The sequence below is a fragment of the Dama dama genome, chromosome 18 (genome assembly GCF_033118175.1).
Source record: "Dama dama isolate Ldn47 chromosome 18, ASM3311817v1, whole genome shotgun sequence".
Lineage (NCBI taxonomy): Eukaryota > Metazoa > Chordata > Mammalia > Artiodactyla > Cervidae > Dama > Dama dama.
The window spans coordinates 717,073-789,161 of record NC_083698.1 but is presented as its reverse complement, the minus strand read 5'-3'; the positions used below and the strand labels follow the sequence as shown (position 1 = coordinate 789,161).

Here is a 72,089-nt window from a genome sequence, read left to right as displayed (position 1 = left end):
TGATGGGACTGGATGCCATCATCTTTGTTTTTGGAATGTTGAGTTTTAAGCCAACTGTTTCACTCTTCTCTTTCACCTTCATCAAGAGGCTCTTTAGTTCCTCTCCACTTTCTGCCATAAGGTAGTGTCATCTGAGTATACAAGGTTATTGATATTTCTCCAGGAAATCTTGATTTCAGCCTGTGCTTCAGCCAGCCCAGCATTTCACATGAGGCACTCTGTAGAGAGGTTAAATAAGCAGGATGACAATACACAGCCTTGAAGAACTCCTTTCCCAATTTGGAACCAGTCTATTGTTCCATGTTCAGTTCTAACAGTTGCTTTTTGACCTGCATACAAGTTTCTCAGGTGGCGGGTCAGGTAGTTTGGTATTCTCATCTCTTTAAGAATTTTCCACAGTTTGTTGTGATCCACACAATCAAAGGCTTTAGTGTGGTCAATGAAGCAGAAGTAGATATTTTTCTGGAATTCTCTTGCTTTTTTTCTATGATCCAATGGATGTTGGCAATTTGGTCTCTGGTTCCTCTGACTTTTCTATATACGATTTGAACATCTGGAATTTCTTGGCTCATGGAATGTTGAAGCCTAGCTTGGAGAAATTTGAGCATTCCTTTGCTAGCATGTGAAATGAGTACAGTTGTGCAGTGTTTTGAACATTCTTTTGGAATTCCAGCTGAGCCATTTCAAATCCTAAAAGATGACCCTATTAAAGTGCTGCACTCAATATGTCAGCAAATTCGGAAACTCAGCAGTGGCCGCAGGGCTAAAAAGGTCAGTTTTCATCCTGGTCCCAAAGAAAGGCAGTGCCAAAGAATGTTCAAATGGACATAGTGTATCATTACTTTAGATGGGTGCTTGTGGTCATTCAGGAGAATAATCTTTGCAAAACACAGCACAGTGTTCAGGAGTCATAGGCTTCAGGTCAGCAGTGTATTCTCTTATATTTCAGGAAAAAATGTTATGTGTCCTATTCCTGAAAATTTTTGGCAAATTTCAAGTTCTTTCAAAGTAAACACATTTTTCAAAAGAAAGGAAAAACAAGACTTTCCTGGCTCTCCTGTGGTTAAGACTCTGCACTTCCACTGGTTTGATCCCAGTCAAAAAAAAATAAAATAAAATAAATAAATTTCAATGGGAATATATTAAAAAAAGAAAGATAGAGAAATGGGAAACAATGATGGCAAGGATAGACCAAGATATACTTCTATAAAACTGTAGCAAAACAAATAAACAAAAAAATAGATGGGGGGAATGTGGGATCAGAGGAAGATTTTCTTAAGATGGGTATCAGGTATATCTAATGTATTTGTAATCTACTCCATGATACTGCAGAGGTTGAAAATTTACCATTCAGTAAAGAAGAGTAGACTGGCTCTTGAATAGATGAGAAGGATGGGATTCAAGCATGAGAGCTGGAGTTACTAATATCTAAAATTAATCTACTGAAAGAAAGACAAGACAAAATTTATCAGTCTAGAGGAAGATAAGTCTGTAGATTTAATTGCATTTGTTCTTCTTTGTCAGTGACATGTAAACTTGTCATGGAAGGGAGAAAGGATAAAAGAAGTTAATTATGATATGGATAATAGAATATAACCTAGAGATACAAAGATACAAAGAGAAATAAAGAGGTAATTAGGAAGATGGGCCAATAAAAGGTAATAAGGTTAATAGATTGGAGGTTTTGATGGGGCTAAGTATTAGAGAGGTTGTGCTGGAAAACAGATGCAGGAAATTTAGGGATGAATATTCAAAGAGTGGGAAATCTGAAAATAAGACACTCATCCTACTAGGTTGTGTTTCATAATAACATCAGAAATAACAGAGTTCAATTCTCTTAGAGCTGGAGATATATCAGTATCAGAGATGCTGTGGATAAATAAGAATGAAAACATTTTGGGGACAGTATTAGGTACAGGATTAAGGAGATGGTGAATCTTAGGAACATCATTCAGGAAGACACTAGGATACAGGAAAATCAAGTCAGTCACATTTTTTGGTATTCATGTTTTAGTTAAATGTATAAGTATGGGATTTAGAAATCATAAAACGAGTAGATTTAAAATCACAGCCAGTAAATTAAAAAAAAAAAAAAAAAAACAACTATACAATGATAGAAATGTATTCCGCCATCTTTCTTCCTTTAATTATTTGTCTTTATTAGGAATAGATTTATCTTACTAAGAAAAATCCATATCTTGCCTAATGATTGCTGAAGACAGGTAAACAAAAATGAAGACGGATATTCATTCTGATAGTGTTTATTCTGAGCCATTTAAAAATATGTTTGTTAGTCAAAGTGAAAAGTGAAAGTGAAAGTCGCTCAGTCGTATCCGACTCTTTGCAGCCCCATGGACTATATAGTCCATATAATTCTCCAGGTCAGACTACTGGAGTGTGTAGCCTTTCCCTTCTCCAGGGGATCTTTCCAACCCAGGGACTGAACCAGCGTTTCCTGAATTGCAGGTGGATTCTTTATCAACTGAGCTATCAAGGAAGACCCTTGTTAGTCAAAATCTAGGGCTATTTTATCATTGCGGAAATAGGTGGAAAACTTTAGAACAATGTGAGATCTCAAAGTTAATTTGCATTTTATGAAAAATAGTAACGAGAGAGCATATTTGATGAAATAGCTTGGGTCTCTTTCTGTCATTGTTTTGCTTTTATTAGAGAATACACATCATCAACTGGGGACCTTTCTGGCCTGTGAAGTAAGTGCAAAGTGAAGGAGAGATAATTATTTTTTCAAAGAGCTGTGACTATATGTAAGTGGCTTAAAACATGAGTATTTCATCTACTGTTTCAAAATAATTAAATCACAAAACATTAATGATGAAATATGTACATTTTAATGAGTTTCAGAGTGCTTGTTTACTCCAGACTAATCTTTAATGTATTCTAAAACTTTCTTTCTTCTTTTCTCTTAGTCATGGTTCATTAAATGTTGCTCACAGTTTCCATAGAACCTTGCCTATCTCTCTTTTATTTTAGAGCTGAAATAGATTTTTTTAAATTTCCATTTGTTCTATTATGCTTTAGAATGTCAGCAAAAAGAGGTGTAAAAGCTACTTTTATAGGTCATTATTTTTCTAAATTAAGTGTATAACTTTTTAAGTCCTGAATTCACAGATTTATAGGGTATATTCAACAGTTAGAAAGATGAATGAAGTTCTGTGCATTTGCATGGTGGTTTTCATGTTTAGGACCCATCAAAATCACCCTGGAGACAAAGTGAAGATAAAAACCTGGCAATCAAAGCAATATTCTCTAAAATTGATAGATTTAACTTAATAAAAATAAAGAATGGCCCAATCCAAGCTACAAATTCTTAGCTTCATAAAATATAAATATTCATTGCCTTTTAAATATATGATGCATAGCTTACATGCAGGAAAACATGAACTCTTAATTACAATTTATGAATTTTGACAAATATATACACATTTAACCAACACAAGATATAGTGCATTTCCATCATCACAAATGATTTATCAAGCTGTCTCCCATCAAAGTCCCAATCTCACACTAGAGAAAATTATCATTGATTTCTATCTTTTCTCTACTGAATTATATATAAGCAGAATCATTCATTATTGAGCTATTATGTCTAATTTATTTTACTGAACATTATAGTACTGTGGTTCATTCATGTTAGTTTGAGTAGCAGAAGTTTGCTCTTTTTAAATGTGCAATATTTAAATGTTTAAATATTTAAATTTAATTTAAATGTAAACATTTAAATGTGCACAACATTAAAAACAACTAAGATCATGGCATCCTGTCTCATCACTTCATGGCATCTGGCCTCATCACTTCATGGCAATAAAAGGGGAAACAGTGACAGATTTTATTTTCTTGGTCTCAAAAATCACTGTGGACGGTGACTACAGCCATGCAATTAAAAGATGCTTTCTCCTTGGAAGGAATGCTATGGCAAACCTAGACAGTGTATTAAAAAGCAGAGACATCATTTTGCTGACAAAGGTCTGTATAGTCAAAAGTATGTGTTTTTCCAATTGTCATGTACAGATGTGAGTTGGACCATAAAGAAGGCTGAGTGCCAAGGAATTGATGCTTTAAAATTGTGGTGCTGGGAAAGACTCTTGAGAGTCCCTCCCTTGGACTGCAAGGAAACTGAACCAGGCAATCCTATAGGAAATCTGCCCTGAATATTTATTGGAAGGATTGATGCTGAAGCTGAAGCCCCAATAGTTTGGCCACCTGATAAGAAGAGCTGACTCACTAGAAAAGACCCCGATGCTGGGAAAGACTGAAGGCCAAAGAAGAAGGGGTCAGCAGAGGATGGGATGGTTAGATAGCATCACCAACTCAATGTACACGAATGTGAGCAAACTCTGGGAGATAGTGGAGACAGGGAAGTCTGGCATGCTGCAGTCCAAGGAGTCACAAAGAGTAGGACACGACTTCATGACTGAATAACAACAATTCAATTATAAGAATATAGCACAAAATATTTATCCCAAACTCTACATTAAGGACACTTGGGTTGTTTCATATTTGGAGCTCTTAAGAATAAAGCTGCTATGAGCATTCTAATTCAAGCCCTTCTGGGTATACACCAAAGAGTAAGACTGCTGAATCATTTTATTGTTCAGCCACTCAGTTGTGTTTGACTCTTTGCGACTCCATGGACTGCAGCACTCCAGGCTTCCCTGTCCTCCACTATCTCCTGGAGTTTGCTCAAATTCATGACCATAGAGTTGGTGATGCTATCTAACCATCTCACCCTCTGCAGCTTCCTTCTCCTTTTGTCTTCAATCTTACCCAGTATCAGGGTCTTTTCCAATGAGTCAGCTCTTCACATCAAGTGGCCAAAGTATCGGGGCTTCAGCTTCAGTGTTTCCAATGAATATTCAGGACTGATTTCCCTTGGGATTGACCTGCTCAAGCTCCTTGCAGTCCAAAGGACTCTCAAGCATTTTCTCCAGAACCAGTTCTTCAGTGCTCAGCCTCATGGTCCACCTGTCACATCTGTATATAATTATTGGAATAGCTATAGCTTTGACTATACAGACCTTTGTCAACAAAGAGATGTCTCTGCTTTTTAATAAGCTATATAAGTTCATCATAGTATTCCTTCCAAGGAGCAAGCATCTTTTAATTTCATGGCTACGGTCACCATCCACAGAGATTTGGGAACCCAAGAACATTTTCCCCTTCTATTTGCCTTGAAGTGACGGAACCAGATGTCATGATCTTAGTTTTTTGAATGTTGAGTTTCAAACCAGCTTTTTCACTCTCCCCTTTCACCCTCATCAGGAGACCTTATACTTTCTCTTCACTTTCTGCCATCAGGATGGTACCATCTGCACATCTGAGGTTGCTGATATTTCTCCCAGCAATTTTGATTGCTGCTTGCGATTCATCCAGCCCAGCATTCTGCATGATACACTCTGCATATGAGTTAAATAAGCAAGGTGATGATATACAGCCTTGTCATAATTCTTTCCCACTTTGGAACCAGTCAGTTATTTCATGTCCGGTTCTAATTGTTGCTTCTGGATCCACATACAAGTTTCTCAGGAGACAAGTAAGGCAGTTTGGTACTCCTATCGCTTTCTTACAATATCCTCTTATAATTGGATTGTCTGTAACATCTATAAAGATGTCTCTATTTCATTTTTGATATTGATAATTTACATTTTCTTTCCTGTTTTTTATCTACCAGTCTTACTATGTATTTATTAATTTTACTGAATTCTTAAAAAAAAAAAAATCTTCAGTTTTTTGAGTTGCTTTATTGTATGTCTCCTTTCTATTTTATTGCCTTTTTTTCTCATGGTTTTATATTTGATTCCAGTATGAGGATTTATTCTGCTGTCTTTTAATAGCTTCTTAGAATGAAAGTATGGAAGTTTAGATCATTGATTTTCAACATTTTTTATATTCTTATACATGTATTTAGAGCCATAAATTTCCTCTCAAGCATTGCTTCAGATGTATCCAATAAGTTTGAAATGCCTGGTTTATGTTTAACCTTTCATTTAAAAATATTTCAGAATTATAATTGTGATTATTTAAGTACACTATGAAAGTTATGAGTCCACTATGTTAGTTGTTCAGTCATATCTGACTCTTTGGCACCCCATTGATTGTACCTTGGCAGATTCCACTCTCCATGGAATTCTCCAGGCAAGAATATTGGAGTGGGTAGTCATTCCCTTCTCCACAAGATCTTCCTGACCCAGGGATCAAACTCAGGTCTCCCACATTGCAGGCATATTCTTTACCCACTGCACCACCAGGGAAACCCTGAGTACACTACAGGTTATTGAAAAGTTTGTTGCTTTATTTTCTACCTTCTGGGGGTTTTCTAATTATCTTTTTTTTTTTTTTTTTTTTTTTTGCTAATTTCTAGTTTAATTCCACTGCAATCAAAGATTATAATCTTTATTACCTTATTCCTTCAAAATATGTTAGAATTTGCTTAATGGCTCTAAACAATTTTTTTTTGAGGGGGGTGAAGAATCTATGTGCCTTGAAAGATTGGGACTGACATATATGCACAACTAAGTATAAAATAGATAACTACAAGAACCTACCATGTAGGACAGGGAATTCTACTCAGTGCTCTTGGTAACCTACATGGAAAGGAAATCAAAAAAAGAGAGGATATATGTATACCTGTGACTGATTCACTTTGATGTACAACAAGTGTAAAGCAGCAATTATAAAGCAATTACATTCCAATAAAAATTTGTTTAAAAACAACAAGAAACAAAAGTGACAAAGTTTGAAAATAATGGTATGTCTAAAGTTATATTTGGTAGATGCAAAATAAAATTTTAGAGATGTAACAATTATAATATTAGACTAAATATTTCTCAACACACAATGATTTAAGTAGATTCAAAAAGGATAAATGGAGGTATTTAATAATAAATGCTCTTGTGCACTTAGAAACATTAATTGTAAAAATTTAAACACTTAATAAAAGCAATTAAAAAAAAAAAAAGAATCCATGTGCCTTAAAGTATTTTAAAACAATGTGAATACTACATTTGTACGAAGTGGTGTTCTGTGTGTCAGGCAGGTCAAATTGTTGATCAATGCATTAATTGTGTTGTTCTAATCTTCTGTATTTTTTACTGACTTTGAGGTTGGTTTTCTGTTATTGAGGGAGTGAGTTAAAATCTCTAGCCATGATTATGAATTTATCCATTGCTCCTTTTCTCTCATACCTTTTGTTACATATATTTGATATAATTAAATGCATATAAATTTATTATTTTTTTCTTATTTTATCATTATAAAATCTTCTTCTTTATTTCTTGAAATATTGCTTATTATAAAATCTAACTTCTCCAGTAGTAAAATGGCTGATATAGTTAGGTACCTGTGAGCCTCTGGTCACAACTCTCATAAATTGCTAACTACATAACCCTGTTTTTTATGTGTTTCTATCTTAAGACCCCTTATATAAAATATATTGTTGGTTCATTAACACTGAACTTGTAGGCAATAGCACTATGACACATGTCTGAATGATGCTCATCTTAATTTCTCCAGAAGGCACATTACAGCCTTTTTACCATTAGGAGCATGAGACATCACTTCAATACTACTTGGGGGGCCACTTAAATACAAAAATTCACACACACACACACACACACACACACACCACAAAAATGCAAAATACGTGGCACTAAGTATACTGCAAAAAGGACACATTTACAGTACAAGATCTGAAACAAGAAGGCAGAATGTCACCTTCTTCGACTTTGTCTAGAAAGTTGTGTGTCAGGAGGTGCAGATTTTTCACTGCTGTACAGAGAATTCAAGTTTACACATGATTTGAAAGCATGGGAGCATTGATTTCAGGGTTACAAATAAATTTAATGTAGGTGAATTTTGAATATGTGAATAATTTTGAATATGTGAGGATCAGGTATATATCGTTTTTTGTCCTTTCAAGTTAGATCTTTCTGTGTTCTAATATCTAAAGTTCATCTCTTTTAAACAGCAATGGTTGAGCTATGTTTGCTTTTTAATATTGATCCTGATGATCTTTATCTTCTAATTTGAAATTTTAACCATTTAAAATTAATGTAATAATTACATTAACTTTCAGATATAATTTTTGAGTCTGTAATCTTTCTACTTTCTAATTGCTTCACATGTTTTATGTTCCCTTATTTTACCTTTCTTGCCTTCTTTTGGAATATTTATTACTCATATTACCTACATTTTAGCTATACATTTGTAAAACTTAATGTTGTTGTTCCCTATGTAGTACAATATTAGTTCTTTACCTGTTAGAGTGTACCTTAAATGACTCTTTTAAAAACTTTCCAAATAAATTTAAGAGCCTTATAACAGGACGCGGTCCTAAGATGGCGGAGCAATAGGATGGGGAGACTACTTTCTCCCCAACAAATCCATCAAAAGATAATTTGAACGCTGAGCAAATACCACAAAACAACTTCTGAACGCTGGCGGAGGACACCAGGCACCCAGAAAGGCAGCCCATTGTCTTCAAAAGGAGGTAGGACAAAATATAAAAGATAAAAAGAGAGACAAAAGAATTAGGGGTGAAGACCAGTCCCAGGGAGGGAGTTGTGAAGAAGTTCCCAAACACCAGGAAACCCTCTCACCAGTGGGTCTGTGGGGAGTTTTGGAATCTTAGAGGGCAACATAACCGGAAGGAAAAATAAATAAATAAAAAATAAATAAAACCCACAGATTACGCGCCTAACTGCAACTCCCAGCGGAGAAGTAGCCCAGACGCTCATGTCCACCACAAGCAAGTGGGGACTGAACAGGGAGGCGCGGGCTGCATTGCTTAGGGTAAGGACCGGGCCTGAAGACCCTGAGGGCAATCTGAGGGAGCTAACGTGAGATAGCAACCCAAACCATAGGATAGCCGGAGAGAGAAGAAAAAAAAAAGAGAGAGAGAGAGAGAAAACTTTCCCTCAAAAAGCGTTAATCTAAGGCACTGCCAGTCTCGCCCACAGAATAAAGGACTGAGCGAACACCAGAGGAGAGCTAGCCGGCTGCACACCAGTCCCTCCCCTCGCTTGAGGCAGGGAGGCAGGCTGGTGAGAGTCAGAGCCAGAAGGCAAGGGGCAAACTCGGCCCAGATACAGCATCCTCTACCAAACTGCGAGCAGGCTCCCAGTTGCTAGCCAAGTCTTCCTGGGATCCTAGACGGTTGACATCCACCAGGAGGGCCACAGCCAGAGATCAGCTCCGCAGAGGAGACACATGTAGCACCTGAGATGGCAGTCCTGCTGCGCACCCAGGAAACTGAGTGACTGTGTCTGGGGAGGTGATAAGATGCAGAGCCCACCTGGGAAGAGTGCGCTCACCAAGCACCTAATCGCCTGAGTGCTTGTACCAGGGAAGGGCACAAAATGCAGGCCCTACTGAGTCTGTGCCTTTGTTGAGTACCTGAGACCCCAACCTGAGCAGCTTAGACCCGGGCAGTGCACAAAACCCAGGGCCGGCTTTGGACACTTCCCCTGCAGAGCAACCTGGAGCCTGAGCACTGTAGACTGGGAAAGCAAACACAACACGCTGTGATCGGGGGCAAACCCAGTGTGGCCCAGACACTGCGCTCACTCCCCACACACCAGTGATATTTGTCTGCAGAGTTCCTCCCTCCCCACAGCACAACTGAACAACTGAGCCTAACTAAGTGACCACCTTCACCCCCTTGTGTCAGGGCAGAAGTTAGATACTGAAGAGGCTTGCAAATAGCGGAAGCCAAAATAAACAAATAAGAAGGAACTGCATTGGAAGTGACAGGTGCAACAGACTAAATCCCTTTAGGTAGCACTGGCTACATTGGAAGGGACCTACAGACCTTGAGAAGAAGTATAAGCTGGAACACGGAACTATCTGAAACTGAACTGACCCCACACTGCCCTCAACAGCTCCAGAGAAATTCCTAGATATATTTTACTATTATCGTTTTTAATTTTTTTAAAAATTTTTAAGTTCTTTATTAGTCCTTTAATTTTCATTTTTAAAACCTACTATTACCTGGCCCAAAAAATGACCCTACTTTTAAAGCAAATTTCATATACTTTTTTTTTTATAACTTTTGCAATTTTTTTTTTTTTAATATTGTATTTTTGAGAGTCTAACATCTACTGTAGATTTTTAATATTTGCTTTTTGGTATTTGTTATCAATTCTGTACCTTTAAGAATCCAATCTTCAGTACCCATTTTTACTTAGGAATGTGATTACTGGCTTGATTGCTTTCTCCCCTTTTGACTCTCCTTTTTCTTCCCCAGGTCACCTCTATCTCCTCCCTCCCCCTTCTCTTCTCTACTTAACTCTGTGAGTCTTTTAGGGTGTTCCAAGCTGGATCATCAAAAAAGCAAGAGAGTTCCAGAAAAACATCTATTTCTGCTTTATTGACTAAGCCAAAGCCTTTGACTGTGTGGATCACAATAAACTGTGGAAAATTCTGAAGGAGATGGGAATACCAGACCACCTGACCTGCCTCTTGTGAAACCTGTATGCAGGTCAGGAAGCAACAGTTAGAACTGGACATGGAACAACAGACTGGTTCCAAATAGGAAAAGGAGTATGTCAAGGCTGTATATTGTCACCCTGCTTATTTAACTTCTATGCAGAGTACATCATGAGAAACGCTGGGCTGGAAGAAGCACAAGCTGGAATCAAGATTGCTGGGAGAAATATCAATAACCTCAGATATGTAGATGACACCACCCTTATGGCAGAAAGTGAAGAGGAGCTAAAAAGCCTCTTGATGAAAGTGAAAGAGGAGAATGAAAATGTTGGCTTAAAGCTTAACATTCAGAAAACTAAGATCATGGCATCTGGTCCCATCACCTCATGGGAAATAGATGGGGGGACAGTAGAAATAGTGTCAGACTTTATTTTTTGGGGCTCCAAAATCACTGCAGATGGTGATTACAGACATGAAATTAAAAGACGCTTATTCCTTGGAAGGAAAGTTATGACCAACCTAGATAGGATATTAAAAAGCAGAGACATTACTTTGGCAACAAAGATCTGTCTGGTCAAGGCTATGGTTTTTCCAGTGATCATGTATGGATGTGAGAGTTGGACTGTGAAGAAAGGTGAACACCGAAGAATTGATGCTTTTGAACTGTGGTGTTGGAGAAGACTCTGGAGAGTCCCTTGGACTGTGAGGAGATCCAACCAGCCCATCCTAAAGGAGATCAGTCCTGGGTGTTCATTGGGAGGACTGATGCTGAGGCTGAAACTCCAATACTTTGGCCACCTCATGTGAAGAGTTGACTCACTGGAAAAGCCCCTGATGCTGGGAGGGATTGGGGGCAGGAGGAGAAGGGGACGACAGAGGATGAGATGGCTGGATAGCATCACCGACTCGATGGGCATAAGTTTGAGCAAACTCCGGGAGTTTGTGATGGACAGGGAGGCCTGGCGTGCTGCGATTCATGGGGTCGCAAAGAGCTGGACATGACTGATGACTGAACTGAACTGAACTGAGACTGTGGAGAACACCTAGGGAACTGATCACAGGCTAGATTGGTCCCTATCCTTTTGATTCCCCCTCCTGTCATCCTGGTCACCTCTATCTTCTTCCTCCTTCTTCTCTTCTCTATGGAACTCCATGAACCTCTCTGAGTGTTCCAAACTGTGGAGAGTAAATAGGGAATTGACTAGTGGCTAGATTGGTTTCTCCCATTTTGACTCCCAGTTTTCTCCTCCTGGTCCCCTCTATCTCCCTCCTCCCTCAACTCTTCTCCATGTAACTCTGTGAACCTCTCTGGGTGTCCCTCACTGTGAAGAATCTTTTCACTATTCACCTAGATATTTAATCATCAGTGCTGTATAGAGGGAGAATTCTTGAGGCTCTATAAGAATAAGACTGAAAGCCAGAGGCAGGAGGCTTAAATCCAAAACTTGATAACCCCAGAAAATGCCAGACTCCAGGGAACATTAATCAACAAGAGCCCATCCAAAAGCCTCCATACCTACACTGAAACCAAGTGCCACCCAAGAGCCACCAAGTTTCAGAGCAAGACATACCAAGCTAATTTTCCAACAACGCAGGAATATAACCCTGAGCACAAAAATACAGGCGGCCAAAAGTCACACCAAACTCATAGACACCTGAAAACTCACTACTGGACACTTCATTGCACTCCAGAGAGAAGAGATCCAGCTCCACACACCAAAACACCAACGCAAGCTTCCCTAACCAGGAAACCATGACAAGCCACTCATCCAACCACACCCACATGGAGGAACCTCCACAATAAAGAGGAACCACAGACTCCCAGCACACACAAACTTCCACCCCAAACACAGCAACCTAAGCAAGATGAAAAGGCAGAGAAGTATTCAGCAGGTAAAGGAACATGATAAAATCCCTCCAAACCAAACACAAGAGGAGGAGATAGGGAGTCTACCTGAAAAAGAATTCAGAATAATGATAGTAAAAATGATCCAAAATATTGAAAACAAAATGGAGTTACAGATAAACAGTCTGGAGACAAGGATTGAGAAGATGCAAGAAAAGTTTAGCAAGGACCTAAAAGAAATAAAATAGTCAATCAATAATGAATAATGCAATAACTGGGATCAAAAGCACTCTGGAGGGAAGCAACAGTAGAATACTGAGGCAGAAGATAGGATAAGTGAGGTGAAAGATAGAATGTTGGAAATAAATGAAGCAGAGAGGAAAAAAAGAAAAAATTAATTAAAAGAAATGAGGACAACCTCAGAGACCTCTGGGACAATGTTAAATGACCCAACATTCGAATCATAGGAATCCCAGAAGAAGAAGACAAAAAGAAAGGCCAAGAGAAAATACTTGAGGTGATAAAAGTTGAAAACTTCCCTAAAATGGGGAAGGAAATAGCCACCCAAGTCCAAGAAACCCAGAGAGTCCCAAACAGGATAAACCCAAGGCAAAACACCCCAAGACACATATTAATCAAATTAACAAAGATCAAACACAAAGAACAAATATTAAAAGCAGCAATGGAAAAACAACAAACAACACACAAAGGGATTCCCATAAGGATAACAGCTGATCTATCGATAGAAACCCTCCAGGCCAGAAGGGAATGGCAGGACGTACTGAAAGTAATGAAAGAGAATAGCCTACAACCCAGATTACTGTACCCAGCAAGGATCTCATTCAGATATGAAGGAGAAATCAAAAGCCTTACAGACAAGCAAAAGCTGAGAGAATTCAGCACCCCCAAACCAGCTCTTCAACAAATGCTAAAGGATCTTTTCTAGACAGGAAACACAGAAAAAGTTTATAAACCCGAACCCAAAACAACAAAGTAAATGGCAACGGGATCATACTTATCAATAATTACCTTAAAGGTAAATGGGTTGAATGCCCCAACCAAAAGACAAAGAGTGGCTAATGGATACAAAAGAAGAATTCTATATATGCTGTCTACAAGAGACCCACCTCAAACCTAGGAATACATACAGACTTAAATTGAAAGGCTGGAAAAAGATATTTCACACAAATGGAGACCAAAAGAAAGCAGGAGTAGCAATACTCATATCAGATAAAATAGACTTTGAAATAAAGGCTGTGAAAAGAGACAAAGAAGGACACTACATAATGATCAAAGGATCAATCCAAGAAGAAGATATAATAACTATAAATATATATGCACCCAACATAGGAGCACCACAATATGTAAGGCAAATGCTAACAAGTATGAAAGGGGAAATTAACAGTAACACAATAATAGTGGGAGACTTTAATACCCCACTCACACCTATAGATAGATCAACTAAACAGAAAATTAACAAGGAAAATAAAAGCAAAAATTAAAAAAATGGGACCTAATTAAACTTAAAAGCTTTTGCACAAGGAAGGAAACTATAAGCAAGGTGAAAAGACAGCCTTCAGAATGGGAGAAAATAATAGCAAATGAAGAAACAGACAAAGGATTAATCTTAAAAATATACAAGCAACTCCTACAGCTCAATTCCAGAAAAACAAATGACCCAATCAAAAAATGGGCCAAAGAACTAAACAGACATTTCTCCAAAGAAGACATACCGGTGGCTAATAAACACATGAAAAGATGCTCAACATCACTCATTATCAGAGAAATGCAAATCAAAACCACAATGAGGTACCATTACATGCCAGTCAGGATGGCTGCTATCCAAAAGTCTACAAGCAATAAATGCTGGAGAGGGTGTGGAGAAAAGGGAACCCTCTTACACTGTTGGTGGGAATGCAAACTATACAGCCACTATGGAGAACAGTGTGGAGATTTCTTAAAAAACGGGAAATAGAATTGCCATATGACCCAGCAATCCCACTGCTGGGCATACACATTGAGGAAACCAGAACTGAAAGAGACACGTGTACCCCAATGTTCATCGCAGCACTATTTATAATAGCCAGGACATGGAAACAACCTAGATGTTCATCAGTAGACAAATGGATAAGAAAGCTATGGTACATTACACAACAGAATATTACTCAGCCATTAAGAAAGAATGCATTTGATTCAGTTCTAATGAGGTGGATGAAACTGGAGCCTATTATACAGAGCAAAGTATGTCAGAAAGAAAAACTCCAATACAATATATTAACGCATATATGTGGAATTTAGAAAGATGGTAATGATGACCCTATAAATGAGACAGCAAAAGAGACACAGATGTAAAGAACAGATTTTGGACTCTGTGAGAGAAGGCGAGGGTGGAATGATTTGAGAGAATAGCATTGAAATATGTATATTATCATATGTGAAATAGATCACCAATCCAGGTTCGATGCATGAGACAGGATGCTCAGGGCTGGGGCACTGGGATGACCCTGAGGGATGGGATGGGGAGGGAGGTGGGAAGAAGGGTCAGGATGGGGAACACATGTACACCCATGGCTGATTCATGTGAATTTATGGCAAAAACCACCACAATATTGTTAAGTTATTAGCCTCCAATTAAAATAAATTTTAAAAAGAACCTTATAACAGTTCTAAAAAATAGGCTCCTGTAATATTTTAACAGTACAAGCCCCCAGAACTTTGCAAAATCATTTACATTCCTTTCTTAATTAGGTTCACCATCAACACCACGTTGAAGAATGATTGGATATTTCAATAAAGCTTTGTTTTAAATAAATCAACTGAGAATTGTATCATGTCTGGCTTAAATTGTTTTATGCAGCTCCTACAGCAGGACATGCCATTTGCTTCTCTTATTGTTCAACATTGTTTAATCAAAGATGAGGTAAACATTACTATTACATAAAGCCTACAAAGTAATCTTGTACAAAGCTTAAAAAGCTCTTTTAAAACATACCTTCATTGCCTAAGTAAACTACAAAATAGTGTATAATGTTGATGAGTTAATATAAGTAAATTGAGTATAATTTTACTGTCAGCTGAGATTTTTAAATGTTTTATTGAGTTATAGATGATTTACAATATTATAGTAGTTGCAAGTGTATAGCATAGTGATTCAAAAATTTTATAGAAATAAGTCCATAACCTTATGGTTAATTAATCTACAGTAAAGGAGATAAAAATATACAATGGTGAGAAGACAGTCTCTTCAACAAGTCATGCTGGGAAAACTGGACAACTATATGCTAAAGAATGAAATTAGAACATTTTCTCATACCATATAGGAAAAAAAAAAAAAAGACCCTCAAAATGAATAAAGACCTAAATGTAAGATCTGAAACTATAAAATCCCTAGAAGATAACAAGCTGAACACTCTTTGACATAAATTATAGCAATATTTTTAGGGGGATCTACCTCTTAAGGCAAAGGAAACAAAACCAAAAATAAACAAACAGACCCTAATTAGACTTAAAACATTTGCACAGTGAAGAATGCCATCAGCAAAACAAAACGACAACACACTGAATGTGAGAAGATATTTACAAATGATGTATCTAAGTGGTTAATATCCAAAATATACAAAAAGCTCAAACAACTCAATATCAAAAATAGACAATCCAGTTTAAAAGTAGGCATAAAACCTGAATAGACATTTTTTCCAAAGAAGATAGTCAGCTCATTCCTGCCAGAGTGACTATCATCAAAATGTTTACAATAAACCCTGGAGAGTGTGTGGAGAAAAATGAATTCTCCTACACTGTTGGTGGGAATGTAAGTTGACATAGCCACCATGGAGAACAATATGGAGGTTCCTCAGAGAGCAAATGAATCAGCAATTCCACTCTTGCATATATAGCCAAAGAAAAGAAAAATTCTAACTCAAAAAAATATATGCACCCCAATGTTTGTGGCATTATTTATAGCAATCATCATTAGACATAGATATACATATATAGATACACAATTAGTTTAGTTTTGAAAATTATTTTTATGCTGAAAACTTTTTCTATCCTGTGCAACAGAAACTTTTTGAATCTTGATACTTAAAAACAGATCTAAAACTACATGGTGAGGTATTGCCAAAAAGTAAAGTAAGAGAGATGCAGAAATGTGTAACTAGTTAGCAGTTACTGATTTTTAACACATAATTTGTAATCCTTAATTTTATAAAAAAAAATTGTTTATATTATTATTTTCTCCATTTTTGCAGAGCTTTTTACATATTGCCCTCAAACATATTGCATATGCATTTTAATTGTGAGAGAATTAAAATCCATCATACTAAATTCTAAAATACATTACAAAAATGAAAAGTCACTATTAACCTTAAGCATCTGAAAAGAATCATTGTTAAAGTTTTAGGGATTTATTAATCCAGTAATATTCATTCAGTCTACTCATTTCAAAAGAGTTAATATTTATATTCATTCTATTTTATATTATTATGGATTTGGATTGAAAAAGAAAGTTATAAAAAGATATGTTCAACATAATAATACTTAAGAATATTCAAAAATGATAATTAAATTACATTCTGGGTACATACATGTACAGAAAATATATTTAAATAAATAAAAATTATAGCCTTCAAATAGTAGTTAACTAAAGAAAGGCAGAAATAAAAGTGTCCTGATGATACAGGGTCTTTGAACGCTATAACATTACTTGGATGAAATGGAGAGCAAGTTGAAGCAAGTATGATAAAGTATGCTTTGTCTCACTGACAAGTGTGCTGTTGCTTTATTATTATTTTCTGGATGATTCTATTTTTATCCTTAAATATATATTAAGCATATAAAAAGAACCAGATGCTAATCATACTTAACAATTCTGCATTTTCTACTTGTTAATTCAACAAATTTCCTCCTTAAAATTCCATCCCTCCCCCTACTTTCATGCAATTTTATTTTTGATAACTTCTTTATTTGAATGCTGAATTTTTTTTTTAAATGTTCTTGATTAGTAAGAAAAATCTTTAAGTTGAGAAAAATCTTTCTCAGTACAGTTTTAGAAAACTCTATGTGTTTTGGCATATTCTCACTATTATAAATATGTAGATATATACTTAAGCAAATACCTTACATATTTTGGATCATTTAGTAAACACTGATTATTTCCTAATATCATTGTCATCAGATTCTTTATTATACATTCATATCCTTCACATTACTTAATACATTCCAAAATACACATTTTCAAAAAAAACAAAAATAATAGAACCTAAAATCTGTTCCAAATGTGACAAATTCATGGAGAGCTCTAATGTAAATATTTAAGTTGTACAATTTTTGTAACCCTCACGATTTTTTTCAATATTAAACATTTTTTACAACACTAAAAAAAATCAGAGCACAAACGTCAGTGGAATCCTGTAAACACACTAAAACTCACTCATTAAAAGAATAGTAAAATACAGGTGGGAATTTTTGTTATTTAAAAACAAATCCCAATTTCACTATCATATTCTTATTACAGTCAAGTATCCTTTAGCACAATTGTTTCTAGACCATCATAAGTAGGCAAGATCAGTTTTCCAAGTAAAACAGAAGACAGCAAATTAAATTATATAGCATCTTCCAGTTTGTTGTTAACTCTCTAAGAAGACTCTTGAAGTGCTTCTTTTAAGGTATTTGACTTTTCTACATGTTTAAATCCTCTTGTAACTGTTAGCATATTCTCCACAATACCTCTCTCCCATAAAAACAATTGGAAAAGCCTCACTGACTGTGGGGTTCCCAGGTGGCACTAGTGGTAAGGAACTCACATGCCATAGAAGAGATATAAGAGATGCAAATTCAGTCCCTGAGTCAGGACGATCCCCTGGAGGAGGACACGGCAACCTACTCCAGTATTCTTGCCTGGAGAATCCCACAGATAAAGGAGCCTGGCAGGCTATGGAAAGAGTTAGACACAACTGAAGCAACTCAGCACATACTAACCAAATTTGTTAATAAACAAATTTCATATAACTTACTTCTAACCCACTGAAAGGAAAATAAGCTCAAAAATTTAAGAGATGAGTCAAAATGAACTAACTATACAGTTTATTATATAAATTCATCAATAATAGAGTACTATCAATAATATTTAATTTTATGAATCAAAAGAATATACACTTTAGATATTTCCGACAAAGACAAACCTAAAATAGTTGACTCCACATGTGGACTACAGTCTATCTGGGGTTTCCTATTAGTCTTAGCTTTCTACTCCACTGCTCAATTCCATTCATTCTGCAAACAATGTTGAGAGTCTGCTGTAGCCATCGAGCTAGGTGCAGTGAATTCAGAGTTTAATAAGAGAGATGTGGTTGATGCCCTCTTGGGTCTTATAGTCTAGTACGAAAGAAAAGTATTAGATCTGTGTGCTAAGTCACTTTAGTTGTGCCCAACTCTTTGTGACCCTGTGGACCATAGCCCACTAGGATCCTCTGTCCATGGGATTCTCCAGGTAAGAACACTGGAGTGGGTTGCTACTTCCTCCTCCAGGGAACCTTCCCAACCAAAGGATCAAAACTGCATCCCTTACATCTCCTGCATTGGCCAGGGAGTTTTTACCACTAGCACCAACTAGGAAGTATGAAAGAAAAGCATTAGATCTACTAAATGAATAATTGCTTATCTGACATTGCAATAGACTCTGGAAATACATGGGACACAGAGTGTTTATAACAAGAGATCTAAACTGTGCCACACAAATCAGGCCCAAGTGTCTGTAAAGAAAGCAATCATGCAATTATGGGACAGTTATATCTGTCAGATTTATCTGCAAACAGGTTGAATAAACAGAAAACTAGCAAAACATATTGGGACATCTATAGAAAAACTATGGAGATATCACCAAAATTCCAACTCATAAAAGAATATAGAGCTTGAGATATATAACAAGGGAAATGAACAATTTTTATGTTGTTACACTCTTACAGTCAATTTAAATGACAAATTAAAGAAAATGGGTGAAACACAAAAAACTAGAGAATAAGACAACATAGCCTGAGATGAAAACAAGAGTAGCCTGTGATAACATTGAACATCAAAGCAGAATTGAAGATCTCACTAGGTACTGAGGACAGCCTATGAGGCATTTCAGAGAACTGAGCTAGTAATTGCAAGTGGATCTTAAGAAGCTATTCAAAATGCAGCAGAAAAGTCAGAAAAGAATATAATGAAAGAAGAGATGATAGGGAAGACAGAAGAAGAGTGATAAACTGTGTAAAAGGTACAAATCAAATGGATCTGAATTAATAATCAAAGTTAAAAATGAAAATTTAGTTGAAGAAAAATGATGTAGGGTAAAATGGTCCATCAAATTCAAGATAAATAAAATATTATTTATTCAATATAATTATATTCAATATAATTTATTCAAGATAAATAATATTCTTAAAAAAGAAAATTACTAGTGGTTAAATTCATTTTTGTCTGTCAATAATTCTCTGAATTTTGACAATGGATATATAATTTTTGAAAGTAACATCTTTTCATGTATTTTTAAATAAACTTTTTAATTTTAGAACAGATGTAGATTTACAGAAAGATTGAAAGAGTATACAGAGAAATCCTTTATTGTACACTTCATACCCAGTTTCCCCAGTTATTAGCATCTGCATGGTATGGTATATTTATTACAAATAATAAGCAAATGAGGATAAATTATTATTACCTAAAGTTGATAATTTATTCATATTTCCTTGGTTTTTACCCAATGTTTCTGTTCCAGGATTCCATTCAATTTATCACAATACATTTAGCCATCATTTGTCCTTAGGTTCCTCTTAACTGTGACACTTTTTCAGGCTTTATTTTTCATAGTTTTGGCAATTTTGGAGAGTGCTGCCAAGTTGTTGTGTAAAATGGCCCTCAACTGACATTTATCTGATGACTTTTTCTTTTTCATAATTAGACTTTGGTTAAGGTTAAATACCATTTCTTTACTCCGCACCAAGGATCTATATAAGTATGTGTGCTTAGTCACTCATTGTCTGATTCTTTGTGACCCCATGTAGCCCACCAGGCTCCTCTGTCCATGGAATTTTAAAGGCAAGATTTCTGGAGCCAGTTACCATTTCCTACTCCAAGTGATCTTCCTGACCGAAGAGTTGAACCCATGTCTCTTGCGCCTCCTGCATTGTTGGCAGACAGGTTCTGCCATCTGAGAAGTATAGGTTCACATATATTTATATTATGCTTTGGGTTATAATAAATACTACTTCACTTACTTTATGTTCAAATTGCCCCAGCCTTGACACAGGATTCTTTGTTGGCTCTGGAGTCTCTTTGCTTTGTCCCATTCACTGTTTATTATTGTTTTGAGCATCTGCTTACTCTCTGGCACCATGCAGTGTTCCTGGAATGCTCTGTGTACTTCCTGCCACTGTCCTAGAATGAGCCATTTCTTCAAGGATTTCTGGTTATGTTTATTGGAGAAGGGTGTTAGAAAACAAGTTCTTAGAGGTGTGCTCATTGCTACTGCACCTAGGCCTTCTCAGATGATGAAAATGGAAATATAAATTAGTATGCGCTAACAGGGAGGCCAGGCGTGCTGCGATTCATGGGGTCGCAAAGAGTCCGGACATGACTGAGCGACTGATCTGATCTGAACCATGTATATACACACATATATTTCTTTGGGTAATCAACTGCATCTTCATTATGTTACTCATGAGTTCATACTAATGTCTCCAACTCTAACCCATGACCACATAGTTCTTCATGGTTTTTCTAGCCTCCTCTTGTTGCTTGTCTGAAACTTTCTATTCCAACAGTGAAAGATTGGCTCCCAGTCACCTGCACCTGTTTACACTAATTCCAGCGTAATATGCAGTGGCTTATGAAATGTTAATTCATGCCCTCAGAAAAAAACAACTCTGTTAGCTGGAACACAGTGCTTGAGATCATTTCCTCTCCCCTTTAGACTTTTTTTTTTTTTCATTTATTTTTATTAGTTGGAGGCTAATTACTTTGCTATAGACTCTACTCAATTCCAAAGTTACTGAGCTCAACACCTTTCCCCCACTACATTCAGCAACTTTGTTTCACACAAATGTGATAGAGGTAGATCACTTTGTTATAGTCTGCATTTTATCTTGGAATCTGAAAACTTCAACAGAGGCTTTATTTATTTATTTTTCATTTATTTTTATTAGTTGGAAGCTAATTACTTTACAACATTGCAGTGGGTTTTGTCATACACTGACATGAATCAGCCATGGAGTTACATGTATTCCCCATCCTGATCCCCCCTCCCACCTCCCTCTCCACCCGATTCCTCTGGGTCTTCCCAGTGCACCAGGCCCCAGCACTTGTCTCATGCATCCCACCTGGGCTGGTGATCTGTTTCACTATAGATAATATACATGTTTCAATGCTGTTCTCTTGAAACATCCCACCCTCGCCTTCTCCCACAGAGTCCAAAAGTCTGTTCTGTACATCTGTATCTCTTTTTCTGTTTTGCATATAGGGTTATCATTACCATCTTTATAAATTCCATATATATGTGTTAGTATGCTGTAATGATCTTTATCTTTCTGGCTTACTTCACTCTGTATAATGGGCTCCAGTTTCATCCATCTCATTAGAACTGATTCAAATGAATTCTTTTTAACGGCTGGGTGAGTCGAAGCTTTAAACGTGCATATGCTAAAGGTTATAGTATAAAGTTATAGTACAAAGGTTCATACTTTGTACTAAAAAGTTCTATGAGTTCTGAAAAAATAATATTTTATATCCACCACTACAGTATCATACAATATAGTTACACTACCCTAAAAAAACATTCTCACCCTCTTTGAGCCCCTGGCAACCACTGTTTCGTTTACAGAATAATACATAACTGGAATCAAACTGTATACAGTGTTTTCAGCTTAATTATTTTTTCATTTGATAATATGCATTTAAGATTCGTCCATGTTGCCATACATATTTGACAGTTAATTCCTTTTCATTGCTTAAGAATATTCCATTATAAGGATGTCCTGTAGTTTATTTATTCATTCACCTATTGTAAGATGTCCTTGCATCTAGACACCATGAACGAAGCTTTCTACAATAACTGTACATTCTGGTTTTTGTGTGGATATATGTATTCAGGTAAGTTTGGTGAGTATCTGGAAGCAGTACTGCTTATCACACATTAAGGCAATGATCAGCTCTGCAAAGAGCTGTAAGCATGTCTTGTAAAGTGGTTGTACCATATTGCATTCCCACAAGCAATGAATGAGAGTTCTTGTTGCTCTGCATCCTCGTCAGTCTTGGTATTGTTAGATTTTGGGATTTTAGTTATTCCCACAGGTATTGTAGTTTTATAGCTTCACTTCTCCAATGACAAATACACTGAATGCCTCTTCACAAGCTGATTTTCATGTTTTCTCTACAGATATCCTCTTTGAATATCCTCCCCTCTTTGGTGAGGTATCTGTTCAAATGTTTTGCTATAATTTAATATTGTTGTTTTCTTGCTATTGATATTTAGGAGTTCTTTGTATATTTGAGATCAAATATTGTAAATTCCTTATCAAATATGTTTTTAAAATATTGTCTTCAAGTCTGTAGCTTGTCTATTTATTCTCTTAACAATGTCATTCACATGGCAGATATTTTTAACTTTCATGAATTCCAACCTAACCATTTTTCTTTCATGAACTGTGCTTTTGGTATTGTATCTAAACAAACAAACAAACAAACAAACCACAAAACCCAAAGTAATGTTGATTTTATCCTGTTTTCTTCTAGAAGTTATACAGTTGTTTTTAACCTTATTTACTTTACTCAGTATTTTAAGTTACAGAATGATCAGTAATACAGACATCACTTTAAGTTTTGCCAGCTGTAATCAACATAATAGAGAGAATTAGATTCTGAGGAATACCACAGTGCATGCATGCTCAGTCACTCAGTTGTGTCCTATGCTTTGCAACTCCATGGACTATAGCCTGCCAGGTTCAGAAGTTATACAGCTTTGCATTCTAGAATTGCGTCTATCATCCTTTCTTGAGATAATTTTTGTGAAAAGTGTACCATATATGTCTAAGTGCACTATTTTTTCAATAAATACAGAAGTCCAATTATTAAATCACTGCTTGTTGAACACTACATTTTCTCTGTTGAGTGGTCTTTGTGCCTTTGTCTCTTCATGTATTTTTAATCACTGATGTGGACACATTTCCAAAATCTCTTGAAGTAGGGGTAATGGATTTAGATTAGTTTCATCATTTAACAAGCAATTATTTATCTCAGGAATTGAACAAAAATATATCCAGCTTCTAGGTATATAATGTTTTATTGAATTGTATTTGCTATTCCTTCCCAGGGGCATTTTTATTGTTAGACACCAAATTAAGTACTGAAGAAACAACATTGAGCAAAATAACTCAAATTCTACACAAACAGAGCCAATAGCCCATCAAGAAAAGCATAATATTAGAGAAGCAATTGGCAAACAGTATGATAAGTTTTATAAGAGAAATGGAGAGTGATTGAGAATGATAGGAGAAAGGTATTCCAGTATGAAAGGATCTGGAGTGCATTCGTTTTATGTTGACCCAGAGTCACAGGCTAGGGGTGGGGACTGGGAATGTCAGCGGCCCAGGTGGGGAGATACTGTCAGAGAGAGAACACCGTGCTGACAAACATGGTTCATCACCAGGTATGAGAAGGAACACAAGATTTAAATGCATCAGTGACAAGAGACAAGACTAAAGCGGTAGGCAGGAACCTGGTAGTAGAAATAAACCTAAGACTGCAGCAGTTATTCCAATGATCACGTTAAAATAGTGACAATATCTGATTTGCACTTTCAGAAAATCCTTATTACTACAGAGTGGAAAAGACACTGGGTAGTGAAGAGTGGAAGGAGACAACCACATTCAAAAGTTTATGTGATTCAGGTAAGCTATTATACTGCCCTGGTGTTGAAGCTAAGAATTGAAATTCAAGTAATTTCAGCAGCAATTGTAGCTCAGTGAACAAAGGGAAAGAAAGAAAGAAAAAAGCATAAGACTTGGAGCTCTTTTAATTGCAGAGTGATTTACAGTATAAGGCCATTCCTGACTTAGAAAATAAGGTAAGTACAAATTTGGGAAGAAGATGTGAGTTTGGTATGCTGGGAGATATTTTCAATAATCAGGTAATCCTAGATCTCAGGAGAGATGCTTTAGATAAAATTACAGGCCTGGGAGTTGCCTGTAGTGTAATGAAACTGAAAGAGCTGAAGTTGTTAAGAATTAGGTAAAGAATGAACAGAAGGTGGCATAGGACAGAGCACTTAGCAGTACTCAGCAGGGTGGAAAAGGGGGCTTTGAAAAAAATGTTCACTTCAGTCTCTCAGTCTCTCGGTCGTGTCTGACTCTTTGAGACCCCATGGACTGCAGCATGCCAGGCTTCCCTGTCCATCACCAACTCCCAGAGCTTACTCAAACTCATGTCCATTGAGACAGTGATGTCATCCAACCATCTCATCCTCTGTCAACCTCGTCTCCTCCATCTTTCAATCTTTCCCAGAATCAGGGTCTTCTTAAATGAGACAGTTCTTTGCATCAAATGGCCAAATTATTGGAGTTTCAGCTTCAGCATCAGTCCTTCCAATGAATATTCAGGACTGATTTTCTTTAGGATTGACTGGTTTCATCTCCTTGCAGTCCAAGGGACTCTCAAGAGTCTTCTCCAACATCACAATTCAAAAGCATCAATTATTCAGCTCTTAGCTTTCTTTATAGTCCAACTCTCACATCCATACATGGCTACTGGAAAAACCATAGCTCTGACTAGATGGACCTTTGTTGGCAAAGTGATGTATCTGTTTTTTAATATGCTGTCTAAGTTTATCATATCTTTTCCTCCAAGGAGCAACTGTCTTTTAATTTCATGACTGCAGTCACCATCTGCAGTGATTTTGGAGTCCAAGAAAAGAAAGTCTGTCACTGTTTCCCCATTGTTTCCCCATCTATTTGCCATGAAGTGATGGGACCAGATGCCATGATCTTAGTTTTCTGAATGTTGAACTTTAAGCCAACTTTTTCACTCTCTTCCTTCAGTTTCATCAAGAGGCTCTTTAGTTCTTCTTCACTTTCTGCTGTAAGTGTGGCGTCATCCGCATATCTGAGGTTATTGATATTTCTCCTGGTGATTTGATTCCAGCTTGTGCTTCATCCAGCCCAGCATTTCTTATGTTGTACTCTGCATATAAGTTCAATAAGCAGGGTGACAATATACAGCCTTGATGTACTCCTTTCCTGATTTGGAACCAGTCTGTTGTTCCATGTCCAGTTCTAACTGTTGCTTCTTGACCTGAACACAGATTTCTCAGGAGGCAGGTCAGGTGGTCTGGTATTCCTATCTCGTTAAGAATTTTCCACAGTTTATTATGACCCACATAGTCAAAGGCTTTGGCATACTCAATAAAGGAGAAGTAGATATTTTTCTGGAACTCTCTTGCTTTTTCAATGATCCAACGGATGTTGGCAAATGAAATTAAGAAGAACCCTGAAAGGTCCTCATAGGTACCTCTTGTTTGTACCAAAAGGTCTCTTCGGCCTTCCCTTAGCTCCAAAGAGTAGACTTATCTTTCTGCTCAGTTGTGTCTGACTCTTTGCCACCCCATGGATGTAGCCCATCAGACTTCTCTGTTCATGGGATTGCCCCATGCAAAAATTCTAGAGTGGGTTGCCATTTCTTCCACCAGGGGATCTTCCTGACCCAAGAATGGAACTCATGTCTCTGTGTCTCCTGCAGTGGCAGGCAGATTCTTTGCCTGCCTGGGGAACCCAAAGCTCCTTAAGCAGTTACTGATTAGGGAAGTGAGGGAATTCAGAAACAAAGGAAAAGCAGTCCAGCAAGAAAACAAATGGTAGCTTAAACAATACCCAGTGATAAAACAGAGTCCAAGTTCTTCCTAAAGGGATAAACAACAATCTGATGCATATCTTTGAGTTGTTCTGCAGAAACTAAGAAGACTCCTACCCAAGTTACTTGGATAGGAGATTTGGTGACTGTCTGCTGAGCACAAACACTAGACCCCAGACTGGTTGGAACCAGAAGGTTGAGAATTTAAGATTCCTGTCACCTCACCACTAGTCAAGCACAAGATAGTCATGCACCTTGCAGCCCTCTCCCCAAATATTGCCTTTAAAAATGGTTCCCAATAAACTCAAAATGCATTAAAGATCTAAATGTAAGACCAGAAACTATAAAACTCCTAGAGGAGAACATAGGCAAAACACTCTCCGACATAAATCACAGCAGGATCCTCTACGACCCACCTCCCAGAATATTGGAAATAAAAGCAAAAATAAACAAACAGGACCTAATGAAACTTAAAAGCTTTTGCACAACAAAGGAAACTATAAGTAAGATGGAAAGACAGCCCTCAGGTTGGGAGAAAATAATAGCAAATGAAGCAACAGACAAAGGATTAATCTAAAAAATATACAAGCAACTCCTGAAGCTCAATTCCAGAAAAATAAATGACCCAATCAAAAAATGGGCCAAAGAACTAAACAGACATTTCTCCAAAGAAGACATACCGGTGGCTAATAAACACATGAAAAGATGCTCAACATCACTCATTATCAGAGAAATGCAAATCAAAACCACAATGAGGTACCATTACATGCCAGTCAGGATGGCTGCTATCCAAAAGTCTACAAGCAATAAATGCTGGAGAGGGTGTGGAGAAAAGGGAACCCTCTTACACTGTTGGTGGGAATGCAAACTAGTACAGCCGCTATGGAACACAGTGTGGAAATTTCTTAAAAAACTGGAAATAGAATTGCCATATGACCCAGCAATACCACTTCTGGGCATACACACTGAGGAAACCAGATCTGAAAGAGACACGTGCACCCCAATGTTCATCGCAGCACTGTTTATAATAGCCAGGACATGGAAGCAACCTAGATGCCCATCAGCAGATGAATGGATAAGGAAGCTCTGGTACATATACATCATGGAATATTACTTAGCCTTTAAAAAGAATTCATTTGATTCAGTTCTAATGAGATGGATGAAACTGGAGCCCATTATACAGAGTGAAGTAAGCCAGAAAGATAAAGAACTTTACAGCATACTAACACATATATATGGAATTTAGAAAGATGGTAATGATAACCCTATATGCAAAACAGAAAAAGAGACACAGATGTACAGAACAGACTTTTGGACTCTGTGGGAGAAGGCGAGGGTGGGATGTTTCGAGAGAACAGCATGAACATTATCTATAGTGAAACAGATCACCAGCCCAGGTGGGATGCATGAGACAAGTGCTCGGGCCTGGTGCACTGGGAAGACCCAGAGGAATTGGGTGGAGAGGGAGGTGGGAGGGGGGATCGGGATGGGGAATACATGTAACTCCATGGCTGATTCATGTCAATGTATGACAGAACCCCCTGCAATGTTGTGAAGTAATTAGCCTCCAACTAATAAAGATAAATGAATAAATAAATAAATAAAAATGATTTCCTGAAAACTCTCCATGTCTGTTGACTGGGGGTAAGAAATCATGAGAAAGATGTTCAGAAATCAAGGGAAAAGATCATCTGTGAAGAATGGGCTAGTCTTCAGAATGAAATCATGTTAAGAAGTCAAAATAGATAAGGCATGGAAAATGTCTTTTGCAAGAGAGATTTAAGTCATTGCAGTGAAATAATTCCAGGGAATTTTTGTTAGCAAAATCCAGATTACATTGGATTAAATAGTGAATGAAAGTGGGTATAAGTCATCTTTTGCATGTGCACATAAATGGGTTTGTTGCACTGGAGCTTGCTGCACTTCATAGAAGTTCTTATAAATAAAATGTATTACAAATGGGAGAGAGAGCCCATGAGCATGGTCTGGGAATAATGTGATTCCATTAGAGTGTGTGTGGTGTAAAGAACAGAAAATCAGGGAAAGCAGACCTAGGGGAATGTGCATTGTCCATAATAAGTCCTCTGCACATCCTCATGTTTGCCCTGTGTGTTTTCCTTTCGTCTATGCTGCTGTCTGGAATGCAGATATGGTTGTGTCGAACCATGAGGACAAAAGGAACATTCTGCCTTTCTGAGGCTCCCAAGAATAGAAAGCCTGATGGGCCCTGAACCACTGATATCCACTCACCATATTGTCTACAGGACAGAGAGTTGAAGTTCAATCTTGCTTAAGAGTATTGTTATTTGTTTGCTTTTTATCACTCTGAGCAAAACTTAATTCTTACCAATAAAGTTGCCCTCTTTAAATAATTAACTTCAATCCTGAAGGAAGATTGTGTGTATGATAACAGAAAATTGGGTGAACTTTTCTTATGATTGAGAGATTCTATTTAATATTTGGAGTGAGAGGAGGGTGTTCGCACATCATAAAAGAGGAGCTCTGAAGTTGATGATTGAAGAAGCTGGCAAAAGTCTGAAATAGCAGCTGTGGGGAATGGGAGTAAACCAACTAGGAAAATAATATATTTGCTATTACTGCAGTGAAGATAGTAGAGTTACAGGCTCACTGAGGGGCCATTTGAGGCTGGTGAAAATGAATGTTTAATGATGTCAGTTTAATGGCAATGATTTTGAATTTCTTGTTAACTTTTCATTAAAGGGAACTACAGAGAACATAAATGTTCAAATCAATAAATTATCACACTGAGAATACACAGAAAACCAGTTTTCAGGACAAAAAAAAAGATATGACCAGCCCCCTTCAAGTCTCTTTCTACAATTTCAATATTGACTTCAGCTGTTTTTTTGTTTTTGTTTTTGTAATTGTATTGAATAGTATGATACAGTACATTATTCTTCTGATTCTGACTTCTTGTGCTCAATACGTGTATGAGGTGTGTCAATTTTGTTGTTTATAGCTGTGTTTGTCAATTTTCTTTGATGTTTGATATATGAATACACAATTTATCTATTCTACTGTAGATAAACATCTTGTTTATTTCTAGTTCTGAGTTATTAAAAGTAGTGCTATTATAAATATGCTTGTACAAGTTTCTTAGAACACATCTACACACATTCCTATTTTAATATTAGCATAGCTACAACTGAAAAAAAAGTTGACGTTGCTAAGTGTTGGCTGCCTATAAAGCAACATAGGAAAGCTCATGCTGTTTAGTAGGAGCAGAAGAAAAATAGTTCTACCATTCTTAAACAGATTGATGTGTCTATTAAATCTAGGATGTGCTTAACACTACCAACTGTAATTTCTCTCCTATAATATGTACAATATAAATGTACGTATATCTTCCTTCCTTCAAATTATAAATCACTACAAAAACCCTTTGATCATAGAATTCTCTGGGTCTCCTTAAAGAAGCTTCCTTGCATACCTATACCTTGAGACCTAAAATGCCACCATAGTTCATCAGTTTAGTAACTTATTGAAATCAGGTCATAAATGGAATCTTGGATCTGGTGAGTCTATTAACCAATCCTATGGCTATTTCCCTTGTTTCTGAATGAACATTAAACTAGACATACTCAGAAACTTGCAGAATTTTTATATTGGCTTCTTTATATAACAAGTGAGGCCAAGACTGGTTAAAGTCATAACATGCTGAATCTAAATTTGTGAGGGAAGGCAGGGAAAACTGGAGAAAATGATGCATATGGAAGGGTCAGAAGAGGAATTTTGGATAGATTTTGCAAGATAGTTGACCAACAAACATTGTTGGCATAGTGGAGTAAAATGATTGAAAGGATAAAAGGTTTTGTAAGTGATGATAGGCCAGAATTTATTATTTCCAAGGCACAACTGTTCTAGACAATGGCATAGTTCATAATGAGACAATGAAATCAGGTAATTTTAGTAGGGTAAACAATATTTGTATTTTGTATGAAACTACACGTATGAGATGCCAGGATTTAGAGAGCACCATCCAAAAGAAGGCTGAAGTAAGGGATGAGAGGACAAGGACAGGTCATAGGTTAGAGATTAAGAGATGACATGCTTAATCCTCAATACATTAAGAAGGTGGGTGTACCTCTTCCATGGAGAACACAGCATGCTGGGACAAGCAGGTGTGGTTTAATATAGTCATCTGGCAAAAAAGTTATATGAGTGCCCGCTGCAGTTCTCCCTTTACTCTTATATTCACCACCCTTTCCCCTGTTGCACTCCTCCCCTGTATTTCACTGCTGCAGTGCACCCTTTATGCATGCATGCACACTCACATGTACGCTCACATACGCACACAGCCCTCTACTCTCAAAATCAATGCACATTTCATGACTTAGTAAACCTGTCCTCCAAATACAGAGCAAATTCCAGGAAATTCTAAAGACCTCCTTTATCTGTTTCTTTCTTTCTTAAGTTGCAAGGTATTTTTTCAATGTACAGTATCCTGTACTCATATTTCTTTAAATCCAAAGCCTTTTTGCTCTTTCTTAGCAATTACCAAGACTAATTGATGATTCAGTCTAGCCACTGGGGGCTACTCCCACAGGGCCTATGGATCTGTCCAAAGAGAATATAAGATGATTTTTACTCTCATAATTTATACCACTCTGACCTCGAATCAAAATTTCCTTTCGTCCAACCTCAAAAAATCTCACTACTAAATCCAAGCCTTTTAAATAAGTCTTACCTTGTCTCTTTTTGGTTCAGGATGGCAGAGTAGAAGGATGTGCATTCATCTCCTCTTATGAGAGCACCAAAATCACAACTAGCTATAGAAAAAAACATTGACAGGAAGACACTGGAATCCCACGTGCAAAGACAAAGAAGAAGCCCCAGTGAGATGGTAGGAGGGGCAAAATCACTATTGAAAAAATCCCATACCTACTAGGTGGGTGACCCACACACTGTAGAAAAATAATACCAAAGAAGTTTTCCCACAGTTGTGAAGATTCTGAGCCCCATGTCAAGCTTCCCATTCTGAGAATCCAACAAAGGGACCGGGAATCTCCAGGGAGTCTGACCTTGAAAGCCAGTGCAATTTGATTATAGGCCTTCCACAGGACTCAGGGAAACAGAGGCTCCAAACTTGGAGGGTACAGACAAAATTTTACATGTATCAAGACCCAGAGAAAGGGAGAAGCAACCCTAAAGTAGACTGAACCAAAACCACCTGCTAGTGTTACAGGGTCTACTGCGGAGGCATGGTTTGTCAGGGGCTCAGAACAGGCACGAGGGCACTGGGGGCAGCAGTCATGGAGGACCCTCGTTGGTGTAAGTACTCTCGGGATTCACCATTAACCCTACTAGAGATCCTATGGATCCCAGGGCTGGGTCCATCTAAAGCCAAATAACTCACAGAGAGGCAGCACAACCCCATCCATCAGAAGATAATTAGATTAAAGTTTTACTGAGAAATGCCCTGTCCACCAAAGCAAGAGCCAGTTTTTCCTACCCTGTTCCTCCCATCAAGAAGTTTACAGAAGCCTCTTAGCCTCATCCATCACAGGGCAGACAGAAGAAGCAAGAAGAACCACAATCCCACCTTGGCTAGGAAAAAAAAAAAAAAAAACATATACAGAAAGTTAATCAGGATGAAAGTGTAGAGAGTTATGTCCAGGATGAAGGGACAATATAAACCCCTAGAAAAACATCTAAATGAAAAACAACTAAATAAATCAACTTTTCAGAAAAAGAATTCAGAATAATGATAGTGAAGATGATCCAGAATTTCAAAAATAGAATGGAGAAGATGCAAGAACTATTTACCAAAGACCTAAAAAAACAAACAAACAGAGATGAATGGTTACACTAGAAATAATCAATAGCAGAATAACTGAAGCAGAAGAACAAATAAGTGACCTGGAGGACAAAATGGTGGAAATCGCTGCCACAAAACAGAATATAGAAAAAAAATGAATGGAAAAAAAATGAAGACAGCCTAAGAAACCTGTAGTGCTAGAGAAGTCTCTTGAGAGTCCCTTGGGCAGCAAGAAAATCAAACCAGTCAGTCATAAAAGAAATCAACCCTGAATATTTATTGGAAAGACTGGTGCTGAAGCAGAAGCTCCAATACTTTGGCCACCTGAAGTGAAGAGCCAACTCACTGAAAAAGACCCTGATGCTGAGAAAGATTGAGGGCAAGACGAGAAAGGGGAGGCAGAGGATCAGATGGCTGGATAGCATCACTGACTCAATGGACTTGAGTTTGACAGTGAAGGACAGCTAAGTCTGGTGTGCTGCAGTTTCTGGGTGGGCGGGGTGGGGGGAGGTCACAGAGAGTCAGACACAACTTAGCAACTGAACTAGAGACCTCTGGGGCAACATTAAACCACGAACATTCATTATCAGTTCAGTTGCTCAGTTGTGTCTGAATCCTTGTGACTCCATGGACCAGAACATGCCAGGCTTCCCTGTCCATCACCAACTTCCAGAGCTTGCTCAAACTCATGTCCATCGAGTCAGTTTTGCCATCCAACCATCTTATCCTCTGTCATCCCCTTCTTCTATTGCCTTCAGTCTTTCCCAGTATCAGGGTCTTTTCCAATGAGTTAGTTCTTCTCATCAGCTGGCCAAATTATTGGAGCTTTAGCTTCAGCATCACTCCTTCTAATGAATATTCAGGACTGATTTCCTTTAGGATTGACTGGTTTGATCTCTTTGCAGTCCAAGGGACTCTCAAGAGTCTCCCCCAACACTACAGTTCAAAAGCATCAATTCATCAGCATTCAGCTTTCTTTATATTCCAACTCTCAATCTATTCATGACTACTGGAAAAACCATAGCTTTGACTAGACTGACCTTTGTTAGCAATGTCTCTGCTTTTTAATATGCTGTCTAGGTTGGTCACAGCTTTTCTTCCAAGGAGTAAGCATCTTTTAATTTCATGGCTGCAGTCCCCATCTGCAGTGATTTTGGAGCCTAAGAAAAGAAAGTCTCTCACTGTTTCCATTGTTTCCCCATCTATTTGCCATGAAGTAATGGGACTGGATGCCATGATTTTAGTTTTTTGAATGTTGAGTTTTAACCCAACTTTTTCACTCTCCTCATTCACTGTCACCAAGAGGAACTTTAGTACTTCTTTGCTTTCTGCCATAAGGGTCATGTCATCTGCATATCTGAGGTTATTGATATTTCTCCTGGCAATCTTGATTCTAGCTTGTGCTTCATCCTTCCCGGCATTTTGCTTGATATACTCTACATATTAGTTAAATAAGCAGGGTGACAATATATATTCTTGATGCACTCCTTTCCCAATTCAGAACCAGTCTCTTGTTCCATGTCTGGTTCTAACTTTTGTTTCTTGACCTGCATACAGATTTCTCAGGAGGCAGGTAAGGTGGTCTGGTATTTCCAACTCTTTAAAAATTTTTCCACAGTTTTTTGTGATCCACATGGTCAAAGGCTTTGGCATGGTCAATAAAGCAGAAGTAGATTTTTGTTTGTTTGTTTGTTTGTTTTTACATTATAGGAATCTCAGAAGGTGGAGAAAGGACCCAAGAAAATATTTGCAGAGATAATAGATGAAAACTTCCTAACATGGCAAAGGAAATACTCAACCAAATCCAGAAAGCACAGAGAATCCCAGGCAGGATAAACCAAAGGAGGAACACCCCAATATGCATAGTAATCAAACTGACAAAAATTAAAGACAGGAATAAAATATTAAAAGCCACAAGGGAAAAATGACAACATACAAGGGAACTCCTACCTGATTTCTCAGCAAAAACTCTCTAATCCAGAAAGGAATGGCTTAATATAGTCAAGGTGATAAAAGGGAAGAACCTACAACCAAGAGTACTCTACCCAACAAGCCTCATTCAGATCTGATGGAGAAATAAAAGGTTTTCCAGACAAGCAGAAGTTAAGAGAATTCAGCAATACCAAACCAGCTTTGCAATAAATGCTAAAGGAATTTCTCTAGGCAGGAAACACAAGAGAAGGAAAAGACCTACAGAAAATAAACCCAAAACAATTAATGCAATGGTAATAGGATCATACATATCAATAATTACCTTAAATGTAAATGTATTAAAATCACCAACCAAAAGACATAGATTTGCTGGGTGGATGAAAACATGTGCATACATGCACTTCCACTTACCACATTGCTCTGCTGGACCCCTCAAGTTGTATATTTTATATTGTAATTATATATTTTTACATTAGGTTAATCATGTTCCCATTGTGACTTGCAATTGTAATTTTTTTTTTTTTTTGGTCTGGTTATTGATGTAAAAACCAATAAACATCTTTTACTATTGTGATCATGTAACTATTACTCACATAATACCATTGTATCATGATTGGAGGAAAAAGAAAAAAAAGAAAAAAAAAGAAGAGATGGAGAAAATGAAGAACAAACTAAATGAAATGGAAGCACTGAATATGAAATAGAAAAAGTGAAACAATCTAGATAAAATAAAAGATCATCATATAGTCCAATTGTTTTTAAACATGACTGCTCATTACAAACATACATGAAGCTCCGGTGGAAAAAAAACAATACCTGGGCATTTGTAGTTTTCAAAAAATTCCAAGATAATTGTGATATGCATCTGGATTTTCAAAAGTGATTACAGGATTTTCTATTAAATGGTAATTTTTGTGATAAAAAAATACCATTGTATCATGATTGGTCAACAGAAAAATAATAGAATTCTATATCACCAAGACTACCATTTAATAGAAAAACCTGTAATCACTTTTCAAAATCCCAATGCATATAAGAATTACCTTGGAATTTTTTGAAAAATATAAATACCCAGGTATTGCTTTTCTCTCCAAAGCTCCAAATATGTTTCTAATGAGCAGCCATGTTTAAAAACAACTGGTTTTTAGTATAGTGATCTTTTACTTTTACCTAGATTGTTTCACTTTTTCTATTTCATATTCAGTGGTCCCATTTCATTTAGTTTATGTTTTCCAATATCTCCATCTGTTCTTTCTTTTTTTATATATTCTTTCTCAAGCCTTTATCAAGCATAGTAAAAAAGCTTATATACATATACATATATATGTGTGTGTATATATATATTATATATATATAGTATGTATAAAGAGTTAGAAAAATTTAAAAAAATAAAGAAGTATTAGTCTTTCATCTTGTATCTTGCAAGTTACCCAGTCACAATTCTGAAGCTGATAGAAATCTAAAAACTTCATTTTCCTCTTTAACTAGAATGGTCATATCATTTACCATCCAAAAGGAGCTGGTTTCTTAAAACAAAAGTATGTGCTGTAAACAATCATGGTGAGACAACTGACAAGAACCAAGGCCATTCCAGTGTGGTCACTATGTTTTTAACCATCACAGGACTTCTGGGACACTACCTTAAAAGGCTTGGGGTTGAGTTGGGACGACACAGAGTAATTATGATGACAGTGATCCCTTATCTAACTCACTGAATCCTTTTTACTACAGCTGGACTGATTCCGATTAAGTTCATTGCCATAAAGATTTATTAACAGTCACTATTAATATATCTGGTCTGGTTTGCTGAAACCTCATGCACACTCGAGTCAGGCCAAGGCCCTTTTCCTGCTCTGTGGTGTAACAGGGCTAAACCAGTTCTAGATCTCGGAACTGTTGCCTTGGCACCTCCTAATACACATCTCATGAATACAGGTTTTTATTTAGCTTTGATGTTTTGAACTCAAGTGTTTCTCTCAGACTTCAGGATCTTTATTTCAGAAATACAGTTATAATTTACCACTGCTTGCCTTTGGAGAAGCTGAGAAGACTCCCATCCTTTCCTCCTAACAACTCATTGTAAGATTTAACTAGACTTTGTTTTTCATTCAGTCTGATTTTCATGAAAAGGCTCATGAGTCAAAATGAGGGGTAAATGACAATAAAGTAATAATTAGCTTTCACTGAGACTTTACTGTACAGTGGTCCTCAATATTTTTAGCATCATGGACTGGTTTTGTGGAATCTGGTTTTTCCACAGCTGGTGGCACAAGGTTGGGGGGAGATTTTGGGATGATTCAGTGAATTACATTTATTGAGTGCTTAACTTCTATTATTATTACATCAGCTTCTCCTCAGATCATCAGGCATTATGTCCTGGAGTTAGGGACCCCTGATATTTTCCTCACAAGATATAAAACCCTATTTATGGGGAAACTGGGTGACATCTAGGGAGGATGTCACTTGCTTGAGGATATAGCAATAAATACTGTGGAGAAACTTGAACTCAGTCTGCAATAGTAAATAATTAGGAAACATGTATATTTAAAAATGTAAGGCTAGTTAAATGTTTATAAATTTATTTTGTTTCTTGAAAGATTTTCTACAGCACTTTATGTTATTATTTATTTTATAAATATAGGCAAAGAACCATGGAAATTATAGACTACCAAAAATTGCTGGTTTTATTGTATTTTGGGTTTCTTTCCCCAAATAATTACCCACTGTACAAAAATAGATGTGTAGAAAGTAGTTATTCATGTCTAATCAACCTCACAAGATTTTTAATGAATAAAAAGTACATGCTAAAATTAATAAATATCTCAAAAGCTGCATTTTGACTTTGAAATAAGAAGAAATAGTCTGGAGATAGCAGATTCAGTTACAAGATCCTCAGCTTTCCTTACCTCATGGTTTCTAGTCATAGATATTTTACTATGGGATGGACATATAATATTCATGTTAACTTTTTTTCTAATGAAGAACTTAACAGAAATCACTTGTGGGTATAAGAGTCAATGAGTTTTGGGAGGGGTAAGATAGGGGTGGGGGATTAAGGACAAACTACTTTGGGGAACTTCCCTGGTGGTCCAGTGGTTAAGAATCTGCCTTGCAATGCAGGGGATACAGGTTTGATCCTTGATCTGGGAAGCAAGATCCCTTACTTGCCCCAGAGCAAGTAAGCCCATGCAGTGCAACTACTGGGTTGGCACACCACACCTAGAGAGTCTGCACTGGGAGGAGAGATCCCACATGACACAACTAAGACATGCCATGCCCTAATTAACCAATTAAAACTATCATGTATAGAATAAATAAGCTGCAAGGATATATTGTACAACACAGGAATATAACCAATAGTTTATAATAATTGTAAGTGGAGTATAAAACTGCAAATTACTTTGTTGTACACCTGTAATTTATATAATAATGTACATCAACTATCACAATCTTAAAAAAAGGGTCCATAGGTTTGTAGAGGGCATCCAAGCTAATCGTGATATTAACTTTTACAGAAAATGTGACACTTCCCTTTGCTGTTTCCAGGGGCCACAGCCAGGCCAGATGTTACACTTTCAAAATGACATAACAAGACCTCATAAATAATTAAGAGTTCTAACTTCATGAACTTCAATTCCAAAGTTACATAGAGTTCCACAGAATAATTTAGATCTAGGTAATTTATAGTTTAATCATGTACAGAAGGAAAAGATAAAGGGAGAAATGCCATGCGGAAGTTTAAAATGAACAGTTATATGATGGACAATTAAGAGTCCATATAGGCCATCTGGCTCTTTGATATTGCTGTTCATCAGTAATACATAACCATCAGTAACCTCACTCTCAGAATCATTTATAAGACGAGATATGAAGCAACAAGTTGTATAGAGAAGATTCAAAGACTCAATTCAAAGATTCAAAGATTTCAGAGTCTGAAAATACAAATGACTTGTGCACTCAAGAGTGCACAAAGAGTTTGGGTGGAGTTAATTGTATTTTCAATGCTCACTTTTTTCAGTATAAACAGAACTAAGAGCATGAACAACAAACTTTTGTCTGTTCATTTGTGTGTCTTAAAATGTTTAATCCTCTGCCCTACATTTTAAGCATTTTGTAGCTAAGAGCCTAAAGAAATAAGGCCTGGACTTGGTTTTGTTTGTGTGTGTGTGTGTGTGTTTGTGATACAAATGACTATCACTAGCAGCCCTAATCCCTCATATGTAGAATGGTTTGGATTCATTCCTTACCGAGTTCCATTCTGGTTCTGAAATTCACTTATTTTGTGAAGATATACTGTGTATATGTCTGGAAAGAATATTATTTACACTTTTTTTTGTCATTATTGTGTGTCTTTGACTCTGTCAATCTTTGGAAATTTGACAATGTGGAGGATACTGGTAAACCCAACATTACCAAAGCTTCTAGAATTCAGAGGAAAACAAATTTTAAAAGCTCATCTTTAGTTGATAGAAGTTAATGTCTTTCTTTTGACACATATTTTCTTTAGTTGAAACAGCTTCTTTGAATTGTCAATACTGCTTCCATATTTAAAGGCTCTGTTTTATTATTATTTAATTATTTAAATATTAATGTTTAATTATTAATAATTAATATTGATTATTTATTATTTAATTCCTCTTATTTTCCCAAATGAGAAAAAATAATGCAGGCATGAGGTTACAAATGAAAATTTTCTTCAATACCCTGAAATATTCTCTCTTACTCAGTCTTGAGCTTCCCCAAGGAATGTGTTCAAGACCATGCAGGGAGGCTCTTTAGGTGCAGGAATGGAAAACGGCTCCCTCCACAGCTCTGAGATGTCTGCAAGAGAGATGAAGAGATGAAGTTTATGCCTCCAGCTTCTAAGAGTGATCTTCCTATTCCAGAATTGGCTTTAATGATTATTTATAGATAAAATACATAATTTTGTGACTTCCACTTACTCAGAAAATTAAAAATGTTTACATTGGGCACTTAAGCCCCAACTTAGGAGAGAAGAGGGAAATGTAATATAAAACATCACTCTATCAAAAGCCTATGGCAGTGAAATGTGGTGATTTGCCATTAAGTCCAAGATGCAAAAATGTCTAAAAGTCTTCCTAGGAGAAAGAAATGATATAGTCTATAATCACCGAACTTGATGAGCCTCTCCAGTCAATTCTTGGATGGATGGATGGCTCTGAAAGCATTTGTAAAGGCCTATAGACTCATAAGGGAACAGTGTTTGAAAGACAAAAGTTAAACAAGTTTTTTTTATACACACACAGAATAAATCCCAATGAAAATAAGAAAGAAGGAAGGAAGGAAAAGAAAGGAAGAAAAGGAAAAGAAGGAAAAATAAAAACCAAAGGAAGACAATGGAATGAACTCAAGCTGAGAAAGAAGCATATAAACATTTCTATTATAAATCTTAAGTAAACAGCTGTGACAATGTTCAGTCACTAAGTTGTGTTTGACTCTTTGTGATCCCATGGACTGTAGCATGCCAGGCTCCTCTGTCCTCCACTGTCTCCTGAAATTTGCACAAATTCATGTCCATTGATGGGCTTCCCAGGCGGCACTACTGGTAAAGAACCTGCCTGCCAATGCATGAGACTTAAGAGATCCCTGGGTCGGGAAGATCCCCTGGAGGTGGGTATGCCAACCCACTGCAGTATTCTTGCCTGGAGAAGCCCATGGACATTGGAACCTGGCAAGCTACAGTCCATAGGGTCCTGAATAGTTGGACAAGACTGAAACGACTTAGCACACACGTGTCCTTTGATATTTAAACTTTTAAAAGAAAAATAAAAGATCAAAAGCTAATTCAAAGAGCAAGAACACAATAATAAAAATGAGATCATAATTTTTTGTAGCATCTAATTCATAAGTATTTTCAAAGAAGAGATATGCAATCATTCTATAAGATAAGGCATAGCAATGAGTGGGAAATATCTCTCCCACAACTGGATGAAGACAGGTTGTCTTTCCTTGAAGCTGCTTCCAATCTTATAGGAGAATATAATGTTTTACAAGGACTTATTTGAAATAATGGGACTTAGGACTGTGTCATTTGGTATACAGGGTATATTTGGGTTTTAATTTAATTTATTTTATTTATTTAATTTTATTTCAAGCTATTCATATAGAGACATTTTGTCTTTAACAAGGCAAATGCTCTAAAAGAGGTAATGCAAATGTCCTTGTGATGATGTACCAACTATTAAGAAAACACTTTGGTCTCACTAGTAAGACTGAAAATAAAATATATATCTGGCAATTTTCACAAGGAAAAGAGCCTACATTTTTTTCCCAATTTTATCTCCCTTCTTTCTTCATTTCTTACTTACTTTTTCCTTTCTTCTTTCTTTCCTTTCCATCATTTTCCTTCTTTGACTACTTAAATGCTTATAACTTTCTATTTAAAGAAGCTTGATAGTTTGTCCTATAAAAACGTTTCTCACTCTACTTTTCACATTTTCAACTTATTTGTATTGTACTTCTGCAGTTACATTGACCAAGTTACCCTTAAAAAGAGCTGATATGCTTTGCTAAATTAATTCAGAACTGCCTTTGCTTAAAATGGACGCCCTTTTCTTTATATTAGAAGCAGTTCTAACAGTAGATAACCTTCAATCAGGTCATTTCCATGACATATTAATCTCAGGTTTACGTGCAATATTAAAAGAAAGCTAAAACCTTGTGATCAAATACCGCACACATCTTGTTAGGCATATAATTTAAAGCTGGAGGTGACTGACCTCTGAGGGTCGAATATCTTCATACCTTTATTTTTCAGATAATATTACATTGAGTAGCCGGATTAACTTGGAATTTTTTTTTCTATATTGTGAACACATTCTCCATAAGAGAGTGTTTCGAGGTAAAAAGATTTATTTTCTTGAAAAGACATGCTTCAGAATTCTTTGCTCAATAGAGGAAGGATAAGGACTCATGTCAGCCTAAACATGAACAAATATAAAACGACCCTCATGACTTTCTCCAAGTCTTACAGTCTGCCAAACCACAGCGAAAAATAAATACATCTCCAGAAAATAATATTGTTCTGAAGTTATTGTGCCTTAATTTTCTGAACATTAAAGTTACTGCTGTATTCAGCAGATAAGTAGTTTAATAATCCGACAGTAATTTTTTTCTGGTCTGTGAAGGAATTAGCCACCTACACATTTTTAGCAATAAAATGAAAATGCATATACTGCATTGGTTTCCTGACAGCATTGTTAACACTTAGTCATATTTCCAAGTAATACTGAAAATCTGTGGTCTAGTTGAATAGAAGTAACAGTGAGCATAAAATACCTGGCACTGTGCTTAAAGGGCAAATAATTTTAATTTTATTAAGAAGATTTAAATTCACTGCCTAACGGTGGACAGAGTCTTTAAAGCGACAGATACTGTTTTTAGATTCTTAAGAAATAGAATACACATCTCAAATCTCCATGGAAGACAGCTAGAATTGTTCCAAATCCTAAAACTTACTGCACTGTTTCTTCCTAAAACAGTATTTCTTATTAATAGAATCTTAGGGAACATTAAATCATTACTGTGTTAGCCAAAAGAAAAACAAAATAAAAATAGACCTTGCAATAAAGACCCTAATGGTATTTGAGACCCCTCCCCCACCGCCAAAATACACGTGAGATGGAGGCTGGGAAAGCAAAGTAGTATATGAATTAGCAAAAACAAATACATGAAAGCGTAAAAGTGGTACGACTTTTCTTTCTGGAAAATTCCCTCAATACGTGACTTTTTGTACTTTTCCTCTCTTCCATTCACCAGCAAGAGTGATAAGGTCCCTGCAGGAACCGCTCCTCTTCCGCGCGAGGTTGCTCAGCAATAAATCCGTGTGAAATAATAGCTTGCGCTCTTCCTAGTTACAGCAGTTAATAACTGGTTAAACGACATCTCCCTCCAATGGCTGTTTTCGTCGCCCCGGAGCAGTCTTCGCCCAGTCCCGTCCTGCTCCTTTCTGGCGAGCACCATCCTCCCTCTCCCGCCCGCGGCCCCGGCCCGGTCCTCGCAGCCCCGCCGCAGTCCGCGCGCCGGGACCCGCCGAGGCGGGAGAGGCTCAGTCGGCTGGAAGCAGTGCGTGGGGAAGGACCGCTGCAGCCGCTCTCCGCGACTCGGGCGTAGACCCAACGCGGCCCGGCGCGCACGGAGTTAACGGCGCCGCGGCGCGAAGAGCGGAGACGGCGCGAGCCCGCGAGGCCCCCGCCCCGCGTCGTCCCCGCGCCCCGCGCCGCGCGCCCCGCACCGCGGGCTGACGCCGGACCCGCCGCAGGAAGCGGAAGGCGGGCAGCCGAGCGGCGAGCACTACTCCGCGCCGAGGTCCGGGTGTGCAAGCGCAGCCGGCCGGAGCTCAGCCCGGCACCCAGCCCTCGACCGCGCCGCCGACTCCCAGTCCCCGCTCCGGGTCCCCAGAGCGGTCCGAGCCGGCGAACGGCGGGATGTTCGCGGCGCCGCACCCTGGGCGCTGAGACCAAGCCTGCTGGACAGTGGCATTCCTTTCTTTTGAAGCTTTTTGGCTGTTGGATACACCGATGTGACCCCCCCCCCCCCTTATACTTTTTGGAATGATGGGGATCTTTTTGGCATATGTTGGATTTGTTTTCTTTTCCGTTTTATATGTACAGCAAGGGCTTTCTTCTCAAGGTAAGTCTATGCTCACTGGCAAATATACATTTGCTCTCGGGGTGTGTGTGTGTCTTTGCGTTCAAAGAACGGCCAGGCAGATGTAGTCAGGTTCTTAGCAAGTAAGGAAGAATAGTGTTCTGTGGTATTTTTCTTTAAAGTAGCCCAGCTAGATTTGAGAGCAAATCCAGTTGGTTCCTGACTACGAGGTGGGTTCCTCGGTGAGCACAAACACAGAGCTATGAGTGTGTGTGTGTGTGTGTTCCTTCTATCTGTGTGCATGCACAGGGTAACCACTCTTGCATACATTATCATCGCAAACAGAGCTGGGGCTGGGGTCTCTCCATGGCGAGCCCTCCTCTGTGTAGGCAGTATGGGCTTAGAGTTTCCTTTTTCTGTGTCCGTGTGACTTCGTTTGGGTGTGTGTTTATCAAAGGACAGACTCCTCTGAGGACCCATAAAAAGGCACGTCTTGCATTACAAGCAGCAGCCGCCTGCTGAATCCAGTTGTTCGGGAGTTCGCAGGCTGCAGTGATCATTTCAGCACCATGAACAGATCACATCTCTGCTGCCAGAAGACTGCATCACTTCTGCAGACAGAAACGCTATCAACCGAAAAGTCCTTTTCAGATCAGAATGTCGTCTTAACATCTCCCGTTTCCTCTAAGTATAAATACAGTTCTATTTCCGTAGAGATCATGTTGGGATTTTATATATATATTTTTAAAAGAGACACTGATGGCGCCTTGCTTTAAAAGTGGGGGCAAAGTGCATCCTCCCTGAATCGACCCTGCAGCCCGCCCAGCCCTCCCCATGAGTACGCATTGTAGCTGTGCACTCCCTTGAGCTACAAATCTCTCCTAGACTTTTAAGGCATCATCAGCCTTTCTCAGAGTGTCTCTTAGACAAGATAAGAACAACCATCTAATGTGTTAGGGAAGTGCCTTTGGGATAAAGGAAACATGTTTTTGTGAGCTTCACCATGACTCCATGAATCTTGCAAACTAGCACTGTCAAGATTTGTAATGAAAAGTCTCCAAAAAAAAAAAAAAGTCTCTAGTGACTTTAGAACAATCTTTAATCTGAACCAAGCCCAGGTGTGTGATTCTTTCATCCCATGATGTGTGACCATTTACAATACAATAGCTTGTTGGGAACAGATATGAAGGTTAATTTGGAAAGAAAGAAAGACATATCCACAGCTTAAAAAGTGTGCAACTTGTTTCAATTCTGTAGCCCTCCAATCACAACTGCGGATGTGTTGTGATATATATCAGGAATGTAAATTTTGACAGATAATCGTAATCTTTTTTCTATTACATGGAACATCCAGTTAGTCACAGATTGTTTAGAAACTTGGACATAAGAGGCTGTCTTCATGTATCAGCTTGACAGATTTGTGTAAAATGTACTTCCCTGAATCCCTCAGTAAGTTTTGGGGAATACTGCAGTCTGACAAAAGGTATTTGTATCTAACTGTGAGCAGCCTGACTAGCAGAGGGGAGTTATTGGCAAGCTTGTTAACCTTTCTATTATCTGGATTTGATCAACAACAAAATGATTTAGGCATGATTCCAAAAATAAGAAAGAGGCCAAGGAAAGCGTTGGGGGGAACCTCGGGGATGTCATGGGGGGGGGGGGGGGTTTGTTGCCTTTTTTTTTTTTTTTTATTTTAAGACCCAGGAAAATGTAGTGAGCTCACAAGAGATGCTGTCAAGAGTGGAGTACCTATTCCAAAAGGGTACGTTTCTGTTTTGCAGCAAAATTTACCGAGTTTCCGCGGAATGTGACAGCAACAGAGGGGCAGAATGTGGAGATGTCCTGCGCTTTCCAGAGCGGCTCCGCCTCGGTGTACCTGGAGATCCAGTGGTGGTTCCTGCGGGGGCCTGAGGACCTGGAGCCTGGGGCCGATGTGGCCGGGGCACAGGTAGCGGAGTCGCGTCGCCCGAATTACCGGTTTCGTTTCCGGCCCACTCACTGACTTAGACTCCTGAGTGTCCAGCCAGGATCTTGACCAAGATGGTGTTGGGGCGCCCGTGGGAACACCCCTGGCTCTCCTGGCGTCAAGGATGACGCCTAGGGATGCCGGGGGGGGGGGCGGGGTGAACCCTGTCCTGGCGACACCGCGTTAAAACCAAGGGAAAGCAGCTTGTCCAGTCTTTCCCGGTTAAGAACTGGGAATAGACTCCTCCTTTTAGTACCGGACATTGTCAGCAGCCCGTGATGGCACTGCTGCCTTGATACACCCCCGGACACTCACTATCCCTTCAGTATGGTGGGATGGGGACAAATTATGTTGGTTTTTCCATCACCCCCACCCCCTTGGGTTCTTACCACCTCTGCCAGACGCAGAGGGAGGGAGCGGGGAGAGAGATGGAGAGGAGGGGGAGAGTGAACAGGAGGAGGAGAGACAGAGGAGGGGGAATGGAAGGGGAGAGAGGAGGTGGGAGGAGGCCGAGGAGGGAGGCGGGAGATGGGGAAAGAAGGAGAGACGGGGCGACGGCGGAAAAAGGGGAATGGGGAGTGACGGAGGGACCCGAGGCGACTCGAGTGGACCGGGGGCGGGGAGGGGAGGAGAGAAGAGAGGGCGGGTAGGGAAACGACGGTCTGAACCGCGAAGGAGGTAGTTCTGCAAAAGAGGCTGCGGATGTGCGGGGGCGAGTGAAGGTCTGTAGGAGTGACAGCAGGGAATGACGGAATGCAGTCCCCCGAGTTCCCAGGTGCCCCATCCTCCGCAGACTCGCGCACCCCGGGCGCTGACCGGAATGCAGCCCCTCGAGCTCCCGAGCTCCGGTCCCCGGATCCGAGCACGCCCACGCCGATTCCCCACCACGCCCCCTCCCGCCCCAGTTCCCCGTCCCCTAATCCCCGCTCCCGAATCCCCGGGCGCAGCCACAGGGATTGGTCCCCTGGCGGGTGGCTGGGACAGCGCCCCTCCCTCCCCGTTTGCGCAGCGGAGGGCTCTGGCTGGGCGAGGTCTGAGCATCCGTGTGCCCCCCACCCCGTCCCTCCCCGCAGGCTGAGCTGCTGCCAGACCGGGACCCGGACGGAGATGGGACCAAGATCAGCGTGAGTGTCAACGCGACCGCTGCACTCGGGCCCAGGGCGCCAGTTAGTGAATTTCGGTTTTCAAAAGTGTTTTTACTTACTGTCCCCAATAGAGGAAATTTGCACACGCTCTGTCTTACCTTACCTCACTGGGTACAAACATATTGAAAAAGATTTAGAATTCATAGCATAAAATTATTTATCTTAATGGCGTAAATATGGGAAAAATTACTTGGGAATCATTTTGCACCCAAAGAGGAATGTTGCTTTCTTGCTCTTGTTAACTATAAGAGGAAAAGGCAGCAATACTAACAATATACATTCAAATTTATACCAATAATTATCCTTCAATAGCAAGTAAAAGACGAAAATCTTCCCAGGCAGAAAAAAAAAAGCATCCAACAGGGTGTTGAAGTTGTAATGAAAATAACTGAACTTTCAATGTCGTATAATGCGTTTCTAATGCCAGTGTGCAAAATCATGTAATATGAGACCAAAAGTCAATATAAATATAAAAGCATTATTAGAGGAGGTTAACCTGTTGAAAATACAGAGATGTGTTTCTACTCTGCTGATTATTACTGCTCATGATTGTCTGAAATTAAAAAAAAAAAAAATTTTACTATACCTCAGAGGAAGTCATCTAGAATCACTTTATACTAATAGAATTGCTCAGTTTGTTGATAATTAGTAAACAAGTTTCCATTACTAGAAGTAATATGTGTATAAGGAATCTAAAAATCACATTTTGAAAGGAAGTTTATTCTGAGGCTATTTTAAGAGCATATAAAGTGATAGAATATTGGGGTTACATCATAAGTAAAAGTGTAAAAATATGCTAATAAAATCAAATTCTCTAACCTAAATATATAATGTCAGCATGGAAGAAAGTATCAAAAATAAGATAAACCAGAAACTCCCAATTTCTTTTCATAAACTCACTGACTCTTTCAATTTAATTATTCTTATATCACAGAATCTGTTGTTTTCCAACAGTGCTAGAAAAGCTTTATTGGTAAGATCAGTTATTAATGTTTTTCTTAAATATTTCATTTATATATACACATATAATTAGATATATTGTTTATTTCCTATTCATCTTTCATTCTTCACCCATACCCCAATCCTCCAAAGACCAGTGGTAAAGCAGCCTCACACATCCTGACCTAGGGAAGCATGCAGTTATTTGCATAGTCATGCACACGACTGCTAACAGCATTATCAATGCCCAGAGTTTGTACAATCTAGTCAACTGCAAAGAGCTCTAAACACAGAGGTAGAAAGCAGTGTGTTCCCAGTTCACCTGGCGTGTGACCTAAGCCAGCAGTTAATTTGAATTCCCAGGTGTATTTTGACAAAATACAGTATGAGCTTTGCCCTGGAGAGATGCAGAGTGTTTCTGCATTAATCCAAATGAGGGTATTTTCTAAACCTCCTCAGATGATTTTAGTGTACAGTCAACATTGACAAGCACTGACCCAAACACACTAAGCCTAAGTTTTCTATAAAATGGGATAATAACAATATATACGCACTCTGACTACCCCAACATTATCAGGAGACTCAGTTGAAAATATATTTGAAACTACTGTCTCCCATTAGTTTTACAGTCTTAATAATATTTGTATGTAATTTTCATGTATATAAATGCATACTTATGGATATGGTTCAGATGTTGAAAACTGTTTATATATACAGCTCTCTATGTAAAAACCAGATGAACACTTCCCAAATTTTCTAAATTATTTATGGCTGTTTCAAAGTGTAATGCCCAGTGCAGGAATAACTTTCTGCCTTCTCACTTCTCTTCTTTGTCTTTTGAAATTAATTTGGAAATTATCCAAATCCAGATCTTGAATGTCATATGAAGCCCATCATTGTCAGTCATGGATAATATGATAATATTATGTATATCAAATCTACCTCTTCTGATAAAGATGCTTACAGATCTATTGCATGTTATGTAGGATTTTATATATTGTATATAACCGTATATATATTCTTGGTGTTAATCTGGTATAAACAATATCAGAAGTGAGAATCAGTTTCTGTTTTGAAAATCAAAGCAGTGTTTAGTTACTGGCATCTCAAGTTCCAGCAGCGCACAGACCCGGTGGTAACAGGGGCATGTACCCTGAATCATAGGATTTCAGGTGACATTAATTTGCTCCCTGAGACTTGCCACCCCATAACTATAGGTCAGACTGCACCAACAACTGGAGTAAAAACTTTACTATCCAAGTCTATTTTGTCAGTCCATTTAGTAATCATCCTGAAGTGGGGATTAAAAGCACATTCTCACTTAAACTCAGCTGTGACCAACAGCATGTGTTTGTGATTTCTCAGAGTGGTCGGCAGCCCTCAGTGAAGAAGAGAGGCTTTGTAAACTATGCATGCGTTAGGTCCTGCTTCATTCAGTTGAGCTCACCTGGCAGAGGCCAGTCCCGTGATGGGATCATGGTGGAGCTGGTTCCAAATGCAAACCACATGGCTGATGGAATCTGGTCCAGCTGGACTGAACTCATGTTTCCCTGATCTTGTGAATCTAGGTGTTAATAGAATAAGATAAACAAGATCTTCTAATTAGACTGCTGAGGAAATAAAAAACTTTCTGACTGTGGCTGTGAGGCCAATAAGACCTTTTAATTTTCCATCCTTAGCAAGCTCAGGACAAGATACGAGAACCAAATCACTTGATGTAGCACTTTATTTTTTTTACCCGCAATTTTTCAGACAGTGAAAGTCCAAGGCAATGACATCTCTCACAAGCTTCAGATTTCCAAAGTGAGGAAAAAGGATGAAGGCTTGTATGAGTGCAGGGTGACCGACGCCAATTATGGAGAGCTTCAGGAACACAAAGCCCAGGCCTACCTAAGAGTCAACGCCAACAGCCACGCCCGGAGGATGCAGGCCTTCGAGGCCTCGCCCATGTGGCTGCAGGATGTGAAGCCTCGCAAGAATGTCTCCGTGGCAGCTCCCAGCAGCATGCACAGCTCTGCCAACCAGCGAGTGCCCTCTACTTCCAGCCCTCAAGAGGTAGCCAAAATCCCCAAACAAAGTCCACAATCAGGTATGGAAACCCACTTTACCACTCACAAACCCTCCACAGGAAGATGGGTCAGTGTAGACAGATTTATGTATGACGGTTTCTCTAAAACTGGAGAGCTAGTTCAGTTACAATGAGGATGAGCTACTAGAGCCAGAGGCTGACCTTCCCTGAGGGTGTGAATTGCCCCATTAGTCGCTGGCAGTGCTTCCTGTCCAGGGAATCTGAGGGCTGGACTTCTTTTCCTTCTGTATTTACATTCTAAAAGCACAATGAATCATGTGCATTTGGTTGCATTATAAATGCATGTTCATTTTCTCTACAGATTTATGTATCGATAATGACCCAAATTAAGAGACTTTCACTTCATCAACATGTAATTGAAAGAGACAAACCACATTTTCAGGGACCCATAGCTTTAAGCAGGACCAGTTTACCAAGGGCTTCTGATTTTGAAGGAGAAATTTCAGCTGCCTGTGATGAAAGTAATTATGGTAATGGGAGGAAGTAAGGAGGGTGAAAGGCAGAAAGTGGTACAGTGATAAGGCAGCTCCTGTCAATGTGGCTTCGATGCCAATTTAGAAGCTTAGTCACACATTTCCTAAGTCAGCTGTGCAAGTTAAAGCTGTTCTGAATAGCATTAATTTATGCAATGATTCAGCCAATGGAAACTCACTGAAGTTTTAACCTTGGCATGGAATGAGCAGTACCTTACACTACCCCAGACTGTTCTGCATCCTGCTCAAATGCTTGATGCAGTATTATAGGAAGAAGGGAGCATAAAATATGGAATTTCTCATTTTTGAGTTTGTCTCTTTATAGTTTATCATTGAAGAATTATTGATACTACTATTGTAATAGAAAACTATATTGTTAACGTTCAAGTTCTTTTTAGCTACTAGATTTTTAAAATTTCATCATTTTATCAGGATGATTTATATATAAATAAACATTTAAGTATATTTTTACATTTATATGTAAAAAATGTACATATATATATATATTTATATATATATTTATCAGTCGCGTCCAACTCTTGAGACCCCATGGACTGTAGCCTGCCAGGCTCCTCTGTCCATGGAATTTTCCAGGCAAGAATACTGGAGTGGGTTGCTATTTCTTCCCTTTCTCTGGGGGATTTTCCCTGCCCAGGGATCAAATCTGTGTCTCCTGTGCCTCCTGCATTGGCAGGTGGATTCTTTAACCCTGAGGCATCTGGGAAGCCCATGTGAGTGTGCATGTGTGTATCTTTAAATCCTTATTTATAAACAGTATTTTAAAAATAATATGTGCCACCCTAGATTCCTCCTTAGGCTTCATGTGCTAATGGAGACTATTTGTTGTAAGCTTGACTAAGGGTCCCTGTGATGTAGGTAAGCAGCTATCCCAGCATGTCTTGCTTGTGGCACCTTATGCCAGGCTGAAAGGAGACAGCGTCTCTGAAGCCAGATTAGTGTGACTTTGCCTCATTTTCCTCTTTATCATCTCTTTTGTTCCCCAAAGGAAAAAAAACACAGCTAAAATAAATGTATATAAATACACGTATGTATGTGTATATATATGTGTGTCACACACACCCCTAACAGTTGTAATTTTTGTATCCATTATTTGGTAAAGATTTTATACTTTTGGAGACATTGTCTTCCTCCCTTTCTCACTGTCAAAAGAAGAACCTAAATGCTATATGCAAAATTACAGAGACCACTCAGCAGACAATTTACAACCTAATTGATGAGGACTCCAAATCATTATTAGCCTAAGTAGAAGTTATTAGCCTAAATAGAATATTCCAAGCTAGAAATCAATGAATCCATTTTATGGAATCAGATTACTTATCCCAGATGAAGGATTCTAAGCATAGGATGAAAAGTTCTATTTCTAAATTCTTTACATTTTAGATTGAATAATGTACTCAAAAGATTCATTTTATTTTAATATCTTTTTCTTAGTCTTGTGATTGGTGCTAAATGGCAAAGGCTATACAAATCTAACAATTCTCAAAGAGAAATCACCACTCATTTCCCACCCATCACCAGCCTCACCCATTGCTTCTTCTAAAGGAACAGGGTGTACTGCTCGTGGAAGACTGTATCCATCCAAAGTCGTTTCCACTAAAAATTGTCTTCAATAGCAAAGGTTAATCTGAAACACATCAAACATTTTCATTTCTATTTTCTTCTAGCACTGAATGCTGGAAAATATTTTATATACATTTAATGTTTTCTGACTTCTAACGCAGAAGCTATGGTGGCCCAGCCACTCATTTTATTCATGTGTAAGTCTCTGTGCTTGCACGATTATTGCATAAGATACAGTATTTGGGTTAGATATCTATATAATATTTCCTCTAATACCCACATCCTGATTTGTAATTTTGCTTTATGATTTTTCAGGTTATATTCAAATAAAGCTGATTTCAATACCGATGCTTCACTTATTCACTCTCCATCCTTTCGAGAGCTTGTATGCCAAGCACAATGATACAAAAATGGAAGACATACTTCCATTATCCAAAGAATTAATCATTTTTATATTTTAATTTGTGAGAAAATGAAATATTTGTAAATTACACTGACCATGCATCTTTGTTTTCCTGTTTTATTAAAAGCAAGACATGATGAAGACAAAATAATTGAAATCTTGCCTTTACAGACCAAGAGTTATATTAGCCTTTAGTTTTTTCACTTGATATAGGGAGGCATGTGTCATTCATGGTGTCTGTGACACTATAATACCAACCTGTTACCAAAAGCTGGGCTGTTGGCCTTTTATTTTCATCACAGTTTTTACTTAGTTGACTGAACTGTTTAGTTTGAAATACTCAGTTCCTAATTCATGCTTCTTTCTGTCAAAGTAGTTCTGTCTCTCTTTGAAGGAAAGGTATTAGCTGAAAATAACTCTGAATATATATTATACCATTCAAATTACTCAGTTTTCCTAGAGCAGAAATTTATGTTAAAAATATGGAAAAATAGTCTTTTGTTATCTGTATATCACAAAATATATAGCTACTTTACCAGATATTTTTCAAAAGCTAATGAGCATGTAACTATCCAATTGAGCTGTATCTGTATGGTATTTATTTTTAATTTTTTTAATTCTACCTACATTTGATAATCCACAATTAGAACCAAAATACTGAAGAAAAATCATAAAGCAAAGAATTAGAACTTGGCTTTTGCAGTCCCTTAGGTTTTTCTCTTCTCCAATCTTTGTAGCCATAACTAACATTTAGAATGTCCTATTAGGTGCTCTGAGGGTAGCAAGTCTTGATTCTAGCATGAACTGGTTTAGTTCCATCTGCACCGAGAACAGATCCCCAAGTACCTCAATAAACTACACCATTCTCTACTCATTTCTTTCTGTCTCGTGGAGAACATCTACTTCATACAGAAGCCAAACATCCCCTCCCTCCACCACCACCCCAGTTTCCTACTTTGGTCCTTCCCCATCCAGTCTATACTCCCTTCTATGGATCCCCTCTCCACACCCTTGCCAACAAGCTGATGAAGCTGTGAATGCAGTCTGGCCCAGTCCCACCCCAGCCTGGCAGCTACACCCCTAAAGGTCACACCCATAGCCCCATCCCTCAGCTGCTGATCTCCTGAGCTCCCCTCTGGTCCCTTCAAGTTGACTATTAGCATCCCCCTTTCTCTCTGTGGACTTCTCCAACTAAATTCCTCTCTTAAATGTAGTTCTTTTCCCATTCTCAGTGCTCCAATCTCATCCATTTCTATGGTTTCAACTACTAAGTTTTCCTTAGAAAATTTCTCAATCTGTTACGAAGAGGGGAACGCCTTCCAGGGCCTGAGAGTGGGCTTTTGCCTAACACTCAGAAATGAATTGTCTGAGGAGACACATGTGCTGACAAAGCCAGAGACTTTATTGGGAAGGGGCACCTGGGTGGAGAGCAGCAGGGTATGAGAGCCCAGGAGAAAGTCTGCCACATGACTTGCAGTCTTGGGCTTATAGTAGTGGGGTTGGTTGCCAGCTTGTCTGTGGCCAGTCATCCTATTTGGCCCATATTTGGTGACTTGGGGTCCTTGCTGGTGGCTTGTGCATCGCTCAGCCAAGATGGGTTCCAGCGAGGAGGATTCTGGGAGGTAGCAGGACCTCATAGGTCGGACATATGAACTGATATCTCCTCTCTTCTTTTGACCTTTCCCAAATCCTTCCTGTCGGTGGTAGCTTGTTAGTTCCATGTTCCTTACCACAACTTCCTGTTGTAAGGTAACTCATGCGAGTGATTACTGTTGTGCCTGGCCAAGGCAGGTGGTTTTGGTCAGTGGTTCCCCTGACAAATTGACAGTCTGACCCTGACTTCTCTCTGGAGAGCCAGACCAGGGCTCCTCCTGTCCCCGTTAGCCCCCCTCCACCACTGCCATGTCTGTCCCAGGAGCCCGAGCAGAGCAGAGCCTCTGCACAGTGGTTGCCAGCAGCTGTTGACACATGTGCCCCTTGTCCCCGCCGAGTCTGGACTGGACTGTGAATACCGTGACCGTGGGATAGGAAGGAGTACTGCCTCAGCAGCCAACTCCAGACCGTTCCTACAAGGGGACAGGCAGCCTCTGCTGTGGCCTTAGAGCCAGCCATTGAGCACCAAGTGCAGCGGCCTTGCGACATGGTGCCGACTGAAGGCAGCCAGCCTTTGACTTGAACCCCAGCTGACCATCCCCCAGACCTGTGGGACATAATAAAAAATTGTGGTTTTAAGGTGCTAGGTTTTAGGGTGGCTTGTTTCACAGCAATAAATATTTAGATCAAGTCCCTAAATATTAAAAAATTGAATTTATTGTTTTAGCTTTCTCACCAAAAAGAAATGTTCTTCCTCTGGTGTTCCCCAGTTCTCTTAATAACACCATCACAGGTAATGAGGAAATCTTGAATATGCTCATATCTCAATCTGTGGAACACATCACAACAGAACATAAGTGTTAAATAATTATCATTTCCAAAGCACCATCACAGATTTTCAAGGTCTCATTTCCAGCTGTCTCTCCTGATTTCCTAACCCTCACACATAATCTTCTAAAGTGCTCTTTCCTGAATGTTTTCAGATATTTCTTACCTCTATGACTTTGAAAATGATGTTTTCTTTCCCTCTTTGCTGGACTCATACTCAAATGCAGATTCCTTTATAAACTTTCTCCTGTTGTCTTAGTCAGAATGGGCTGTTTCCTCGTTCAGGTCCCCACAGCAACTTGTTTACACTTGCTTTCCTCATTGTATCCTTTTCCTGGGGCATTCTTCCTTTCAGTGCTAGAAGTCCCATTTTCTGGGAAACCTGACACACAGACAAAATAGTAGTCACCCTAAAGATGACTTTTTGGCTACAGAGATCACCACTTCTTTTGCCTTCCTGTAAGTGCCTAGGACAAGTGAACGTCTTGTTTGGGGAGAAAAGGAAGAGAGAGAGGGCAGATATAACTTTGCTTTTGTCTTCTTTTATCTTATATTTGCATAGATCGATTACATTGCCTCTGTTTCAAAAACTATCAAGACTCCTAAACAGTGTTTTTCAAAGCGCAGATGTCCTGTGCCAGACTTACAAGGAAGCTTATTAAAAAGTTCATATCCCAGAACAAATGTCTGAGTCTAGAAGCAGAAATACCAGTTTTATGTGCAGTTAATTATGAGAATCATTCTCTCTAAAAAGTTCTTCTGAGTGAGAGAAAAAAATTTATTATGTACTATGAGATGTGTGTATATGTGTAAGATACTAAAAAATACACTTTTAGAAACTGGTCTTTTGTTATTGTTTTTTCCAGTATTGTTTTGGACTTTTGTGAAGCTGTTCTCTTGAAGCTGGCACTCATAAGAAAACTGGCCATGGTTAAGGCATAGTTATGTCTCCATGTGTGGTTGCTCAGCAGGAATACTGACTCTCTGAACTCAGAAATATGATTGTTGTGTTTTCAACATGATGCGAACCTGAGCATTGAAAGGCAGCTGCTGCTCCAGCTGCTAGAATCCAAGGGCTCCGGAAGCTCCCCTCTGGCTTACAAATGTAGCAGCTTTCCAAAGGTGGTCAAAGTTAGAGAAATTATCTTACAACAGATTTCACTGCTGGTGAGGGGAGGTAGATGAGGGGCTCAGGGTCTTGCTGGAGATTATTTTCCTGAGTTAAAATATGAGGAAATGGTGCACGACATCCAGGTAGAGAGCCACATGTATAATCCAGACCTCAATGTTGATTTTGGTTTAATGATCCAACTTGGCTGCTTACACAAGTTAAATTAATTTGATCACTGTAATTCTATCAGTTAAATGGCTGCTATGTAAATCAAGCAGCCATGAGTAAGATGAAAAATAGATTTGAGGCAATGCTTTGGATAATACAGGTCAAAGAACCTGCTGGAGCTGTTTGAGCTTGAATTATGCAGAGTAGGAGTCTGCACTGGCTAAATTCTCCTGTAAACTATATCTAACTTAACTGGTTGAAATTCAGTAACTAGCGGGGTCCTCAAAACCAAGGCTCCTTTTTTGTGCTGTAAGAGTTTTTCAATGCATGGACACTTAAGGGTTCTGCGAGGTTCATTTGTGATTACTAGGGCTCTGTGATTGAGGAGCCACGAAACAGAATTTGCCAGTGTTTTAAGATCTTGTCACGAATGATTTCATTCTCCTTAAGGTTTCAGGAAGCTGCCAGAGGAGTTTTATCTGGATAGATGACCAAAGGGTTGAGAAGTTGTTGGAAAGACCTCACTCTGTTGGTCAGAATAGAGCGAATTCTCAAGAAGGGCCAGGGCTCCTTCTTCCAAGGAACACTGCTGCCACCTATAGGCCGACACAGGTGTACACATTTCAGCTGCGCGTGCTCAGTTGCTTAGTCGTGTCTGTGATCCCATGGACTGTAGCCTGCCAGACTCCTCTGTCCATGGGATTTTCCAGCAAGAATACTGAAGTAGGTTGTCGTTTCGTATTCCATGGGATCTTCCTGACCCAGGGATCGAGCCGGCATTTCCTGCGTCTCCGGCATTGGCAGGCAGATTCTTTACATCTGCGCCAAAGAGGCAGAAAACCAGGGGAACATGCCTCTTAGACCAGCTGGTTCTCTCATCAGGGGTGGTGGTGGGCACAGTTGTTAGACTATTCTCATCTCATGTCCATCACTCACAGCTGCATGTACCTCTGCTTCCTCAGTTATTAAATAGGAATGATCCTCACGGTTTTGAGAATTAAATGAAATTATATACATAGAGAGCGTGTCACTGATCAACTCTCGATACGTGACAAGTAGTTGGTTGTGTGTAGGAGATGAGCTAAAGAAGGGAGAATGGGTCTTCATTCCTGACTACATTTTATTGTTCGTAATTTCAGAGCTTCCTTTTTTCTTCTGTCACAGTGACGTTAATTAATGATAAATTATCCCCTACATAACCATACCACATTAGCCATCAACTGTCTTGACCAAGGTTATAATTAGATGGTTGACTTTATTGGTTACAAAATAATAAAATTCCAAAGAATTTTTAGGACTTTGAACTGTGAGCTGAATAAGCAATGTGTTTTTGGAAGCTGAAGTTATACACACTGTCTGCTATTGTAATTAAATTCAAGATTTCAGAAAAGGCCTCAGAATTTTTTTAAATCACAAAATACCTGTGGAATGTGAAAATGAAAGTCTCTCAGTTGTGTCCGACTCTTTGCAACCCCATAGGTGCATCTGAAAACATAAACAAGAATATTATTAAAAGCTTTAAAAATAGAGAAAAGCAAAATGGATTTAGAACCTTATAAGAATGACATAATAGTAGTAGATAACAGATGGTTTCTTAGATACCTTGTTTGTTTAGCGAGCTGTGTACAAATCTCTCTGAACCTCAGAGTCATTATCTATAAAACAGAGTTAGTGACACATGTGCCCCAAATAACATTTTAGCATTGTGTCATGATATATTTTAAACATCTAGCAGAGTATACCTGGCACGTAAGTGAGGTCGTCACTTTTTGGTTCTCTGAAATAACCATGTATAAAGAGGGCAATAAAGGAACATAAATATAAACAGAGAAGGCTCTAAAAAGTAAAATACAATAATATCTGATGAATTAAAGTATAATTAGTGGTGAATTTATTTAATAAATAACAACAAAAAAAGATATTACAATTTAGGCTGCATATCCAAATGAACTTCAATTAAATAAAGAGCTGAGCAGAAAATAAAAATTTGACACAGGAAGATTAGCATAAAAATCAGAGGCCTGACAGTTTAAAGTTACTAAAGAAAGTTTAAAGTTACAAAATATACAAATGAAAATATCATTGTATGCTATAAATAATTTAAAACATTTGTTTGATGAAATCAAGTGTAACTAATAAGTGGTGTAACAGACAAGGAAATATTTGTGTCTAATACTCAGGGAAAGAAGGGAAAATGCCCATTTTAGAGATGCAAATGATTATGTAATCCACTCCAAATGACTTAGAGATATCAAAAGTGATCTTGTAATATTGATAAGCTCAAGGCAAATATATAAACTTAAATTAGATCTCCATATGGTAGCAATAACCAAATAGAAAATATTTGCAGCATAATATATAATCCTCAATAGTAACAAGAAAAGGGTATAACATATCTAATTTTTTAAGGGAATAGCAAATAAGTAGTATAAATGTGAAAACAATTAGAATACTTTGTTAGAAGAGTTTAGATTTGAATAAATGAGAAAATATGCTGTTTTTGGATGAACAATCTCAGTACTGGAAATATGTCAAGTTTTTCAAAGGTATTTGTAGATTCGTTGCATTCCCAGTCAAATCCATAGTCAATTTTGAAAATTTGACACATGTAATTTGGCAAAGATGTGGCTCAGCTGGTAAAGAATCTGCCTGCAATGTGGAAGACGTGGGTTCGATCCCTGGGTTGGGAGGATCCCCTGGAGAAAGGAAAGGCTACTCACTCCAGTATTCTGGCCTGGAGCATTCCATGGACTGTATAGTCCATGGGGTTGCAAAGAGTCAGACATGACTGATCGACTTTCACTTTCACTTAATAATCAACACATGTCAGCAAGGCTACCATGACTCAGGTACTCTGCTGTATCATTGCTTGCAGGGTGAATTGATACTTCCCTTCTGGAGGAAAATTGGCAAGAAAGATCGGTCTCAGGGCTTGAGACTAGCCCTGAGATGATGCCCTGGGAGGAAAATCCAAGGAGCTCAGGAGTGAGGCAGACCCTGACCTGTGAACAGGAATGCATATCACAGAGCTCTGCCCACAGTGGGAAATACTCAGAGGACCAATAGGAGGGAAGTGTCCCAGTGAGCATGACAAAAACCATACAATGGATAGTAAGCACCTTCTAGAATCATGTCTTCAGAGAGAGTTTAATGAAATTAGAAAAGAACCAGTATGTAATGTGAAAAAATATAGGACAAAGAACTTTAAAGTGAAAACATAAAGAATACTAAATTTTAAGTCAGTCTGAGATATTCACATAGAAAATGGCAAGAAATAATAGGAAAATGCCCATCAAATTATTTGATTATTTTGTTTGTATTGATAACATTTGTACATTGATAATTTATTACTTTTGTCATAAGAAAAAGATATTTTAAATTGTCCAAATTTAAAAATAAGCCAATGTCAGACAGCTCTTGAGAGAGAAAAGAAAATACATTTAACAAATAAAGGCAAAGTAAAAGTTTTGTGTAATTGTGAAGCTTATGACAAAAAATATCACATGCATGTACACATATGTGTGTATGTATATTAAAAGCACTATGGTGAAAGTAGTGTCCCTAGAAATTGCTAGTAACATTGAAATTAAGAGCATTATATCTTATTTTCTGGGAGCTGGTTGGAGAATCTGACCATCAAATTATTCTTATTTGTCTAAACATAATGGGTGTTATCTTGATAAATTTATATTGATAAAATAAGCCAAGCACATATAAAGTCTTTAATTAAATGTCATGCAATTACTTTTCCTCTCTGTAATGTGACTGACTGAGCCCCCAGTTTGGAGGGAGATCAAAGTATGGTCCCCAGGGACACCAAGGAACGTCAATACTCTAGGAGACTTTATACATGTTAACCGTGTTTTGTTTCATATGGCTGCTTCAAAAAAGTCCGAGACAGCATTTCTGTATGAATTCAGAATCCTATCTACATTAAAAGATCTAATATGGGTTAAACTCTCAGTGCTTGAAATAAAGCAAATTGCAAAAGCTAGGGGCACCCTTAGGACACTGTCCTTACTTGTGATGGGATCAGAACTCTGGCCCACAGGCCCTCAGCAAAGCCATCCCACCTTGGCATCAGTTGTCCTCATAGGTTATTCTTGAGTTGAATGTGCTTCTTTAAGTGCTCAGACAAACATTTGTTTAGATGCAAATCAGTTTCTAGCCTCAGACAGAACTCCTGAGTAGCAGTCCTTCACCTACTCTTTTAGCAAACAGTGTATTATATAACCCCTCTCAGTTTCAGTTCCTTAATCAGCAGAATGATCATGACAGCCTCCTGGGACCACAGTCAGAGGTAAAGAAATATTAGCTGCTATTGTCCTAAACATCACCCTGTCTGCACCAGGATCAGTGCTTCCTTGGATGAGTCAATTACAGTGGAAATGTGCTGTTTTGAGATGCACTGTGGTCCTAGCAGGTGGAAGGCAGTTTCACTTTTATGTGCCCATTCTTGACTTGCTGTAGAAAGTGGGAACCCCAAAAGGCTGCTTAAGCAAGAAAGTCTGGAACCTCCTGTGGTGAATGGGGTGTTGCTGCCCCACCTGGTCACCTGGACCTTTGTGTACATGGGCAGCTGCGTTTGTCTCCCTCAGCTGCAAGGGCCTCATAACTAGGATAGAGGTGTGAATCTGCTGACTGAAGGCAAGCAGGAAAGGAAGTATAAACAGCTGGCCAACATGCCTGGGCAAAATAGGCGATTTATGTATTAGGTCAAAATGAAGCACATTTCTTTTAAAAAATGGATCTCTATAAGAAATTGGCACTAGTTCCATAGGAATCTAATAAAAAGATATCATTTTCAAAAAATTATAGGATAAAATCATCCTATTATTTGACCCTTCCCCTTAAGTCATGATTTAGTATGTGCAAACCTGAATAAAAATTTCATTAAAAGATAGCTCAAATTTTCTCACAGCTAATTTCATATTATAAAGCTGACACCTATAATGAAAAAGAGGTTAGTCAAGGTATGTCTGTCTCTAGAGCTGTAACCTAGGCCTCTTCACAGGCAAAACAGTTATTTCAGTGTTACTTCTTTTATAATTGGAAAATTTCCATTTTAAGTTTGTTCATAGGATAAGCATCACTAATATTCACTTTGAGAAAATTAAGATTCTGGAGCCAGGTCAGAGAGCCACAGCAGGACAGAAGGTGTGTCCTTTCTCTTCTCTTGCTTCTTTTAATCCCACTAGATACTCAAACAAGAAGAAAAACCTTTGAGGATTATGCCTAAATCTGTAGATTGGTGCCCTGAATTACGACTCTTCCCCATATCAAAACCAAGAGTTGTCCTCACGTAGGAAATAAATCCATCAAAACAATCTCAGCCCAGAGAAAAAGGATATTTGAAGAGCTGGCAAGATTTAGATGTGATAAATTATCTAGATAGTTGTCCTAGTGTTCTACTTACTTCTTTGAATTAAATATCCATATCCCATAGCTTTCCTGGTGGCCAGAAGCTTTGGTTGTCTTTCTCTTCCCATCACTAGTGATGGTACTTTAAACATCAACTTAACTTTTCCTGGTTCCAGGCTATCAAATTTGGATTAAAAGTATAGAAAAGAGTTCATAGAAAGAAGAGGACATGTAAGAATAAGGGTGGAACCATGTCTCATTCAAATATATAAATGAATTTGGAGGAAACTTTAAGATCTAAAAGACTATAATATGAAAATTTCAAAATAATATTATATAATCAGACATTTGGCATACTATAAGACACAAAACAAACTTTATTTATTAATGTTTAGGGAAACAAAGAAGCTGATGTTTTCATATCCAATATTTATCAGTTCAGTCTTGGGGAAAGAAGTTTATTTTTTCCCTAGAGCCAGTTGCATTTTCTCTGAAAAGATTAAATGTGCATTTAAATAATAGCTGCACATCTTAATCTAACATGTGGAGGCAGTGAGGCAAGGTTGCAATGCCTGAGGGAGTTTCAGGAAAAAACGTATCCAGACCCTGAGTTGATCTGACTGCATTGCTGTGTCCTCATTTCTGTACCTTCGTTTAATTATCTATTAACTGTAACCCAGATTGAGTTATTCCATGCCACTGAGTTACATTTTCCTAATCCGTGTGTTCACTGTATGGGCCTAATGAGAGGATAAACTAAGATAATATTTGTATGTCACATGTATACATATTCCCTGACACATAGTAGGTACTGACTGAATCTTCCAGGTTGGTGAGAAGGAGAGGGTGCAGCTTTGTTCAATCTGCCCAGTGTCTTCCAGCCTCATGGCTGTAGATGCGGGGGTGGGGAAAAAAAGGCAGTTCAGATGGAACCATCTAAAAAGGAAGGTGCAAAAAGGGAGCCAAGTCCTTCCATCTGGCAAACAGATGAGGGCTAGGCAGGCTTTCCAGCTGGGAGGCTGTGCTGAGTTAATCAAGGCAGGAGGAAGGCAGTGACTGAGAATGTGGGTAAATGGTTCCTTCTCCACCTGATCTCCAAGGACTCCAAGGACACAACTCTGTGTTGTTGTGATAGGTTCTTATTTTGTCTTGTTTCTTGTAAAAGAAGTAGATGGAATTTCCTGTTATTCTCTGAAATAATTGTTATACATAGTGAAGATAAAATATTTGAAGCTTTTTTCTTTCCTATTTCTCATTGGCCAAACTCATTTGTCACAGACACAGTCTTGGGGAGCGGTCTTGTTTATCCGCATCCCAGTGAGGGCAGTGTGATGCACTATCACGAGAAGCAAAAAGGGCTGAAGAAGAAAGCTAAGTGCCTGTACTCTCGAGACTTCTAAGAAGACTTCTAAGACTTTTCCTTTTGCAAAATGGAGCAAATCCCTCCTCCCTTACCTTACAAAGGCATGAGAAATTGCACCTGACAGAGCACTGAGGAATCTAAATATAAAAACAAATGAAAGGCATCATTATTGCACTGAAGTCAAAGGACATCATTAAATCACATTCTGAATCAGAGAAAAATCTTCAGATTCTGTTAGACTATTCCTCATCGAAGCATGTTATCTGCACATTTTCTAGCCAGAATTTCAGTTCAGTTCAGTTCAGTTCAGTTCAGTTCAGTCACTCAGTTGTGTCCGACTCTGCGACTCCATGAATCGCAGCACGCCAGGCCTCCCTGTCCATCACAAACTCCCGGAGTTTACTCAAACTCATGTCCATCGAGTCAGTGATGCCATCCAGCCATCTCATTCTCTGTTGTCCCCTTCTCCTCCTGCCCCCAGTCCCTCCCAGCATCAGGGGCTTTTCCAATGAGTCAGCTTTTCGCATGAGGCGGCCAAAGTGTTGGAGTTTCAGCTTCAGCATCAGTCCTTCCAATGAACACCCAGGACTGATCTCCTTTAGGATGGACTGGTTGGATCTCCTTGCAGTCCAAGGGACTCTCAAGAGTCTTCTCCAACACCACAGTTCAAAAGCATCAATTTTTCAGCACTCAGCTTTCTTCACAGTCCAACTCTCACATTCATATATGACCACTGGAAAAACCATAGCCTTGACCAGACAGACCTTTGTTGGCAAAGTAATGTTTGTGCTTTTTAATATGCTGTCTAGGTTGGTCATAACTTTCCTTCCAAGGAGTAAGCATCTTTTAATTTCATGGCTGCGGTCACCATCTGCAGTGATTTTGGAGCCCCCCAAAAATAAAGCCTGACACTGTTTCCACTGTCTCCCCATCCATTTCCCATGAGGTGATGGGACCAGATGCCATGATCTTAGTTTTCTGAATGTTGAGCTTTAAGCCAACTTTTTCACTCTCCTCTTTCACTTTCATCAAGAGGCTTTTAGTTCCTCTTCACTTTCTGCCATAAGGGTGGTGTCATCTGCATATCTGAGGTTATTGATATTTCTCCCAGCAATCTTGATTCCAGCTTGTGCTTCTTCCAGCCCAGCGTTTCTCATGATGTGCTCTGCATAGAAGTTAAAAAAGCAGGGTGACAATATACAACCTTGATGTACTCCTTTTCCTATTTGGAACCAGTCTGTTGTTCCATGTCCAGTTCTAACTGTTGCTTCCTGACCTGCATACAGGTTTCTCAAGAGGCAGGCCAAGTGGTCTGGTATTCCCATCTCTTTCAGAATTTTCCACAGAATTTCTTTCTTTCCACAGAATTCCCTTTCTTCTTCACAGAGTATTTTGTGTTAGGGCAAAAGTTCAAGACATTGCTTTACAGTTTGAGAATAATCAAAAAAATTGCTAAAATTTTATCCTTGCCTTTAATGAGTTTATAGTGTAATCAGTGGGGTAAGATACAAATATAATGAGTTATAATTCAGTGTGAGCCCTGTTAAGGCCATAAGAGAGGCAAAACCAGAATCATCAGGAAGATTAGAGGAAAGAGAGCTTACAGCTTCTTGATGGGAACAGACACGGCAGAATACAGATTATCTGAGGGGAAGAGTTGCTTAAATGAATGATCATTTTTAGGAAAAAACAGGTTATCTAGCTTGGTTTGAGCACAGAGCAAAAGGAAACCAAATAAAGCAAAACAGATGACCAAACAATTTCTGGCATCCTCATGAGAAAATATATACAAAACAATAAAATGCAAACAATTGTTATGCTCATTTTAGGAAACATCAAAGAAATAAATACATTTTTTGAGATTTCAGAAGTGAGTGGCTGCAAAGGAAATTAGAAGTCAGGGCTCCTGATTGCAATCCTGAATCTCATCATTCCAAAACAATAACAACAATAGAGAATGATGAGTAGCCAAAGTTTGCTCTTTACAAAAAAAAAAGTATTGTTTTTTAATTTCTTTAGAGTAAAACACAGCATGTTTGGTAAAATAGTAATATTATATTCAGAATGTGTGTTTGTGTGTGATAAGTCGCCTCAGTTGTGTCTGACTTCTTGGGACCGTAGCTTTCTGGGCTCCTCTGTCCATGGGACTCTCCAGGCTCTGGAGTCTGTTGCCATGCCCTCCTCCAGGGGATCTTCCCCACCTAAGGACTAAACCCAGATGTCTTATATCTCCTGCATTGGCTTTACCACTAGCGCCACTTGGGAAGCCCTATATTCAGAATAGTGTGCATCTAAATGAAATTGACTATGATGATTATTTGTTAAAATTACATAGGACACGATATAGCATTTTAGATTCTCAGAGTTCACTGTTGAAATCTTTGGGGTTACAAAGATGAAGAAGCACGTACCCCATCCTTCCAGACATGAATAAAACCTTTAGAAAGAAGAGAAACAATCTGTGATTTGATGACAAAACAGATTTATTCTAGAATTTACTGTATAGAGAAAAAAAACATAATTGGCTTGACAGAAATAAATTTCACTTAATGAACAATGTGCTAGTAATGCAAGTGCCTAAAGTGGATGAATGATTACAATCTGAAAAAATGTTATGTGTTGCAATGGTTTATTGCGTATCTGATGGCAATTCAAAATATTAATCTTAACATATTCTTTACAGTATATAATTGGGTTTGTTTGTGGTTATACTGCCCATGTAAATTTTGTTTTAATTTGCACATACTGGACACAGTATAATAGAAAATGTTGTGTCAGAGTGGTAGCTATTCTCTTCGAATTGTATCATTCTCAGGAATGATGGACATCTCCCGTGAAGGGTTGATTAGTTGAGAAAGGAGGCACATAATTCACAGTTTCAGCAAGTTTGAGCCAATCTGCAATGCTTATACTGAAAGGAAACATTATTTCATAAAATATCATTTTTGAAGTGTGAATCATTTCCTTGGTTTTATTGTTTTCCGCATTTTCTAAACCTTTATTCACTCTCAGACAAACTTTGTGTCAAGTACTACTCACAATTTAAGGAGTCAGGTAATCATTTTGTTTCTTTCTTCCTTTTAATTAAATGAATTCCTGTCAAAGAGTCTCCCTTCAAAGATAACAAGGGCACATATTTAATTTTGGCTCTGATGCAAGTGATTCAACATGGATTGTATATATTTTCCTTGCCTAATCTTTATATTTAGAGCCACATGTGGACTGTACCTTTACTTTTGCATTTTTGAAATTTGTCACCCAGCTTGAGTGAAGCAACACGCTCCAGAGACCCACCACTGACCTTGGGTTTTGAGTCATCAGGTTTCTTTGTTAAGTACTTGACTCACCCCCTAAACAAAGGCAAATCAATGGTGACACTTAAGTAACCTAACTGGAAACATGAATGTGAGTCTGCTAAACCACCCCTTTAGAACCCTAAATATTTACAGTGACTTTTTGAGAGTGTGTGCTTTCACCTTAATTTCTATCACTACGAATGTAGACTTGAACATGATTTAGCTGAAATATTCAGAAGATTGAATTTGCCTACCTTCACTCCCTTCAAACCCTTTTAAATTTTCTTGAATTAAAATAAAGGAAGAAAGAAAATAAATGCTTTAAGGTCCATCACATTTTTGTTTTCTTATCAGTAATGATTATTACTAGTAATGGTGTATCATTTACATTCATGCATAAAATATGTGAAGAAAAAATGCAAAAGGACAATTTCATTCCCTCCCTTATGTAGTCTCAGAGAGTTGTCAAAATGTCCAGTTCTTGATAATGCTAAATTTTCTTCAGATTTTAAGGATAAAAAGTTGAGAAAGCTCTTCCTCTAAAAGCAGATGTCCAAATGCACACACTTCAGAACCTGTTCTCCTTACCCTTGAGAAGCCTGCTGCCCTTGGTTTGGTTTTCACCTCCTGTGGTTTCATGCTTACAGTGGTAAAACAGGGGGCGTGTTTTTAGACACCCATTTAGGAACAACCAAATGACTATAGGGAATAATCCTCACAGAATTGCTTGAGGAAAAAGTATCTGCATTTGTTCCTCTCAGTGTTCCCAACCGTGAAATGGCATGGTTTGAAAACAGACAAAGCAAACAAGACCACTTCCTGGGACTGAAATACTTTGTATGTGTTGTTATTTGCAGTGCATGCCAAGACATTCATGGGCACCAGAGCCAAGCTGGCGAGCTAATTAAATATATATATGTATGTGTTTAAAACAGCCTAATAAGGAGCATTGGAAATCTTCGAGATGAGCGAATATCTTATAACTTCTTCCGCAGGTGCGAGGATAGCTACAAGCCATGGACTTTCTGTCCTGCTTCTTGTCTGTGGCTTTGTGAAGGGTGCTTTGCTTTAGTCTAAAGTGCTGACTTTTTTCCAATATCACTTTCTCTTCTTAAAGCAAAGAGCAAATCGCCTGTAAAATCTACGGAGCGGACAGCAAAGTTGACCCTAAACTCCAAGCACCACTCTGCACCCACTGTACTCTAATTACGTACAGAAGGAGCGCCTGCTTTCGGAAGCATAAACGAAGAGGCTATCTCACGCTTTGTTCATAACATTTTCTTGGGCAAATCGCTGATCTTTCATTTCAAGAGAATTAGTGTGAAGTGATAGAACATTTTCTAATAGCAAGATCTATATTTTTCCTTTTCTTTCGGCTACTCAAAGCATCATCTCACTGACTGCTCAGGGGTTGGCCTGACCGTCCTCGATATAGTGAATATTTACCACAGACACCACTGATTTTCTACTACAGACCCATTATCTGCACAAAGTAAGCAGAGATCAAAAGGCTACAGAACATAAACTATCATCAAACAAAACCCCTGGCTGGGGGCAAGAACAAAATTTTCAACACTGCGAGTCAACATTATTTTAAATAAGAAATAATAATTTAAGAAATAAAAATTTTAAATAAGAAACAATAAAAGAGATTTTTTTTTTTTAATTTTCCCCGTTTTCTTGGGTTTGTCTCCTTTTTCTTGATTGTAGTTCTTATTCCATGCTGGCAAATGCTGATTATGGCCAATCCCTGTAAATCCTGGGAGGTTTATATGAAGACATTTTAAGCATTCTTTATTCCAGTGCATTTTAAGTCATTTTGCAATTCTTGTATATGCAAATGACAAATTCTGTAAATTGCTTATAGTATGTGTGATACAACTTCAAAGTAGATAGACTCTGAGCCTCATGAAAGCTGATTTTTATCATTCTCTATATAAATATATACAAATAAATATCTATATGTTGGGCCATCAACCAACTTTCTTTTGGGATAAAACATTTGTTTTTCACTTACAATTCCTATATAGTGGGGATTTTGTAATGCACTGTTTCACTTCCACAGGCTTGACAGTGGCAGGTGGCTTCTGTTGCCCCCTGCTTCCTTCTGGAAAATGCATATTCAAAATTGTATTGGTCTCTGATAAATGAATTAATTTTGTTGTGTGTATGCTGTGTTGGAATTTGCTATGTTCCTTTATATAAGGTGTTTATTGGGGTTTGAGGATCTTTTGACTCTGAGAATGTATGTGCTCTCATTTTGACAGCCATTCCTGTATCACCATCATTTTTGTCAAAAAGCAACATTGTCTCTATAAAATTTGCCTGGGAAGTGGATATGGGGAAGGTAAAGTGGTCATCATGAGTCCCTAAATTGATGAAAGAACACCTTTTGCTATGGCTAAAGAAATGTTGCTTCCTTTGATCTGTATGAATTTTTGTAGCTTTGTTACCCTGTTACTTGCTAATTATATTTTAATGTCTGCTAGTTAAAATTAAAATTTGGTTGTTGGCTAAATATAGTATGCAAAAGATGACTACAAATCCCCAACTAAAGAAGATAATGTGTTCAGTTTTCACTAGTTAAGTGAATTCTAATTTTAAATATTTCATTCTTATTTTGGGCTTTATGACTGTTTTATTTGGAACCTGTGTTCTACTCTGGCAAAGAATGATAGGCAGAACTAGCATTGTGTTCCATATACACTATGGAATAGATATGGTTGAGCTAGAAATTACCTGAGTTTTCCTTCCAGAGGGATTCTTCCATTTTCATTCATAACAAACCAGAAGATCATCTGTATAGGACCAGCAACACCAAGCCTAAGGTCCTAAACTGGAGCTTGAAGCAATGAATACCTCTGCTTTTCAAAGGTAAATGCATTGATTTTCTGCAATTCAGTTACAAGCAATGTGATATTTTCATAATATCCTTAACATTATCTTCTGAGAAATTATGTTTCATGCTAAATCTTTTATTGACATTTTTTGTTCACTTGGCTTATTATTTCAGTCTAATGCGAAAAAATAAATAAAAGATTTGGTTGCACTATTTTATTAACTTAGAAATTTATTTTCTTTCAAGGTTAATGCTTAAAATGAATAAAATGACAAGATAAATATTATTTGTTAAGTCTATCTGGACTCTAAAGTTTGTATATATTCAAGCATAAATAAGTATACATTTTCAAATTCAGTCAGACTGGGAAAATCCACCATGTAATTTGCTTTTACACAAAGTTCAGGTCATGAGATTGGTCAGTTCTAAGGCAAGATGGACATGTATCTGTACTGGTGATGTTTACCATGCTCCTTGTAATAAAGAACATTATGCTGGTTGGAAAGAACTCTCATTACACTCATTGCATCAGGTACAAAATGACAGAGTTCTTTGTCAGTGTGCTACCAAGAATCTGACTTACTGACTTCTTTGAGAAAGAACATGGCATACAATCTATTTTTCCAAGCTGGAAATTTTAATGTGAATCTTAAATATTGAAACAAAAACTATACAAAGAGATATCTAGTTTCACCGTATATCGTATCTCTCTGGGACTAATTACTTGATATGTAACTATGACTATGGAAGCAAATAAAGATTGAGAAATAAGTTATTTGACTTTCTAGACCTTGACTTCCAAGGTTATATGATAAATATTTTTATAAGAACAAGTCACAAAAAGCTCAAATTGCTTACATGAATTTAAGTCAAATTCTTGAGTTCTTTCTCAAGATTTACAAACTGCTTACAAATGAGGAAGTGCAAATGAAAATGCTGGAACATAAACAAAAATCATATAAGGCAGGCGCTCTTAATCTGAGTTAGTAAATAAAATTAGCGGAGTCCATGAAGCCACTGAAATCATATGCATATTTTTCCACATGTGTATTTGTTTAATGGAGGTTGTCCTTCACATTCATTGATTCTGAAAGTGATTAGATTATGATTTGCTGACCTCAAAGTAAGGTTAGAGACTTCTGAGCACCTAAAAGGGCCTGCATGCATGTGTGCTAAATCATATCTGACTCTTTGTGACACAATGGACAGTAGCCTGCCAGGCTTCTTTGTCCATAGGATTCTCCAGGTAAGAATACTGGAGTGGGTTGCCATGCCTTCCTCCAGGTGATTTTCCCAACCCGAGGATCGAACCCATGTCTCTGATTCCTTCATTGCAGGCAGACTCTTTACTGCTGAGCCACCAGGGAAGCCCCTGAAAGGGCCTTCTTATTATAATTTTGAACTAGTGTACCTTAAAGTTCATGGAAGCAGGACATGTTAAGGGAAATAGTACATCTGTATTGGCAAAGAAAACATACATTTTTAAGTCCAGGAAATTTTTATCAAATTCATACACAGCATGGATGAATAGCTATGGCATCATATCTGTTGAATTTTTAGGATCAATGTTAAAATCTTAAAATATAACTTTGCAAAATATACACAAAAGATACTATTCAAATATGTGGTTCTGGTATTGATCCTTTATAAAAGGCAAAATATTAAATTAATGGTAATTTCTATGAGAAAAAATAATTGGAAAGGGCAAATGCAGTCTGTCTTAGATAACAAATTCTGATGACTGTATCTTGGAATTAAGTCTGTGAAGCTACAAAATGTGTAGGTACATGATTTCAAATATTAAACCCAAATAACTTTAATTTTAGAACTGCTTATTAATGAGGAAAGCAGTCTATTAATCAGGAAGTGTTGTAGACCTCAGAGTTTCAGGGATGAAATAGATAAGATCATTTCCTGTATCTGCTAGAGAGACAATAAACATTCATAATCAAGAAAATATAAGACATTGGTAAATTCTAAGAAGAAAAGCCCAGTAGGTTTTTCTTAAGGAGTTTGACTGGGTGTGGTCAAGGGAGATTGCTCTGAGGAGGTGACGTTTGTGCAAAAGTTGAATGATGAGAGCCCAGCCAGGAGAGGATCTGGAAGAAGAGGCTTCAGAGAGAGGGGACTACTTGTGCAAAACTCCTGCTGTGAGTGCATCCAGGCTTGTGGACTGGAGGGAGGGTTGGAGTGTGGGAAGTCAGGGGACAGTGGCAGGAGGTCAGAAAATCCCAGTGTGAGGTTTTATTCTGCTCTCTGGAGCCCACTTCTTTTGGTGTTGATTTTAGCTTGTAAGCAAGACTTCCTTGGGAACAAAACTGAGTCCTTCAAGTAGTCAGTTAAGTTATACTTTTGTATAGAAGCTGCAGGGTTATATTAAGCATGACAAAATTGAACTCAACAATTTGATGCTAATTTAAAATTGAGGATTTTGAAGAGGAAACAAAGATTGAAAGAGGATCAGGACTGCTTTTTGTGTAGCACTGATAATAATTACAAATGTTATTTGAATTAAAAGCATGTGTATATAAATTGAAAGTGCAGACAGATTGAAAGAAATGAGACTCACTCCTAAGCACTTGGTAAAATATTGTAATTTTATGGTAAAACAGTAGAGGGAGGTGGAAAATCTACATGTGCACTTAAAAAAAAAAAAAGTGATCAAAAAATTAGAAAAAAAAATAGAAAATAGGAGTTTATAATTCTCTATAATACAAATCTCAGAAGACAATGGATTAAAGAGTATAATGGTGAAAATATTGTAACAAAATAACTTTATACTTAGTTAAATTTTATTTTCATTGTTAAAGGAATAAAATTATTCTGAAATAGTCAAGGGTCAAAGAAAAATAGCATATATGTACTCTTGAATTCTCCAACCAAGATAAGAATCAAATATGATGTTAAAAATAAGTAGGCAAAAAAAAATATACATTTAAAAATAAATAAATATAAGCTGTCTACCATATGAGCATTGAAAGTGTTAAATCCAAAGAATCATTGAGTATTTTATTGCATTTCACTGTATGTGAATGAAACAAAAATTTCACAAAACAATATTTATCCTTATTTTGTGCTTGTAATGAAATGCACTCTAGGATTTTCTGTGTTTTTCTGTTTCTGTTTTGTTAGCACATGCCATAAAATATTAAATTGATTTTACAAAACAAAGTTTGAAGAAAACAGAATCACAGGTGTACTTTATTCCAAAATTTGATACAAATGATGAGCTAATTAAATGACAGTAAATACTGTGAAACAATAAATTGAGTTTCTGAACTCTTATTATACTTAAAAAAAAATAAGTTAGAGGTGATCCAAGGGAAAAAAGGAAGTAGCGTGGCATGAATCACTCTGGGGACAGGAGAGTGATTAGGCTGTTGTGTCTGTGGTCTTCCTGTTCTGTTTTAGGTTCCTGTCTTTTTCTTTTCTGGTTTATCATCATCTGAAACCCCTTCCTATATTTGAGATATCCCCCACTCCAAGTTACAACTGCTGTGGTCCTCCAGGAGACATTTCCTTCTTCAAAGCTGAGAAGTACCTTGGAGAATGGCATGCTAGCACATGGAAATCCCCTCCCAGCCGTCCCCAGAGATCAAGGGAATGACAGAGAACACGCAAGCAGTGGTATTTAACCACTAGAGGAAAGGCATGTGCGGTGACCAAGGTAAGAAGCAACTCCAGGAAGATGATGAGAACCATCTAACCCGGTTTTGAATAGTTGGTTGATTGTGAGATCTTCAGGAAGGAACCAGAAGGACAGCCTTCTTGAGCACTTACTGGAAAACAAATTGGCAGATCTCCAGTTAAAAAATGTAGTAATTTTCTACTTTACTGCAATTAGAATAAGGGGATTTTTTTTTTTTTTTTTAACATGGAAGGGATGAAAATACTCCTTTACTGTCTTGCCTCAAAGTTACATTGATTCTCCAGGTCTGGGCCTCAGTGAGCCCCCTCACCAGCCCCTCAGATATCCTGTTGGCTGTGCTACTGGGATGGCAGCATGTTGATGAGATCTGGAGCTCAGGAAGAAACAGCAGCCTGGAGGCCTTAATAATATACCCTATAGGGAAAGATAAACTCTATTAAAAAAAAAAAAGTAGGGGAACGATGGCTTCAAACATGCAAGGAAGTAATAATCTCAATCTTCCACAAAGTATTTCAGTAAAATGGAAAAATATGGCTTGCTCTCAACTCATTAAATAAGACAAGCATTACCTTGCTAGAAAACCCAACAGTGACAGTGAGAGAAAGGGCCATTACAGGCTCTAATGAATGTGGATTCAAAAGTCATCCATAGAATAAAAACAAATTCATCAATATGTAATATATAATACATCATATGGAATGAACATAGCTTATATCAGGAATGCAAAGATGGAAAAGCCACCAATGGTCTTGGATTGCTATCTCCAGAAACGTAACTAAGACCAGGATTCAGGTCTAATT

General features: G+C 38.1%; 1 protein-coding gene across 2 annotated transcripts; it reads left to right on the top strand.

Moving 5' to 3' along the window:
* The first annotated feature begins 42,448 nt into the window (after positions 1-42,448).
* Positions 42,449-66,007, top strand: VSTM2A (V-set and transmembrane domain containing 2A). Of its 2 annotated transcripts, none has more exons than XM_061166285.1 (5): positions 42,449-42,527; positions 44,267-44,433; positions 45,525-45,575; positions 48,288-48,624; positions 65,919-66,007. In XM_061166285.1, exons 1-5 carry the CDS (start codon positions 42,449-42,451, stop codon positions 66,005-66,007), a joined length of 723 nt encoding a protein of 240 aa, XP_061022268.1. The 2 variants fall into 2 exon arrangements, with proteins under 2 accessions (XP_061022268.1, XP_061022269.1); XM_061166286.1 differs by lacking the exon at positions 65,919-66,007 and adding an exon at positions 65,797-65,873.
* The last annotated feature ends 6,082 nt before the right edge of the window (positions 66,008-72,089 follow it).

Excerpts from the sequence above, each read along its gene's own strand:
- VSTM2A (XM_061166285.1), top strand. The coding sequence starts at position 42,449 with ATGATGGGGATCTTTTTGGCATATGTTGGATTTGTTTTCTTTTCCGTT. Across the intron at positions 45,576-48,287 it reads GAGATGGGACCAAGATCAGC|ACAGTGAAAGTCCAAGGCAA; the intron begins GTGAGTGTCAAC and ends GCAATTTTTCAG. Across the intron at positions 48,625-65,918 it reads CAAACAAAGTCCACAATCAG|CAAAGAGCAAATCGCCTGTA; the intron begins GTATGGAAACCC and ends CTCTTCTTAAAG.